The 72,089-nt window shown below is 39.5% G+C and overlaps 1 non-coding gene across 1 annotated transcript; it reads right to left on the reverse strand.

The window, feature by feature from the left end:
• Window positions 1-33,839: 33,839 nt before the first annotated feature.
• LOC135597853 (U6atac minor spliceosomal RNA) lies at window positions 33,840-33,881 on the reverse strand. The gene has a single exon (XR_010481445.1). It is a non-coding gene; the product is annotated as a U6atac minor spliceosomal RNA (small nuclear RNA).
• Between the last annotated feature and the right edge of the window lie 38,208 nt (window positions 33,882-72,089).

The following is a 72,089-nucleotide window of genomic DNA, read 5'->3' on the forward strand; positions in this document are numbered from 1 at the left end:
GAATCTTATTTACGAGCTCAAAATCCGAAAAACTTTTTCCGAGTCCTTTTAGACCGTTGACGACATCCATGAAACGGGTAAACATGTCGCCAATGGTTTCACTCGGTTTCATCCGGAAAAGTTCGAAAGAATGTAACAGAAGATTGATTTTGGACTCTTTCACTCTACTTGTGCCTTCATGAGTCACTTCGAGTGTGTGCCAAATATCAAATGCGGTTTCACAGGCTGAAACACGGTTAAACTCGTTTTTATCAAGTGCACAAAATAAGGCATTCATAGCCTTTGCATTAAGAGCAAAAGCCTTCTTCTCCAATTCATTCCAATTGATCAATGGAAGAGAAGACTTCGAAAATCCGTTTTCGACAAGATTCCAAAGTTCAAAATCCATAGAAATAAGAAAGATCCTCATTCGGGTCCTCCAATAGGTGTAGTCCGTCCCACTGAACTGTTAGAAAATAGATAGATAAACAAGTTGTAGAAGAAGTTGATTGTTATTAACATATCCTCCTTCCTTTTATACAGGTTAGAAGGGAGAATTTTCCTCAATAGGTTAGAGGATTTTCCTCAACAGAGTAGAGAGATTTCCTCAAACAGTTAGGGAAATCTCATCTACTTATCATGCCCCCGCAAGATGGTGCTCCGATCAAGGAGGCCAATCTTGGACTGATGTAATGCAAAAAGTTTACGAGCTAGAGGCTTCGTAAATGAGTCGGCCAATTGATCAGCCGTATGAACATGAGAAACACGAAGTTGACGGCGAACAACTTGATCGCGTACAAAGTGAAAATCGATAGCAATATGTTTCATGCGGGAGTGGAATACCGGATTAGCGCACAGATAGGTAACTCCAATGTTATCACAATATATTGTAGGGGTGGAATCGATGTTGAGTTCCTAGAGTAGATTCGTGATCCAATTGAGTTCTGCAGTGGTAGCGGCAATGGCACGGTATTCAGCTTCAGTTGTAGACCGAGCGACTGTCTTTTGCTTCTTAGAACTCCAACTGATTGGATGAGCACCAAGGAAGATAATATACCCTGATGTGGATGTTCTATCATCAAGGTTACCTGCCCAATCAGCATCGGCAAAGGCATGAAGACAAAGTGGAGAGTGTTTACGAAAAAAGAGTCCATGATTTAGGGTCCCTTTAAGATATCGTAGAAGTCTCTTGACCGCAGACCAGTGTAGAGTAGATGGTTGATGCATAAACTGTGATAATTTGTTGACAGCAAATGAGATGTCTGGACGCGTGAGAGCTAAGTATTGTGAAGAGCCAACAACTTGGTGGTATTAAGTGGGTTCTGTAGCAGGACTTCCATCCGATAATTTGAGAGAACCACTAGTAGAGATGGGGGTTGTAACTGCATTTGCATCCTGCATGTTTGTCTTTAATAACAAATCTTGAATGTACTTGCGTTGTGATAAAAGGAGACCGGAAGATGTGAAGGTACTTCGACGCCCAGAAAGTAGCTCAAGGGTCCGAGATCCTTAAGCGAGAATCGAGCTGCCAGCTGTTTGATGAACGCTTGGATGCTGATGGGATTGTTGCCTGTGACAATAATATCATCCACATATACCCGAATATACATTGTGTTTCCATGATAATGTCGCAGAAATAACGAAGTGTCAGATTTGGAGTTAAGAAAGCCGACAGAAGTAAAAAATGAGCTAAGTTCAGTGTACCAAGCTCTCGGAGCCTGACGAAGTCCATAAATGGCTTTCCGAAGTTTGCAAACATGTTGTGGATACTGAGGATGAGTAAAACCGGGGGGTTGTTGCATAAAAACATCTTCGGATAGAGATCCCTGTAGAAAGGCATTATTAACATCCAATTGTCGTAATTGCCAGCCTTTAGTGGTAGCCAAACTCAAGATGAGCCAGATTGTAGTGAGTTTAACAACAGGACTAAACGTCTCAGTGAAATCAACCCCAGGTCGTTGATGAAACCCTTTGGCGACCAGGCGAGCCTTATATCGGGCAAAAGAATCTGGGTTCCGCTTAATTCTAAAGATCCACTTACACCCGATGATGTTTTGTGAAGGATGGAAAGGAATGAGATCCCACGTTGAATTATGGAGGAGGGCATTATATTTCTCACTCATGGCAGTACGCCAATGTGGAGATTTTTGGGCTTGAGTGAAGGTGGTGGGTTCAACGTTGGGGGATAAGGAATTCATGATAGCTTATAGGTTAAGTACCTGACGAGGTTTAAAAATACCATGCTTAGAGCGAGTGGTCATAGGATGATTAGAGACGATAGGATTGGGAGGTGATGTTGGGTGAGGATCTGTGGCATAAGTCGGGTCAAGTGGAGACACGTCAGGGGCACTTGGGCAAGAAGGAGGTAAAGAGGATGGTTGTGTTTCGGAACATATTGCCCCATCAATTGGGGAAGAGTGGAGTGGAGTAGGAACGGGCAAGTGTTGAACTGGAGTGATATAGTGCGGATCAGGAGGGGAGAAAGTAGACGAAGTCATGGGAGGCTCGTCCGATTGGACCGAAGGTATACCCCAGTGAGATAGTGAAGTGGTCTGTATGGCAGGATATGGAAGGGTTTGGAAAGGAAAGTTAGACTCAACAAAGATAACGTGACGTGATATGAAGATTTTGTGAGTGTGGAGATTATAGCAGCGGAAAGCATTATGTTCAAGTGAGTAACCAATAAAGACACAAGGAGTAGATCGGGATGTTAACTTATAAGAGGCATAGGGACGTAACCAAGGATAACATAAACAACCGAACACTCGGAGTTTACGAAGGTTAGAGGGTTTGTGAAATAGTGTGTCAAAGGGGGACCGGTATTGTAGAACTGGTGTAGGCATTCGATTAATTAGGTAGACAGCAGTTTGAAAGGCTGCTGTCCAAAAAGTTGAAGGCATGGAAGCCTGATGTAGAAGTGTGAGTCCAGTTTCTACTATATGCCGATGTTTGCGTTCGGCAGAACCAACTAGTTGAGGAGTATGTGGGGGAGACTTGAGGTGTTGAATGCCACAAGCTGAGAGATGGGATGCTAGGGCTTGATATTCACCACCACCATCAGAGTAGACTGTTTTAATGGTAGACTGAAAATAGTTTTCGACCAACTTCTGGAAAGTGGAAAAAATGAGAGAAACGTCAGATTTATAGGAAAGAGGATATATCCATGTGTACTTAGAGAAGTGATCTACAAAAATAACATAAAATCGGAACTTATCAAAAGATAAGATTGGAGCAGGACCCCAAACATCAGTATATATAATTTCAAAAGGTTTAGAAGAGGAAATGGAAGATGAGCCAAAAGGCTGCCGATGACTCTTATTACTAAGACAAGCATCACAATGCATCATAGAATTAGTGGACTTAAAAAGAGGAAGAGAGTGATGAGATAATAATTTCTGCTGAATAAAGGACGAGGGATGACCAAGCCGACGATGCCACACATCAATTGGAGCCGCAACAGAAGAATGAACAGTGGGCTGGGATATTCGAGAGGTTGACGGCCATTCGTAAATGTTGTCTTTATTCGGGCCTTGGACCAATGATGCCCCCGTGCTCAAGTCCTTAACAAGAAATGAATCAGGAAAGAATTCAATGGAAGTATTGTTATGTTTGCAAAATTGAGAAACAGAAATGAGGTTGCGTTTAATATGAGGGGCACATAAAACATCATCGAGGGTAAATGTATTAGAGTCAAAATTAAGCATTGTGGAACCAGTATGAGTTATAGGAAGTCCTTTACCATCACCGATGATGATATCTTCATCGCCGCCATAGGGATTATGAAGAGACAAATTCTGAAGATCAGCGGTGATGTGATGAGAGGCACCAGAGTCGACAATCCAGTTGGACTGGCTAGGTGTCGGAGAAGTTAGGAGATTTGCCTGAGGCCAGTGTGACGGAGCAGGGAGGCGGGGACGAGACCGGCAAACTTTAGCGGAGTGGCCGACTTTATCACACAGTTGGCAAACGACCCGTCTTTGATGGCTCGGTAGGGCAGGACGCCAAGACGGATGATGGCTGGAGTTGCCACTTTGCGAGAAGTGATGACTAGGAGGATAGGAGGGGTGTTGCATGGAACTCACAGAATCAAGAGGCGCATTAGCCAAACCTTGGGTGATGTTCGGCGAGTACCGAGTGCTCTTCCGTTTAGACTTATGATTGACTTGAGCAGTGACAGTTGATCCAGGCAGTTTGTCCGCACGCTTCAAGTACATATCGTAGTCAGTCAGCTTATCATAGAGATCTTCAAAAGAGACTGGCGAGTCGCGTGCCCGAATTGCAGCAGCCAATTCCTTGTAGTCGGTGTCGAGACCATTGAGGGTATGAATGACAACCTCTTCGTCACATAGGGGATGACCTATCAAGGCCAAGTCATCAATGATAACCTTGATATGTTGTAGATAATTAGAGATACTACTTCCCTCTTGTTTTGTCACCATAAGCTTGGATAGAAGACTGAGCTTGCGAGTACGCGAATGATTTTCTAGGGTGGTTTGCAGTGTCGACCATGCATCAGCAGCTGTCACACATGAAGATATCAAGGGAGCAACGGATCCAGCAACTGAAGCTTGAATAGCTTGGAGGATGAGACGATCTTGACGTAGCCACAGATTGTGAGCTGGATTGGGTACTGGACTGGGATCGCCGGGGATGTTGAGCATGGCCGGAGGACATCTGAAGGAGCCATCAATGTAACCTAGCAAGTCGTATCCAAATAAAAGATTAAAAAATTGAGCTCGCCAGGATGCATAGTTGCCACCCTTTGATAACTTAAAGGGTATCAGCGTGGCAGCATTGATGGAGATAAGCCCTGTAGAAGAACAAGAAGTGGGAGTCCCTATAGGAACCGAAACATCAGAAGAAGTGAACGAAGACTTTTTTTTTTTCCTCTTCGTTTTTTTTTTTTTTTTTTTTTTTTAGAAGAGGTGGAGAATGAGGGAGGGGGCTGCTGCTATAGATTGCTGCAGCAGATTGGGCAATCTACAACAGTGCCCAAAGTAGTCGGCAGCTGTTGTGGATTGCTGCTTGCTGCAGCAGATTGTAGAGGCTGCAGTTCGCCGAAAGATGGCCGTGAAAACTGCAGCGATACTCAAGACTGTGGTTCGCTGCTGTAGATTGCTGCTTGCTACAACAGATTGTAGAGGCTGCAGTTCGCCGGACGATGGCTGCAAAAACTGCAGCGGTACTCAAGACTGCGTTTCGCCGGGAAATGGCCACGAAAATCTGCAGTGTTACTCAAGGAAACTGCAGTGAGAGAAATCTGCAGCAATTATAGTCTACAGCATGTGTAGTCATAACTATCGCATTCGCACTCTATGAGTTACTTGGCTTTGTCTATGACTTGTATAGATAAAGCTAGTTGTAGAAACTTTACACATAATCAATTTACTTTTACTTACCAAAAAAAAAGACTGTGGTTTGCTGCTGTGGATTGTTGCTTGCTGCAGCGGATTGTAGAGGCTGCAGTTCGCCGAAAGATGGCTGCGAAAACTGCAACGGTACTCAAGACTGCGGTTCGTCTGGAAATGGCCGCGAAAATCTGCAGTGTTACTCAAGGAAACTGCAGTGAGAGAAATCTGCAGCAATTAGATGTATAGAGCAAAAGCGGCAGCGAAAGCTGCTGTGGTAGAGGAAGGAAGATGCAGCGGTTGCGGTTGCGGTTGCTGCTGGCTGGGAAGCGGTCGCGACAGCGAAGGAGGAAGATGCGGCAGCCATCGTTCGCCGTTCGTAGCTATTGAGGAGGAGGACACCGCCGTTAAGGAGGCACCGTTGTGTAGAAGGAAGCGGCAGCGAAAGCTGCTACGGTAGAGGAAGATGCAGCAGTTGCGACTACTGCTGGCCGGGAAGCGAGGAAGACACCGCTGTTCGTCGTTCACCGCTATTGAGGAGGCAGTGAGAGAATGTTTTCCTCCTTGCGTGATGACGACGGAGAGTGTCTACTGTAGGCAGCAAATAGGAGAGGGAGCAAGGCCGGCGAAGAAAAGCAAGATCGGCGATGAAGAAAGAGAAGAAGTGGATGAGCAGAGCCAAGACGATGCTCGTTAGCACTGGCTCTGAATCCCTATCTTGTGCTTCTTCAGTGACTCCGCTTGAGGCAGCATGTTACTGTGGCCGCTTGGCTAACACACGGCGATACTGTTGTCGCCAAGGAGGAACTACTCTGATACCATGTTAGAAAATAGATAGATAAACAAGTTGTAGAAGAAGTTGATTGTTATTAACATATCCTCCTTCCTTTTATACAGGTTAGAAGGGAGAATTTTCCTCAACAGGTTAGAGGATTTCCCTCAACAGAGTAGAGAGATTTCCTCAAACAGTTAGGGAAATCTCATCTACTTATCATGAACATGGGTGGACGTAATAGAATGGCCCTCTTGGTTTCCGGCGTATGCCATCTCTCTTGGGTTTTAATCCGTTAGAGAGTTAACCCCACTCTGATACCAATTGTTAGGATCAAGAGCACTAAGAGGGGGGGGTGAATTAGTGCAGCGAAAAACTTTCTGCGATTAAAACGAAACTGCGTTCAAACGATAAAAACGATTTCTGTGTGAAAGCCGATTCTAAGCAAGATGATGTTAAAGTCAATCTATGAAGGCAGTTTGCAGCTATGATGAAAACCATAATATAGGCGCAAACTGAAATATGACGTTCGTACGAAGAAACTGATTTACGTCTAAATGCTTATTCATAAATCACTTGATTAGGCAAGATGCAGTTTAAGCAAGAGTATAAAGGCAGTTTGCAGTTATGGTAGAGATAAAAACGCAAACGCAATATGAAATATGATGATCGTACAAAAAAGCAGATTTACGTCTAAACGCTGATTTGGTAAGTGAAAGGCTTGAAACCCGATCGTATATGCGCAGAAAGCAGTAAACTTCAGAGGAGGTTTGCAGTAAAGATAATATGCTCAAAGTAAATGCAAACCGAGATTTAGAGTGGTTCGGTCAATCTTGACCTACTCCACTTTTGGCTTCCTCCACCGACGAGGTCACCGACGTCAACTAGAGGCCTTCCTTCAATAAGCGAAGGCCAACCACCCTTTTACAGTTTCACTCCTTTGACGGGCTTAGGAGACAACCCTTACAGAAAATTTCACCCCTCTCTTTACAACTTAGAACTTGGAAGAACAGAGGGAGAAGAACTTTTGGCCTTTACAACAATTTTGAGCTCCAAGAATCATAGAAAAGAATCAAGATTTCGGAGTTGAGTTGCTGCCCTTCAGTGCTGAATGGGTGGGGTATTTATAGGCCCCAACCTAGTTCAAATTTGGAGCTCAAAACTGTCAATTCCCGGAATTCCGGGATCAGGCGTTTGCTCCTCCTGACTAGAGCGGTTGCACCGCCTGGCAGAGCTCGAAGACAGAGCCTCTGGGCGGTGCTACCTCCTATCAGGGGCGGTTACACCTCCTGACTGAGCTTGAAGACCGAGCTCAGGCGGTTGCACCTCCTGACTGAGGCGATTGCACCGCCTGGCAGAGCTTGAAGACTGAGCTCAGGCGGTGCCACCTCCTATCAGGGGAGGTTGCACTGCCCAGTCTCGTCGGAGACTGAGCCCCAGGCGGTGTCACCGCCTGGCTGGGGCGGTTGCACCTCCCAGTCTCGCTCGGAGACTGAGCCCAGGCGGTGCAACCTCCTGCCTTGGGCGGTTCAACCGCCTGGTAGAAATCAGGGTCCGAATGGGTTGATCCATTCGCCCCGATTTGGGTTTTTCAGGGGCCCAATTGCCCTAAGATTAAGTTAATGGGATCACCTCCCATTTCCAACTTAATCAATGTGCTAACTACGATTTTTCCTAAGACATTTGCTGCAGCTTGCTCCGGTGCGTCAATCGCTTCTTTCGGTGAGCTTCCGGCGAACTTCCGTCGATCATCCGATGAACCCTCGGTGATGCTCCTGCGGACTTCCGTCAAACTCCTGGACTTGCGAAAATTCACTTGGCGAGTTCCGATGAGCTTCTTTAGCAAGCTTATGGACTTCTCGGATTTGTTCCTACAGAACCTCCGACGACTATCCGAGCTTCCGTCGAACTCTCGAACTCCCAACATGATCAATGTCTTGACTCCGGCGCTACTCCTACTGCATGTCTCACTTTCATTATAGTTAATCCTACACACTTATCTCAACATATAGATTAGATAACAAATGACAATTGACTTCATCATCAAAATCCGAGATTCAACAAGATTTAGAGTGGTTCAGTCAATCTTGACCTACTCCACTTTTGGCTTCCTCCACCGACGAGGTCAACGACGTCAACTAGAGGCCTTCCTTCAATAGGCGAAGGCCAACCACCCTTTTACAGTTTCACTCCTTTTGACGAGCTTATGAGACAACCCTTACAGAATTTTCTCTCCTCTCTTTACAACTCAGAACTTCGAAAAACAGAGGGAGAAGAACTTTTTTTTTTTGGCCTTTACAACAATTTTGAGCTTTAAGAATCACAGAAAAAGATCAAGATTTCAGTGTAAGTTGATATCCTTTCAGTGCTGAATGGGTGGGGTTTTTATATGCCCCAACCCAGTTCAAATTTGGAGCTCAAAACTGTCAATTCCTAGAATTCCGGGATCAAGCGGTTGCACCTCCTGACTGGAGCGGTTGCACCGCCTGGCAGAGCTCGAAGACTGAGCCTCTAGGCGGTGCTACCTCCTGTCAGGGGCGGTTGCACCTCCTGACAGAGCTAGAAGACCGAGCTCATGCGGTTGCACCTCTTGACTTAGGCGGTTGCACCGCCTAGCAGAGCTCGAAGACTGAGCTCTGGCGGTGCCACCTCCTGTCAGGGGAGGTTGCACCGCCCAATCTCGCTCTGAGACTGAGCCCCAGGCGGTGCCACCGCCTGGCTGGAGCGGTTGCACCTCCCAGTCTCGCTTGGAGACTGAGCCCAAGCGGTGCAACCTCCTGCCTTGGGCGGTTCAACCGCCTGGCAGAAATAAGGGTCCGAATGGGTTGATCCATTCGGCCCAATTTGGGTTTTTCAGGGGCCCAATTGCCCCAAGATTAAGTTAATGGGATCACCTCCCATTTCCAACTTAATCAATGTGCTAACTACGATTTTTCCAAAGACTTTTACTGCAACTTGCTCCGGTGCATCAATCGCTTCTTCCGGCGAGCTTCCGGCGAACTTCCGTCGATCATCCGATGAACCCTCGGTGATGCTCCTGCGGACTTCCGGCAAACTCCTAGACTTGCGACGATTCACTTGGCGAGTTCCGACGAGCTTCTTTGGCAAGTTTATGGACTTCTCGGATTTGTTCCCGTAGAACTTCCGACGACTGTCCGAACTTCCGTCGAACTCTCGAACTCCCAACGTGATCATTGTCTTGACTCCAACGCAACTCCTGCTACATGTCTCACTTTCATCGTAGTTAATCCTGCACACTTATCTGAACATATAGATTAGATAACAAATGACAATTGACTTCATTATCAAAATCCGAGATTCAACAATCTCTCCCTTTTTGATGTTGACAATCAATTGATAATGGAGTTAACCTTAACTCCCCCTGTCTATATGCCATACTTGAGATAAGTCATTCTTGAATTCAAAAACTAAGAATTCAAGAGACATAATGATAAGTTAAAATCATTTGAACTTATCAATACTCCCATCATGATTTCTATCATGGTGTATCTCTCTGAAGATGATGTCAAGGCTTGACATTCATTTTCAAATATAACAAGTTTGAATGATGGTAATAGTAGCAATTCATCATATAGTAAGATATCAACATATAAAGCTGTGAAGTAAGATTTTGATATCATTACATGATGTACACATTTCAAATACTTTAGCAAGTATTGCATTTCTTCACATGGTAAGATATCAACTCAAGGCATAATACAAATTAATACATGGCATCTGTTCATATATCTCTTGGTGATGCAAGCATGACATAATCATAGCATCAGTGTTTATAGCATCAATTCATATATTTCTCCCCCTTTGTCATCAACAAAAAACATGGTAGTTGTGATACCAGCAAATTTTTTTTGGTAAGTAAAAGTAAATTGATTATGTGTAAAGTTTCTACAACTAGCTTTATCTATACAAGTCATAGACAAAGCCAAGTAACTCATAGAGTGCGAATGCGATAGTTATGACTACACATGCTGTAGACTATAACTACCTGTGGGTACATTATTTGGCATCATTCCCAAGATCTTTAGCTAATAGCAAAATTAAATTTGATAAAAATATCTTTTTCTCTTCGGGTGAAGTGCTCGGTTTTGAGATCATGCTCCATACAGGATCTTGAGTCTCTAATAATCTCTTTCAAGAGCTGAGCATTGTTTGTGTGTTGACATTCAAAGATTCTATTACATCTCTCCTTCCACATCCACCAAATAGCGCATCTGAAAGTAACCTTTGCCAGTTGTGTAAGAGGCCCTTTTCTTGAGAAACATTGCATAAGGTCGCCTAGTTCTTAGTGCAAGTTTGGTTGCGGCAGTCTATTGAGTTCAAATCGCTGGAGAATCTCCTTCCATATCCATTTTGTATAATCACAAGCAAAATAGAGGTGGTCAACAGTTTCTTCTTGTTGCAAACAAAGGGAGCATCGGTTAACATGATAGATACCTCTTCTTTTCATATTGTCTATTGTAGGTAGTTTATTGAGAAGGGCCTGCCATGTACATAAGGAGTGTCTTTGTGATCCTGGTCGATCCCATGTCCAACTGCTTGGGACCCACTTGTTATTTCTTTGCCTAATTTGATTCTATGCGGATGTGGCACTAAATTTGCCATTGTCATGAGGCCAAATAAGTGTATCTGAAGAGTTGTTCCTGATTGGAATAGCTATGATAGTCGGCCAAAGTGATAACATTTCGGGAGAAATAGGATTAGGGAGACACCAAGTACCGTTAGCAATGAACTCGGAAACCTTCCAATCTTTGGGAGCCCCAAGATCTTTTCGTATTCTGTCGCCATATAATTGAAATATACTCTTCCCATTCACCCAAGGATCGTACCACATATTAGTACTTGTTCCAGAAGAGATTGCATACGAAATGTGTTTGATTAGCCAATTCCTTGCCTTTAAAATTCCTTTCCAAGCTGTAGAGTGGTATGTTCTTGTTGAAATTTCCCAGATTGATTCCTTTGAAAGATACCTAGCAGAAACCCATTGTGACCATAAGGAACATTTGTTTTGCAAAAGATCCCACAATTGTTGTACCAGGCTTGCTTGATTCCAATCTCTAGTATTTCTCAAGTTTAGCCCCCCTTCATCTTTCGGTTTGCAAATGCTATCCCAATTTACCATATGCATTGCCTTATCATTTGTGCCATTCCAGAAGAAGTTCATTAATAACCGTTCAATATCTTGGAGAAGTCCAGCAGGCAAAAGAAATGCATTACACCAATATATAGAGTAGGAGTGCAATACAGAACGGATGAGTTCGAGTCGTCCTGCTTTTGATAGAAGCCTATTTTTCCAAGAAGAAATTCTATTCTTTATTTTTTGCAGGATAGGCTGACAGTGGGTTTTGTGAATGCCTGTGGATATGAGCGGGAGACCCAAATAAGGAACTGGCAGGCTTCCTTCACTAACCCCCAAAGTTTGTGCAATAAAGACCTTATCCTCAACGTAAGGGCTCATATATACTTTACTTTTCGCATGATTTAACTGAAGTCCAGAAACCATACCAAAGTCATTCATAATAGTAGCCAGGTTTTTTACTGAAGTTGGATCATTTAGGAGGAAGATAAGTAAATCATCTGTAAATGTTATATGTGATATATGAATAGAGCCAGCATTGGGTACCTTAATGCTGCCATTTAAGACTGCATGTTCCAACATACAGCTAAGTCCTTCCATCGCAATAGTAAAGAGATACGGAGAGAGTGGATCACCTTGTCGGATGCCATTCGTGCTCCCAAAAAAACCAATAGGTGAGCCATTAAAGAGTATCGAAAACTTTGGAGTTTCCAAGCAAGATTGAATCCAATTAACCCATTGCTATGGGAAGTTCATATCGAGGAGCATCTTATAGATAAATTTCCTATTAACTGAATCAAAGGCTTTCCGTAAATCAGCTTTAAAACATATTTTTGTCCCTCTTGCTTTTGAATGCAAATCTTTGACCAAGTCATTAGCAAGCAAAATGTTATGATACCAGCAAATTATCAAGCATATATAAAGGAAAGCATGATACGTAGATTGCGTTGAATACTTCTTCCTCTTTTTTTTTGTTGTTATAATCCTTTTTGCATGAAGGAGGAAAGCCATTTGTGATACCAGCTATTTGTGAGTTTACTTTGAGTCAAGATATGTGTGTGAAACAGCTTTTTGCAAGTAAAAATACTATCATCCATATTTCAAGATGGAATTCATAAGCAGGAATCATTTCATCAAATCCATTTCAGAAAAGAAATATTTTTCATAAGAGTGTATTAGAGAATTCGATTTTTAGCATTCCAATTGTTAAGCGAATCCGAAAAATGAAGTGAACTCTTTCATGCATTCGGACAAGACTATGCTATAGATTTTCAAATACAATCAGGAAGACAAAACATTTTTGTATTCAACACATAATTTCTAACAAGTTATTTAGGCATGTAATGGCAATCAAGTGATTTGAGCATTTACTAAAGTCCGAAAAATAATTTTAACTAGTTTATGTATTCGGACACATCAACATTCCTAATTCTCTTCAAATTGTTCTTCACTTAGAGGTAAAAATATCAGCTAGTTAATGTTTAGTGTTAATAGCATAGCAATGTCATGACTTATCAACTGCATTGGTATATCACTTTCTCAAATTATATTTATCATGGAAATCAAGGCACAAGGTTTTCAAAACATTTAGTTTCAATGTAAAATCCAAGATAAACAATGAGAGATGTTTGTAACTCTGCATATGCTCAAAAAATATATATATCAGGTAACCATATCAAAGATCAAGGCAAAGCCCATCATGGTGAGTCACATAAGGAATTTACAATAACAACAGATGATTGTGTTCATACAAGCTCATTCATGAGGTGGAAAATTAAAGTGCCTAAACAAAGAGTCAAATTGTCGATGAATTTACTGCAGCTCAGATAGGATTTGATCTTGTCGATGTTCAAGCCATTCTTGTCTTTGTTCGAATCGGTCCATCCGAATCCCAATATCTTCGACAGATGATGTATGAGTTTGCTCAAATGGATGTGTTTCTTCAAAGGGACAGATCGGAGGAGATTGGGTACTCCTAAAGACTGGTGTTTCCGGTTCTGGTTCAGGTTGAGGGGGATCGGTTCTTCTTGGCATTCTAACCCAGTTACCGTTTCTATAAAAACATCTTAATCGGTGAAGTAGATTTTTATTTATTATGCTAAACCTATCTACTTTTATTACTTCTTCTTCCGGTGGTATTAGAATATCGTATGCTTTCATTATTCTAGTGATTATACCACTATATGGGAGCATCATGTCTTTCTTAGATAGTTCTAACATGTTTTGTTGGATAAGATAACCAAGACAGATGTCATGTCCTTTCATGATCAAATAAATAGTTCCTAATTCTAATTGGCTTACTTCATCATGATGGTATTGTTTAGGAAGAATGATGCTAGTTAGGATATGATGAAGTACCTTAGTGTTTAGAGGCAGTAGATGTTCACAACTTTTAGGAACAAATGCTAAGTTGGGATTGGCAAAAATTGTTTCTAAGGCTTCAACATATCTTGTTCCAACAGTTTCATCATCCCATGATCTTCTAAAGTAAAGTCCTCTACTTTTTATGGGAATGCCTATCATGTGGCAAATGAATTTATTCGTAATGGAGATGTGTTGTCCTAAACGATAGGTAGACATTCTTTCTTCTTCATCTATTTGTATGTTGTTGTAAAACAATCTAACAAGTCTTGGATAGATGGGTTCATTAATTTACAAAATAGGGAGTAGATCTAAGTTTGCAAACCATTAGATTGTCTCTAAGTCTCTTAGTTCATTTAAATCTACATATTTTCTCTTATTGACACTCCTAAGTTCGAAAGAGGAAAACTTTTCAGCATGGTATTTTGAATCGAAAAGGGTGAGATCAAAATCTTCCACTAATCTCCTCTTCCCTTTGTCCCTTGAGGATCTTCTAGATCCCATAACTACTGTTATTTAGAAGAATAGTGATGAGCAAGAGTAAATGAATCAAAAACAGAATTTAAGGGCTTCTTAGAGAATACCTTAATGAGATCTTCAAGAGAGGGAAGAATTGTTGATATTTTGCTCCGAAATAAGGAGTATTCGGGATGCTATGATGGGAGAAATGGGGATGGAGGAGCCTTGGAAGAGTAGAGAGGGGAAGGGAGTGAGTTGGGGTCGGTTTCACCGCCGGCCCTAGCTTGGGTTAAAAAGGGCAGAGTTGCGGGCGGTTGCACCTCTGGCTAGGGTGGTGCAACCGCTTGCAACACGTGACATCCGGAGGTGCTACCACCAGCTGGGGCGGTGCCACCGCCTGCAGGCGGTGAGCACTTGTTCTGATCGTAGTGTGATCTGATTTAAGAGTTTTTGTCTTGAGAAGAATTTTCATTTAGAGCAATCAACTTTACTTACGTAATTACGTAAGAGTTTTCATTTTAAGACAAGAACTTTTGCACGATCAAGATAGATCTTTTAACGTGCATACTCTCAATGTCGTACACATGTTTGTGACAATTTGTTCAAGTTGGTAAGCCTTACAAGTTCATGACAGACTTAGTCAGTTCATTATACAGAGTTGGATTCGAAAGTTATGAACGGATGAAATTGATGGGTTCGAAAATCCAGAGGATATGTGAATTGAGAATCGTGCGTTTCTAATTCTGAAAAATCAAATAGGATTGTATCTAAATCGCATTTGTGATTTTAAATTTCTAATCTCCATCTGTTATTTAGGCTAGAGAGCATTACGAGTTCTTTTTGGATCTTGGGTCATGAATATCGAGAATCCAAGGAGCAGAATATTATTTCTTGCTCCAGCTTATAATTTTTTATGTTTTTACAGGAAAGGATGATTTTTAGGTACCCATTTGCTTTTGGGTGCCTCAAAAATAGATCTACATTGTTTATCATGTTGCATAGAATTTATTATGGTTCCTTTAGGAACCCAAATTAATTTGTTTGGACTAATTTTCTTGAATGGACAATAATGTGTTTTGTGTCCAAATTTGCAACAAAAGTTGCATTTGCTTTGGTGTCGAACATGTAAGATTGTGCCTTTTATGAAGGTGGTTGGATTTTGGTGAGGACTTCTCACAAATCCAATTCCATTTCTTTTGGGAACGTGACCCTTGTTTGCAAGGATCATGTTCAATGACTTGCTACCAACCTCGAATTTCTTCAAGGTGTCCTTAAGTAGCAAGTTTTCCTTTTGGAGAGTTTCTAGATCATGGCATTTTATGCATGAACTTAAACTATCATGATATTTAGTTTTTAACTTATCAAAATTACAAGTAAGACTATCATGCTCCTTTTTTAGTAATTTATATTTTGTACTAATAATCTTGCATTCATCAAATAAGTCATGGAAGGCATTTAGTAATTCATCAAATGATAAATCTGCATCTATTAAATTTGTTACCTCCTCTCCGATGGCCATTAAGGCATAGTGAGCAACTTGCTCGGTGTTGGACTCCTCTTCTTCGGATGCGCTCGAGTCATCCCACGTTGCTTTGAGCGCCTTCTTTTTTGATGTTCTCTTTTTGGCTTGGGGACAATCACTCTTGTAGTGTCGCAGCTTTTTGCACTCATAGCAAATAACTTGGTCCTTCTTGGGTTCAAGTTTATTTTTTGCGTCATTCTTAAACTTGTTTCTTTTAATGAATTTTTTAAATTTTCTTATTAGAAGTGCCAAGTCATCATCACAGTCCTCATCACTTGAGTTTTCTCTCGAGTGGCCTTCTGAAGTTTTAAGTGCCATATCCTTCTTGTTCTTTGGAAGGATGTCTTCTTGCTCTTCATAAGCTTTGCAAGTCATCTCGTAGGTCATTAATGACCCGATTAGTTCTTCAAGAGGGAAGTTGCTTAGATCTTTCGCGCCTCTTAAATGGTAGTGACTTTAGGATCCCAACCCTTAGGAAGGGATCTTAGAATCTTATTTACAAGCTCAAAATCCAAAAAACTTTTTCCGAGTCCTTTTTGACCGTTGACGACATCGGTGAAACGGGTAAACATGTTGCCAATGGTTTCACTCGGTTTCATCCGGAAAAGTTCGAAAGAATGTAACAGAAGATTGATTTTTGACTCTTTCACTCTACCTGTTCATCGAATTTTGTATCGGATGAAAGCCTTGGTCATCAGCATATGGGGGTTGTGTTCCACCAAGGAAAAAGTTTGAATGCATGTACCGGTGAGTTCCATGGGAGGGACTTGATCATGCAGAGGTTGTTAGGATCAAGAACACTAAGAGGGGGGGGGGGAGGTGAATTAGTGCAGCGGAAAACTTTCTGCAATTAAAATCGAAAAATGCTTTGGTTCGATAGAAGTGATTTTGGTAAGAAAGCCAATTCGTAAATCACTTCAACTTTTGACTAGGAGAGATGCAGCAAAGATATGAACGCAGTTTGCAGTTATGATGGAAATCAGAATATAAGCGTAAATTGAAATAAGACGTTCATACGATAAAAGCGATTTCGGTATAAAAGCTGATTAGTAAACCTCTTTAACTTGAGATAAGGCGAGATGCAGTTAAAAAAAAGATATAAAGGTAGTTTGCAGTTACAATGGAAATCAGAACGTAAGCGCAAACTGAAATACGACGTTCGTACGATAAAACTGATTTGCGTTTTAAACCCCGATTCGGAAAGCACTGAACTTTGAAACACGTTCGTAAAAACACAGAAGGCAGTAAGCTATTGAATAGGGTTTGCAGTAAAGATAAGATGTTCAAAGTAAATGCAAACGGAGATTTAGAGTGGTTCGGTCAATCTTGACCTACTCCACTTTTGGCTTCCTCCACCGACGAGGTCACCGACGTCAACTAGAGGCCTTCCTTCAATAGGCGAAGGCCAACCACCCTTTTACAGTTTCACTCCTTTTGACGGGCTTAGGAGACAACCCTTACAGAATTTTCTCTCCTCTCTTTACAACTCAGAACTTAGAAGAACAAAGGGAGAAGAACTTTTGGCCTTTACAACAATTTTGAGCTCTAAAAATCACAGAAAAAGATCAAGATTTCGGTGTAAGTTGATATCCTTTCAGTGCTGAATGGGTGGGGTATTTATAGGCCCCAACCCAGTTCAAATTTGGAGCACAAAACTATCAATTCCCGGAATTCCGGGATCAGGCGGTTGCACCTCCTGACTGGAGCGGTTGCACCGCATGGCAGAGCTCGAAGACTGAGCCTCTAGGCGGTGCAACCTCCTGTCAGGGGCGGTTGCACCTCCTGACAGAGCTTGAAGACCGAGCTCAGGCGGTTGCACCTCCTGACTGAGGCGGTTGCACCGCCTGGCAGAGCTCGAAGACTGAGCTCAGGTAGTGCCACCTCCTGTCACGGGAGGTTGCACCGCCCAGTCTCGCTCGGAGACTGAGCCCCAGGCGGTGCCACCGCCTGGCTAGAGCGGTTGCACCTCCCAGTCTCGCTCGGAGACTGAGCCCAAGCGGTGCAACCTCCTGCCTTGGGCGGTTCAACCGCTTGGCAGAAATCAGGGTCCGAATAGGTTGATCCATTCGGCCCAATTTGGGTTTTCCAGGGGCCCAATTGCCCCAAGATTAAGTTAATGGGATCACCTCCCATTTCCAACTTAATCAATGTGCTAACTACGATTTTTTCTAAAGCATTTACTGCAACTTGCTCCGGTGCATCAATCGCTTCTTCCAGCGAGCTTCCGGCGAACTTCCGTCGATCATCCGATGAACCCTCGGTGATGCTCCTGCGGACTTCCGGCAAACTCCTGGACTTGCGACGATTCACTTGGTGAGTTCTGACGAGCTTCTTTGGCAAGCTTATGGACTTCTCGGATTTGTTCCCGCAGAACTTTCGACGACTGTCCGAACTTCCGTCGAACTCTCGAACTCCCAACGTGATCATTGTCTTGACTCCGGCGTAACTCCTGCTGCATGTCTCACTTTCATCGTAGTTAATCCTGCACACTTATCTCAACATATAGATTAGATAACAAATGACAATTGACTTCATCATCAAAATCCGAGATTCAATAGAGGTATGATTGAAGCAATTGTAGAGTTGGACTATTCCAGAGCCCATATTCGCTTAAGGGAGCCTGGCAAGTCAGAGGAAAAGATCGAGTAAGTGAACGTTGCTACTAAGGAAGCTAAGGAAGCCATGCATGGGAGTTGCAGTCTATCTTTCCATCGACCAAAGAGAGCTGCTTGGATAAAATTGAGGTGTTGAAGTAGGGGGTCGAAAGGGGCGAGGAAGCGACGACGAGTCTAGAGGGACTTAACTACCTAAAATCAAGTATCAGTTAGGATGGAGGTAGACTCGGAGGAGTGCCACAGAGATATATCTACTGATCATGAAGAAAAGGGATGCATATGCGAGGTAACGGATAGTAGGGCCATGGGCATGCCAACGCCATGGTATCGCAGAGGCGGGACTTCCGTGAAAGTCATTGATCCCTTGCTCTTATGGAGGGAGAGCGCTCGGTCATGAAAGGGGCCGAGGAGGTGGAGCATGCAAAGGCAAACTCCAAGTACCAAGATAAGGTTAAAGGGCAAAGGCTATGAAACTTCGTAAGACCCGTGTCAACGAGCTTCTCATCAAGATAACCAAAAGTAAAGGGCTTCAGGTCGTGCAAGAGTGTACGACCAAGGAACGAAGCAGGCAGTATGCGGTGCTATACCTTTGCTACTCAGTGGAGTAGGCGGCAGGGTTGATGGAGAAGACCGTACAATCCCAAAGGCGACTAAATCTATTAGAGAATTACTCCAAGTTGGGGTGAAAACTTCTTGCATTCCAGAAGTTCGATGGCATTGAGAAGGTGAATCATAGTAACTAACTCAATGCAAGGAGTGCAAATACTTCAAGTGCTTCAAAGGTGTGAGCAAAGAGTAGGCGAAGGCTAGTAACTAGCTCGATACATGGAGTACAACCTCGAGGAGGCGGGCGAAGTTAAGTAACCTTTGCCTTCTCAACTCTTAAGAGAATAGGCGAAATTGAGTACCCCGATTCTCTTATCTATCCAGCAGAGGAGCTCTACACAGGTTCAATGACCCTTCGAAGATAATGGAAGACAATAGTTCTCGAATCCTCACCAACGGTGATAAGTGCTACTGAGAGTAGATTGTCCGCTTCATTTCCCAACGAAATATTAATCGAAAGCGAAAGTGATGCGAACCTACTTGGAAGTGACAACTAAGTGAAAGAAGAGTCAATGGGCAAATTTTATGGAGGAAGGACCCAAAACTTCAAAAGTTTGCAAGACGATGCTCGTTAAAGCTCCAACAAGCATCCACCCAGTTCAAGCAACCCGAGTCATTTGAGAGATTGGCATATAGTAAGGATGGTCTTTTTCTTCATCTGGAGGATCCGCAAGAACCAACAGGGATCAACACAACTCAGCCAACGCCACACTAGAGTTATAGTCATTGGCGAGTTGAAGCAGTATGGCGGATCAAAGGTTCGACTACTCAAAAACAACAGCGGAGAGTAGCTGGGAGCCAGGAGGTGCATTGCAGCTGAAGTAAAAGATTGAAGACTCAGTAAAGTTAAGGAGTTATAATGTCGGCAAAGGCTTCGACGAGGACGTTGAAGGAATAAGTGGGGGAGAATGTCATTGACAAAACTTCTAAATAGAATGTTTGATGTAATGCTTATATATGTTCGTGTCTTTTGGTATGTTCATGCTTTGCATAGCATGTAGAGGGATGACCGAAGGCATAATAGTCCCATTTTAGTTGGGTTTAGTGGCCGTTTTAGGCTTGTAAATAAAGGTTGTGTCATGTGGACAGTTGTAAGAGATTCTCGGTCTATAGTGGACCATTTTAACCCTTTGTTATGTAACTGTTCAGAGCTTGTAAAGTCTGTTTGTAATTTACATTGTCTATGAAGTATTTCCTAGAATATTTGTTTATGGATCCCGAGTGAGGCGTTCTCTCTAACATGTTTTCTCTTTTGTAGGTCCTAAGGGACCATGGGAGGCTTCGGGTAGGTTGACCTTTGCGGACGGACATGCAAGGGTGCCGCACGACTTAGGCAAAACCAGCTAAGTCCTGATAACCCGTACCCCGAAATCTTGGGGATTTAAATTTTGGGCTCCAAATTTGAATCTATTTGGGGCCTATAAATACCCCATTCTTTCCTGCTTAGAAAAGTAAGAAAGTGAGTTAAAAAGGGGGAAAGAATCCTTGAGTAAAAATTATAATCTCTCTTGAAGAGTAGAGTCCCTTCTTCCTAGTATTTAGAAATCTCTTCTAGAGGGAGAAGAGAGGTCTAGGTCTAAAAGAGAGGTGCAAAGGTTCTCTTTTGAGCTTGTCAAAAGGAGAATAGAGTTACAAGAAGGTGGTTGGTCTTCGCCTATTAAAGGAAGACCGTTAGTGGATGTCGGTGGCCTCGACAGAAGAGAAATCGGGAGTGGATGTAGGTCACGATGACTGAACCAATATAAACTCTGGTTTGTATTTCTGTTTTGCTATTTACATTTATTACAACTACCATACTTCCTCATTACTTTAGCCACACACTCTTATGAATGGGTTGTTAGAACCCTTGCAGATTCTAAACTTGGGATTGATCTCTTTAGGGGATCAGCCTCCTTGGAACTCTATAGGGGTTCCTCCCTCCAAGTTGCTGCTCAAAGGCTGCAGAAAAGATTCATCTATTGCTTAAGAAAAGAGAAGGAATACATGACTATTTATAGGGCTTCTAAACCCTAACTCCTAATAGGACTCCTACTTAAGACTCTTACTTCTAACCAACTCCTAATAGGACTCCTACTCAAGACTTCTATTCCCTTACAACTCCTAATTCTTCTCTAAGAAAAAACCTCCTACATGAATGCCCCTCTCATTTAGGACTCTCCTAGCTAGAGTCCTAATAGAATGTCCCTCTCAATTAGGACTCTCCTAGCTAGAGTCCTAACAGTTTTACATGAATGTCCCTCTCAATTAGGACTCTCCAAGCTAGAGTCCTAACAGACCCGCCCTCTTCAAATCAGCCTTGTCCTCGAGGCTGATGATTCATGAATTCTGGGAATTTGATCTTCAAGTCGTCATAGTTCTCCCAAGTGGCATCTTCTGTTAGTAGGTTTGCCCACTGTATTAGCAATTCAGTAGTGGATCGTCGTCGTCGAGTCACGATCCGTCGATCAATAATGGCACTTGGTTGAGTCTGAAGTTCTCCTTGGGTAGTCATATTTGGTGGGTGGCTTTAGGCTGTCTCCAAGCACCTATTTACAACTTCCGTCTGGCCGTCGGTTTGTGGGTGATATGCCATACACCTTTTCAATTTAGTACCCTGCATATGGAATAACTTTGTCCAAAATCTGCTCGTGAAGATGCAAATAGAATTTATCATAAGCATAATGCGTCCCTTATAGTGTAATTCTTTTGAGTCCCAATTATAATGAGCCACGGAGCTTGGTGCTTCCTCCAATTTTTTTTTTTTTTTCTTACTAGTCTCCGAATCTTCCTACCATTCCATCTTAATAACCTCAAGGAAGTCGCTGGTTGGAAGTAAAACGCCCAAAAATTCAGCTTGCTCAGGTAGCTGCGAAAGCGCATCTGCAACAACATTCTCTTTCCACATTTTGTAAGTTATTTCATAATCAAATCAAAGAAGTTTTGTTACCCATTTTTGCTGCTCGGGGGAAGATATCTTCTTCTCCAAGAGATATTTTAGGCTTTTATGGCCGGTCTTGATTTGAAAGCATCGCTTGATCAAGTACAATCTACACCTCGTTGCTGCGCGCACAATGGCGAGCATCTCCTTATCATATGTTGACATATTTTGATAGGAGGGAGATAATGCCTTGCTAGTGTATGCGAGTGGTCGACCATCTTGCATGAGAATGGCTCCAATTCTGACTCCAGATGTGTCGGCCTCAATAATGAAGGGTCGGTTGAAATCTGGTAGTGTTAGCACCGGCGTCGTCGTCATGGCTACCTTAAGTTTGTCGAAGGCAGCGGAGGCTCTGTCCAACCATTGGAAGTCATCTTTTTCTAGTAAGGAAGTAAGTGGTGCACTGATCTTTCCATAGTTTTTCACGAACTTGCGGTAGTAGCCTGTTAAACCCAGAAAGCCATGTAGCAATTTTATGTTTCTCAAGGTCGGCCAATTTTGCATTGCTCCAATTTTGAAGGGGTCCACTGCCACACCTTCCTCTGATATGATATGCCCAAGATATTCCACCTTTTGTTGAAGAAAGCAAAAATTCGTGGTTGTTGTGTGTTCAAAAGGTGGTTTTCCGTATGTCTTCTTCGCATGCTCGTATTTGATGATACCCGGATCAAAGGTCCAGCTTTGTAAAGATTTGTGCTCCCTTTCATCTAGCAATTCATCTACTATTGGAATAAAGTATTTGTCCTTAATGATTATGCCATTGAGAGCTCGGTAATCAACACATATTCGCCTTGTTCCGTCTTTCTTGCGTACAAGTAGCACCGGCAAAGAGTAGAGGTTACAACATGGCCGAATAACTCCTGTTTCGAGCATCTCTTTTATAATCCTTTCTATTTCATCCTTCTAGAGATGTGGATACTAATATGGCTGAGCATTTGCTGAAGATTTGCCTGGAAGAATCATTATACAATGATCATACCGACGGGTAAGAGGTAGGTTGCGCGGTTCATCAAATATATTTGAAAATTCAGCAAGCAAAGGAAGTAGATTTGGATCTTCAAATTCTGTTGGATCTCCCTTAGTTTGCTGCTCAAGTTGTACCAAAAAGCCGCTGCATGCTTTATGCAAAACATTCTCCATTTTTTGTGTGCAAATCGTTGTTATGTCGCCCCCATGTTTCCCGTGCAATGTCACCTGTTTCTCCTTACTATAAAATTTCATAATTAGTTTCATAAAATTCCAAGAAATATCACCTAATATCGTCAACCATTTAATTCTGAGCATGGCCTCATGATTGTTAAGAGGGAGAAGGAAGAAATCTGCAATCATCTCTTGGTCCTGCAGCAATAGTTTCTCCTGCAAGCGCCTATGATCATAATTCAAAATCCGTCCGTCGGTGACCTTAACATCAAACCTGCAGCGATTCTCGATGGGTAATGATATCCGAACAGCAAGCTTACTATTTTGGAAGTTAGTAGTTTGCCCGTGTCGATGAGAACAGTGATTGGTTGTTGTTTGAGAAGGCCTCCAATTTTCATCGTTTGCGGGTTTGAGTAGCCAGCTAGTTTATGTACCGTAATTTCGGTCGGTTGTGGCTTTTCTTCTGCATCTTTTTCTTCATGTTCAAGGCTCTCTTTTGGATGTTCAATGACCTCTTCTTCTATCGGTTCAATCATAAGAAGTCCCCTTTTACTACAGCGATGCTCACGGCTCCACGGCTCGTCACAATGCCAACATAACCCCTTCGCATATCGCTCCCGAAGCTCTTCTCTTGTTAACCTCTTTGGTGTAGGGACTTGGTCAACAGTAGGGGGGGCTAAGGGCTTCAATATTACTGGTTGAGGAGAGACCCTAGTCCTCCGAGCTTCATGGTTCAATTGCTCCTCTTAATGTCGTGCGAAAGAGATGGCTGCCATAAGCGTATACGGTTGTCGCGCTTTAACTTCTCCTCGGATCTCCGGCTTTAAGCCCTCAATGAAGGTCCTCAATAGTTGTTTTTGAGACCAATCATGATTTTGATTAGATAACCTTTCAAACCAGGTTTGGTACTCCTGAACGGTGGAGGTTTGTCGGATCTTTGCTAGTTGTTCATCAATATTCTCGTAATCGGTTGGTCTGAAGCGGATCAGCAGTCCTTCTTTGAATTGTTGCCATGAAAGGACTCCATAAGTATGTTCAAACTGTTCAAACCACTGTATAGCGTCCCCTTCAAGATGTATAGCTGCAATTTTCACCATAGATGCATCTGCAATTTTGTGGTGCCGAAAATATCGCTCCACGCACGAGATCCAACCAATCGGGTCTCCTTCTTCCCATCTAGGGAAGTCCACTCTCATGCATGGATAGTTGGGGTCGGTCATAGAGCCTCTCCTCCCTTGGAAGTCATCTCTTCGGGCTTGGTGTGATTGGGCAAAGCTCTCTCCTTGATATGATTTCTTCGGGCTTAGTGGTCGGCCCAATCTGAGTTCGGTAAAGAGCGTCCGAATCTTATCCTCCATTCGCGCCTCCAAGGCTTCGAATTTAGCATTGATTGCCTCCTTAGATGCCATAGTATATGCCCCCAAATCTATGATGTTAAGATCTCTCTTTTGTTGTTGGGTTAAAGGCATGTATAGGCTGAGAGATGTGATGGTCGAAAGGATTGGTGGATTGGTGGATGTAGGCTGCGGGTTTAGGCTTGTTTTGTGGCTGTTTTGGGTGCAGTTTGAGGGTATGATTTAGTAGAGTTTTAGGGCTATGGATGAAAGTTTTGGATCTATGGTAGATGGTAGCAAAGGTTTGACAGAAATCCATGGAAGTTGCAGAAAGTATGTGCTATCTTGTAATAGTAGAATTGTCGTCGAAGAAATAATGATTTCTCGACGTAATTTTCACCAAAAACTTGAGAGAATTGAGGAGGGAATTGATAGAAAAATCACAGTTTATATGACAGCAAGGATGTCTAATTTAATCAAGAAAATTTCAGCAGTATAACAGTAAGGAAATTGGTGCAAGTTGCGATTGCAGAATTCTCATCGAGAAATTTCAGCGGGTTACGATGAAAATTTGCAGCAACATAAAATCATTTTTAGAGATAAATTTCTTATTAGATCAATCTTAGATGGAAGCCAAGATGATCTATGAAGTGTATAAGAAATTTCATTCAAAAAAGATTGCAAATAGATGGGTTAAGGCAACAATATGCGGCTGAAATTTTCTACAGCACAGATTTTTAGATATAGCAGATTGGACATAAAAGATCAGTGGTTTATATTGAGAATTTTTTGATGAAACCAAAGGAAAATCCACTGTTAGGAAGTGTCAAAGCTATCATAAAAATTTCGTAGAGATTTGGATAGAAACAATATAGTATCAAGATCAAACAAACAGTACTATGCGGCTGAAATTTTACAGTACAGATTTTCAAGTATAGCAGATTAGACGTAAAAGATCAATGGTTTATATTGAGAATTTTTTGAAAAATCCAAAGGGAAATCTTCTGTTAGGAAGTGTCAAAGATGTCATAAAAATTTCATAGAAATTTGGATAGAAAAAGCACAGTAGCAAGATCAAACATATGGTGCTATGCGGCTGGAATTTTGCAATGTATCTTTCATCGTAGAGTTGAAAACTTTGTGACGAAAGGTTTATGCAGCAATATAGGAACAGTTTTTTTTTTTTTTTTGGATTTTCGAATAAGGATAACTAAATTGCAGCAGCAGTAAGGTAGGAAACCAGAACCTGTTGCAATTCACGGGGAGATCAAAGGATGATCTGCGGTGGTAGAGATGATGGCGAAATTCGGTGACGATCTTTTAAGCTTTGGATGATCTTGTGGCGAAATTCACGGGGAGATCAAAGGATGATCTTGTGGGAATTGCTTTGGATGGTTGTGGAGGGTTGATGGATGGCTGTGGAAGGGCAGCAAGACACCAAGAACGCTGCTCTGATACCAGGTGTTAGAACCCTTATAGATTCTAAACTTGGGGTTGATCTCTTTAGTGGATCGGCCTCCTTGGAACTCTATAGGGGTTTCTCCCTCCAAGTTGCTGCTCAAAGGCTGCAGAAAAGATTCATCTATTGCTTATGAAAAGAGAAGAAATACATGGCTATTTATAGGGCTTCTAAACCCTAACTCCTAATAGGACTCCTACTTAAGACTCTTACTTCTAACCATCTCCTAATAGGACTCCTACTCAAGACTCCTATTCCCTTACAACTCCTAATTCTTCTCTAAGAAAAAACCTCCTACATGAATGCCCCTCTCAATTAGGACTGTCCTAGCTAGAGTCCTAACATTTTTACATGAATGTTCCTCTCAATTAGGACTCTCCAAGCTAGAGTCCTAACAATAGATTAGATAACAAATGACAATTGACTTCATCAACAAAATCCGAGATTCAACAATCTCCCCCTTTTTAATGATGACAATCAATTGATTATGGAGTTAACCTTAACTCCCCCTGTCTATATGTCATACTTGAGATAAGTAAATCTTGAATTCAAAACCCAAGAATTCAAGAGACATATTGATAAGTTAGAATCATTTGAACTTATCAATACTCCCATTATGATTCCCATCATGATGTATCTCTTTTTTTTTGGTAAGTAAAAGTAAATTGATTATGTGTAAAGTTTCTACAACTAGCTTTATCTATACAAGTCATAGACAAAGCCAAGTAACTCATAGAGTGCGAATGCGATAGTTATGACTACACATGCTGTAGACTATAACTACCTGTGTGTACATTATTTGGCATCATTCCCAAGATCTTTAGCTAATAGCAAAATTAAATTTGATAAAAATATCTTTTTCTCTTCGGGTGAAGTGCTCGGTTTTGAGATCATGCTCCATATAGGATCTTGAGTCTCTAATAATCTCTTTCAAGAGCTGAGCATTGTTTGTGTGTTGACATTCAAAGATTCTATTACATCTCTCCTTCCACATCCACCAAATAGCGCATCTGAAAGTAACCTTTGCCAGTTGTGTAAGAGGCCCTTTTCTTGAGAAACATTGCATAAGGTCGCCTAGTTCTTGGCGCAAGTTTGGTTGCGGTAGTCTATTGAGTTCAAATCGCTGGAGAATCCCCTTCCATATCCATTTTGTATAATCACAAGCAAAATAGAGGTGGTCAACAGTTTCTTCTTGTTGCAAACAAAGGGAGCATCGGTTAACATGATAGATACCTCTTCTTTTCATATTGTCTATTGTAGGTAGTTTATTGAGAAGGGCCTGCCATGTACATAAGGAGTGTCTTTGTGATCCCGGTCGATCCCATGTCCAACTGCTTGGGACCCACTTGTTATTTCTTTGCCTAATTTGATTCCACGCGGATGTGGCACTAAATTTGCCATTATCATGAGGCCAAATAAGTGTATCTGAAGAGTTGTTCCTGATTGGAATAGCTATGATAGTCGGCCAAAGTGATAACATTTCGGGAGAAATAGGATTAGGGAGACACCAAGTACCGTTAGCAATGAACTCGGAAACCTTCCAATCTTTGGGAGCCCCAAGATCTTTTCGTATTCTGTCGCCATATAATTGAAATATACTCTTCCCATTCACCCAAGGATCGTACCACATATTAGTACTAGTTCCAGAAGAGATTGCATACGAAATGTGTTTGATTAGCCAATTCCTTACCTTTAAAATTCCTTTCCAAGCTGCAGAGTGGTATGTTCTTGTTGAAATTTCCCAGATTGATTCCTTTGAAAGATACCTAGCAGAAACCCATTGTGACCATAAGGAACATTTGTTTTGCAAAAGATCCCACAATTGTTGTACCAGGCTTTCTTGATTCCAATCTCTAGTATTTCTCAAGTTTAGCCCCCCTTCATCTTTCGGTTTGCAAATGCTATCCCAATTTACCATATGCATTGCCTTATCATTTGTGCCATTCCAGAAGAAGTTCATTAATAACCGTTCAATATCTTGGAGAAGTCCAGCAGGCAAAAGAAATGCATTACACCAATATATAGAGTAGGAGTGCAATACAGAACGGATGAGTTCGAGTCGTCCTGCTTTTGATAGAAGCCTATTTTTCGAAGAAGAAATTCTATTCTTTAATTTTTGCATGATAGGCTGACAGTGGGTTTTGTGAATGCCTGTGGATATGAGCGGGAGACCCAAATAAGGAACTGGCAGGCTTCCTTCACTAACCCCCAAAGTTTGTGCAATAAAGACCTTATCCTCAACGTAAGTGCTCATATATACTTTACTTTTCGCATGATTTAACTGAAGTCCAGAAACCATACCAAAGTCATTCATAATAGTAGCCAGGTTCTTTACTGAAGTTGGATCATTTAGGAGGAAGATAAGTAAATCATCTGCAAATGTTATATGTGATATATGAATAGAGCCAGCATTGGGTACCTTAATGCTGCCATTTAAGACTGCATGTTCCAACATACAGCTAAGTCCTTCCATCGCAATAGTAAAGAGATACGGAGAGAGTGGATCACCTTGTCGGATGCCATTCGTGCTCCCAAAAAAACCAATAGGTGAGCCATTAAAGAGTATCGAAAACTTTGGAGTTTCCAGGCAAGATTGAATCCAATTAACCCATTGCTGTGGGAAGTTCATATCGAGGAGCATCTTATAGATAAATTTCCTATTAACTGAATCAAAGGCTTTCCGTAAATCAGCTTTAAAACATATTTTTGTCCCTCTTGCTTTTGAATGCAAATCTTTGACCAAGTCATTAGCAAGCAAAATGTTATGATGTATACTTCTCCCTTTGATGAAAGCAGCTTGATTTGGGCTAATGATCTTGTGTATTACCTTTTGCATTCTATTTGCCAATACTTTGGAGATGATCTTGTAAATAAAGTTGCATAATGATATGGGTCGATAGTTCTCTAGTGAATCTGCCCCTGCATTCTTCGGGATTAAAGAAATAAAAGTACAATTCATCTCTCTAAGAATTTGACCTGAAGAGAAAAAATGTTGGCAAGCCTTGATCACATCATTTCCAATAATAGACCAAGCAGTTTGGTAAAATTCAGCTGGAAATCCATCTGGACCTGGGCTTTTGTGCTTTGGTGACTTAAAGACAACACATACAATTTCGTCGTCTGTAATTGGGGCATTGAGGATTGAAATAGCTTCCGAATCAAGTTTTCTAGTCGGCTCCACATGAATGTTATTAGTTTTCCCAGCTTGATTGAGTAAGGAATAAAAAAATTGCTCTGTGTGTGCTTTAACCTCATCTAAATTCTCAATAAGATTATCATCTTTGTCTCTGCATTTGCTGATACGGTTAACAGCCCTTCGAGTAGCAATTGAAGCATAGAAAAATTTAGTATTGGAATCTCCTAGTGTAAGCCAATGCTGTCGAGACTTCTGCTTTGCAAAGCTTCCTCCTGTTTTAAGGCTTGCATGAAGTTATTTCTAGCTTCTGTCTCTTTGTAGAAAATATTCTCATCATTTGGCTGAAGTTGCAGCTCATGTTGCAATGACATTAGTTCCTTCCTGCAAAATTGAACTGTGGTGGTAATATTGCCAAAGGTATTTTTATTCCACTCCTTTAGTGCTGCTTTACAGGCTTTAAGCTTTTGACATAAGATGTAAGGGGGGGATCCATGCACGTTAACATTCCAAGCAGATCTGATAACATCAAGAAATTGAGGATGAGTACTCCACATGTTAAAGAATCTAAACGGTTTCTTGCCTCTTGGTGTCACTTTGTCTGCGTGTATATAAATTAAAGAATGGTCAGAAAACAGAGCACCATACTCAAGAAGTGAATCTGGGTAAACTGTTAACCATTCATGATTAATCAAACACCTATCAAGTCGAGCCATTATTTTTCTGTTAGCTGCACCTTGATTACTCCAGGAGAGCCAATTACCCACAGATTTCATATCAAACAAAGCTGCAGTGTCAATGTAATCATTAAAACTTTGAAGCTGGCTTTCTGAAAGTTGTCTACCCCCCTCATTTTCATTTGTGTACCGAACAGTATTAAAGTCTCCAAGAACAATCCAAGGTACATTGAGACAGCCATTTGCAATATTAGTCAGGTCAAACCAAAGAGTATTTCTTTCTTGCATACTATTTGAAGCATATATACCAGTGAAATTGAATTGACAGCCATTCTTTTTGTCCTCTACCTTAAGATGAATGAATTGATCAGTAGCAGAAATAAACCAAGCATTAATAGAGTTAGGATGCCATAAAACCCATATTCTACCAAAAGTTTCATTTGAGTCATTGGTAAACAGTTCTGCGTCCGGCCATATTAAATTCTTTTGAGCTTGAATGCGCGATTGTTTAATTTTCGTTTCTACTAGAATAACAATATCACATGCGGCAGACTTGATTATTCTGTTGAGCTCCCGACATTTCTCTGGCTTATTAAGTCCGCGAACATTCCAACATGTTATCTTCATCAGTAATAAAGAAATGAAAAGGTGGTAAGGTATTCATCTTACGACTTTGGATGGGCTGTACCATCCTTTTTCTTATCCTTCGGTTTTGTATTTTCCTCCCGCACAATATCCTTACCTTTTATGGCTTTATTCCTATATTTATCCACTTCATCTACAGCTTGCAGATTTTTAAACTTTAAAATACCTTGAATCATGTGGTCTTGATTGGCAGGGTTTGTTGATGCACGATAAGATTGTTGCAGCACAATATCCTGGATAGTACTTGTTGGAGTAGCCTGGCTAGAGAGGTTTGTTGGGGCATGAGTTTGTTGAGATAGAATATCCTTGTTGACGATGTTTGTTGTGGCCTGAGTTTGTTGAGGAAGAATATCCTTGCTGGCAAGATTTGTTTGGGCCTGAGTTTGTTGAGTTATTGTGGACGGATCCAATGATATTGGAAGAGATGAAGTTCCTGACTTATGTTTCTCCTGTCCACTAGTACCAACGGAAACCTCTGTTGTGGAAGGCTCCGACATTATAGGAAGAGATATAGTTTTGGATTTGTCTTTCTGTCCGCGGTGTTGTCCTTGCGAGTCGGAATGATGTATCTCTCTGAAGATGATGTCAAGGCTTGACATTCATTTTCAAATTTTTCATAAGTTTGAATGATGGTAATAGTAGCAATTCATCATATTGTAAGATATCAACATGTAAAGCTGCGAAGTAAGATTTTGATATCATTACATGATGTACATATTCCAAATATTTTAGCAAGTATTGCATTTCATCACATGGTAAGATATCAACTCGTAGAATTACGATGCAAGTTTTTTATTTGATATCTTGACGCGATACAAACAAGGTATAATGCAAATTAATCATAGCATCTGTTCATATATCTCTTGGTGATGCAAGCATGGCATAATCATAGCATCTGTGTTTATAGCATCAATTCATATATTTCTCCCCCTTTGTCATCAACAAAAAGCATGGTAGTTGTGATACCAGGAGAACAATATAAGCAAATTTTGAGCATAAGTGTGATAATTGTTCATGCCTTTACTGGGTTCATGTTATTTTCCAATAGTAAGTGATAGGAAATCAAGCATATAAAGGAAGGCAATGATACGCATATTGCTTTGAATACTTCTTCCTTTTTATTTGTTATAATATTTTTGCATGAAGGAGGAAAGCTAGCTATTTGTGGGTTTACTTTGAGTCAAGATATGTGTGTGAAACAGCTTTTTGCAGGTAAAAATACTATCATCCATATTTCAAGATGGAATTTATAAGCAGGAACCATTTCATCAAATCTTTTCAGAAAAATATTTTTCATAAGAGTGTATGAGAAAATTCGATTTTTAGCATTCCAATTGTTAAGCGAATCCAAAAATGAAATGAACACTTTCATGCATTCGGACACGACTATGCTATAGATTTTCAAATATAATCATGAAGACAAAACATTTTTGTATTCAACACATAATTTACAACATGTTATTTAGGCATGTAATCAAGTGATTTGATCATAAAGTCCGAAAAATAATTTTAACTAGTTTATGTATTCGGACACATCAGCATTCCTAATTCTCTTTTTATGAAATCAAATTGCTCTTAACTTAGAGGTTTTGAAAAAATATCAGCTAGTTGATGTTTCGTGTTAATATCATGGCAATGTCATGACTTATCAACTGCATTGGTATATCATTTTCTCAAATTATATTTATCAAGGCACAAGGTTTTCAAAACATTTAGTTTTAATGTAAAATTCAAGATAAACAATTAGAGATATGCTCAAAAAGATATATCAGGTAACCATATCAAGGATCAAGGCAAAGCCCTTCATGGTGAGTAACATAAGGAGTTTAGAATAACAACAGGTGATTGGGTTCATACAAGCTCATTCATGAGGTGGAAAATTAAAGTGCCTAAATAAAGAGTCAAATTGTCGATGAATTTGCTGCAGCTCATATAGGATTTGATCTTGTCGATGTTCAAGCCGTTCTTGTCTTTGTTCGAATCGGTCCATCCGAATCCCAATATCTTCGACAAATGATGTATGAGTTTGCTCAAATGGATGTGTTTCCTTAAAGGGACAGATCGGAGGAGATTGGGTACCCCTAAAGACTGGTGTTTCCGGTTCTGGTTCAGGTTGAGGGGGATCGGTTCTTCTAGGCATTCTAACCCAGTTACCGTTTCTATAAAAACATCTTAATCGGTGAAGTAGATTTTTATTTATTATGCTAAACCTATCTATTTTTATTATTTCTTCTTCCGGTGGTATTAGAATATCGTAGGCTTTCATTATTCTAGTGATTATACTATCATATGGGAGCATCATGTCTTTCTTAGATAGTTCTAACATGTTTTGTTGGATAAGATAACCAAGACAGATGTCATGTCCTTTCATGATCAAATACATAGTTCCTAATTCTAATTGGCTTACTTCATCATGATGGTATTGTTTAGGGAGAATGATGCTAGTTAGGATTGATGAAGTACCTTAGTATTTAGGGGCAGTAGATGTTCACAACTTTTAGGAACAAATGCTAAGTTGGGATTGGCAAAAATTGTTCCTAAGGCTTCAACATATGTTGTTCCAACAGTTTCATCACCCCATGATCTTCTAAAGTAAAGTCCTCTACTTTTTATGGGAATGCCTATCATGTCACAAATGAATTTATCTGTGATGGAGATGTGTTGTCCTAAAAGATAGGTAGACATTCTTTCTTCTTCATCTATTTGTATGTTGTTGTAAAACAATCTAACAAGTCTTGGATAGATGGGTTCATTAATTTGTAAAATAGGGAGTAGATCTAAGTTTGCAAACTATTGGATTGTTTCTAAGTCTCTTAGCTCATTTAAATCCACATGTTTTCCCTTATTGACACTCCTAAGTTCGAAAGAGGAAAACTTTTCAGCATGGTATTTTGAATCGAAAAGGGTGAGATCAAAATCTTCCACTAATCTCCTCTTCCCTTTGTCCCTTGAGGATCTTCTAGATCCCATAACTACTGCTATTTAGAAGAGTAGTGATGAGCAAGAGTAAATGAATCAAAAATAGAATTTAAGGGCATTTTAGAGAATACCTTAGTGAGATCTTCAAGAGAAGGAAGGATTGTTGATGTTTTGCTCCGAAATGAGGAGTATTTGGGATGCTTTAAGGGGAGAAATGGGGATGGAGGAGCTTTGGAAGAGTAAAGAGGGGAAGGGAGTGAGTTGGGGTCGGTTTTACCACCGGCCCCAGCTTGGGTTAAAAAGGGCAGAGTTGCGGGCAGTTGCACCTCTGGCTAGGGCGGTGCAACCGCTTGCAACACGTGACAGCTGGAGGTGCTACCTCTAGCTGGGGCGGTTCAACCGTTGCAGGCAGTGAGCATAGTCTTGAATGTTTTTGACTTTTTATTTGTGGAGCAATCAACTTCACTTACGTAATTACGTAAGAATAAGAATTTTTTGCATGATCAAGATGCATACTCTTAATGTCGTACACATATTTGCGATAGATTGTTTAAGTTGGTAAGCCTTGCAAGTTCATGACAAACTTAGTCAGTTCATGATATAGAATCGGATTCGAAAGTTACGAATGGATGAAATTGATGGGTTCGAAAATCCAGAGGATATGTGTATTGGGAATCATGAGTTTCCAATTTTGAGAAATCAAATAGGATTGTATTTAAATCGTATTTGTGATTTTAATTTTCTAATCCTCTTCTGTTATTTTGGGTAGAGAGCATCACGAGTTCCATTTTGGACTTCAGGTCATGAATATCGAGAATCCAAGGAGCAGGATATTATTTCTTTTTTTTTTTTGGTAAGTTGTCAGGGGAGATGCCAACCGTCTCTCCTTTCTACGAACACGCAGGATATTATTTCTTGCTCCAGCTTATAATAATTTTTTATGTCTTTACAGGAAAGGATGATTTTTAGGAACCCATTTGCTTTTGGGTGCCTCAAAAATAGATCTATATTATTTATCATGTTGCATAGAATTTGTCATGGTTCCTTTGGGAACCCAAATTAATTTATTCGGACTAATTTTCTTGAATGTACAATAATGCGTTTTGTGTCCAAGTTTGCAACAAAAGTTGCATTTGCTTTGGTGTCGAACATGTAAGATGGGGCCTTTTATGAAGGTGGTTGAATTTTGGTGAGGACTTCTCACAAATCCAATTCCACTTCTTTTGGGAACGTGACCCTTGTTTGCAATGATCATGTTCAATAACTTGCCACCAACCTCGAATTTCTTCAAGGCGTCCTTAAGTAGTAAGTTTTCCTTTTGGAGAGTTTCTAAATCATGGCATTTTATGCATGAGCCTAAACTATCATGATATTCAGCTTTTAACTTATCAAAATTACAAGTAAGACTGTCATGCTCCTTTTTTAGCAATTTATATTTTCTACTAATAATCTTGCATTCATCAAATAAGTCATGGAAGGCATTTAATAATTCATCAAATAATAAATTTGCATCTATTAAATTCGTTACCTCCTCTCCGATGGCCATTAAGGCGTAGTGAGCAACTTGCTCGGTGTTGGACTCCTCTTCTTCGGACGCGCTCGAGTCATCCCACGTTGCTTTGAGCGCCTTCTTCTTTGATGTTCTCTTTTTGGCTTAGGGACAATCACTCTTGTAGTGTCTCGGCTTTTTGCACTCATAGCAAATAACTTGGTCCTTCTTGGGTTCAAGTTTATTTTTTGCGTCATTCTTAAACTTGTTTCTTTTAATGAATTTTTTAAATTTTCTTGTTAGAAGTGTCAAGTCGTCGTCATAGTCCACATCACTTGAGTTTTCTCTCAAGTGGTCTTCTGAAGTTCTAAGTGCCATATCCTTCCTGTTCTTTGGAAGGATGTCTTCTTGCTCTTCATGAGCTTTTCAAGTCATCTCGTAGGTCATTAATGACCCGATTAGTTCTTCAAGAGAGAAGTTGCTTAGATCTTTCGCCTCTTGAATAGTAGTAACTTTAGGATCCCAACTCTTAGGAAGGGATCTTAGAATCTTATTTACGAGCTCAAAATCCGAAAAACTTTTTCCGAGTCCTTTTAGACCGTTGACAACATCTGTGAAACGGGTAAACATGTCGCCAATGGTCTCACTTGGTTTCATCCGGAAAAGTTCGAAAGAATGTAACAGAAGATTGATTTTTGACTCTTTCACTCTACTTGTGCCTTCGTGAGTCACTTCGAGTGTGTGCCAAAGTTCAAGATTCCAAAGTTCAAAATCCATAGAAATAAGAAAGATCCTCATTCGGGTCTTCCAATAGGTGTAGTCCGTCCCATTGAACATGGGTGGATGTGTAATAGAATGGCCCTCTTGGTTTCCGGCGTATGCCATCTCTCTTGGGTTTTAATCCGTTAGAGAGTTAACCCCGCTCTGATACCAATTGTTAGGATCAAGAGCACTAAGAGGGGGTGGGGTGAATTAGTGCAGCGGAAAACCTTCTGCGATTAAAATCGAAACCTGCGTTCGTTCGATAGAAGTGATTTTGGTAAGAAAGCCGATTCATAAATCACTTCAACTTTTGACTAGGAGAGATGCAGCAAAGATATTAATGCAGTTTGTAGTTATGATGGAAATTAGAATATAAGTGCAAACTGAAATACAACGTTCGTACGATAAAAGCGATTTCGGTATAAAAGCTGATTCGTAAACCACTTTAAAAGCTTTTTTTTTGGTAAGTAAAAGTAAATTGATTATGTGTAAAGTTTCTACAAATAGCTTTATCTATACAAGTCATAGACAAAGCCAAGTAACTCATAGAGTGCGAATGCGATAGTTATGACTACACATGCTGTAGACTATAACTACCTGTGGGTACATTATTTGGCATCATTCCTATGATCTTTAGCTAATAGCAAAATTAAATTTGATAAAAATATCTTTTTCTCTTCGGGTGAAGTGCTCGGTTTTGAGATAATGCTCCATATAGGATCTTGAGTCTCTAATAATCTCTTTCAAGAGCTGAGCATTGTTTGTGTGTTGACATTCAAAGATTATATTACATCGCTCCTTCCACATCCACCAAATAGCGCATCTGAAAGTAACCTTTGCCAATTGTGTAAGAGGCCCTTTTCTTGAGAAACATTGCATAAGGTCGCCTAGTTCTTGGTGCAAGTTTGGTTGCGGTAGTCTATTGAGTTCAAATCTGTAACACCCCTCATTTCCGAATGTTCGTATAAATTTCTAGTGATAATGTAAGTATCTATTTTAATTGACAAAAGAAATAGAGTATGAATCAGAGGTAACTTATTTTTAAGATTTGGGAGATCTGTTCAAAAAAAAAAAAGAAAAGAATCTGAGGACCTATATGTAAACCCTAAGGACCTAATCGTGAATATGATAAAAACAAAGGACTAAACTGCAAAATACACCAAATGACAAATCCCACCGCTTAAGCTTCTCTGCCTTCGTTCTTAAGGAAGCAGAGAAGGCAGCTCGTGGGTGATCAGGGAAAGAAAGAAGAAGAAGAAGAAGAAGAAGAAGAAGAAGAAGAGAAACAAAAATTGGGGCTTTTAGGGTTCTTGCTTTAATCTTTTCACTTCGGGTCAAAATTTTCAAAGGCAAGTATTCTAACCCCATCCTACAGTAGTATTAGACTCTGTTTTTATGTTGATCCAAAATAAATTGAAAGATTTCTCTTTAGAAACTGATATGTTTCTCTTTGGACATAGAACCATGGATTCTGAAATATTTTCGGTAAACTGACCCCTATACACTGTTTCAGCTATAAGTTTTAGTACAAAATGTAAATTTAGGCAAGAACTATTTTGTTTGAAATTAGACTCTTATATCTTTCTTTTGACACTGATTTTGTAAATTTTGGACACCGAATACTTACCCAAACATCTCTTTCAAATGAGCCTATAGACGCTGTAAAACAGGGTTCAAGATTTCTGACATTTCGATACTAAAATGCCTATAACTTCCTGTTGAAAATTCTGATTTGTACCAAACTGATTTTATTTGAAACTAGACTTGAAAATATTTCTTTTGACATATAGTTTGAAAATTTTGGAGTTCAATTGCCCACCCTATCATCTGTTGAATCCGACCCTATAAATTCTGCAAAACAGTGATTGTGATTTTGACCTTGTGTTACCAAATCAGAGGTAACTCTGTGTTGGGAGCCCTGTTTCATATGAAATCTGTTCCATCAGAATATAGATTGATATATGATTCGACCATAGCCTTCTTATGGGTATTGGAGCATAATTGTTATTCTGAAATATTTGTTTGATGTGCCACTGGAATTCTGTCCGAAATCGAGCTTTGGTCGATTTCGCGTATTCTGTTCCATTCCTTTGGATACTTGAATTCGTCTAACCTTCTTATTTGAATTGAGCTAAATATAATTGGATTCCCTGTACACTCTTGCTTCCATTTTCCTTTCTTATATGAATACATTTGTGAGAGATTTGTTCTTTGCGTCATATTGTTCTTAAAAAGGCACATGTAAGCTTCGTTGTTCCGCGTGTGCTTCCGATATATGCTACTTATTGTTGAAACTGCCCTTTTGTACTCTGGTGTGTGGGATTGTCTGGACCTTTGCCAGAAATGGTAAAGGATATGCGCTTATTGCCCGCTATGTGGGGTCCCGCTATGTGGGATATGCGCTTGTTGCCCGCTATGTGGGTATGTGCTTAGAGCCTGCGATGCTCTGCCGGCCCCCTTTGACTTCACCTAGACGTGGGTGGATGGAGCTCCCAGACGTGGGAGACTTTTGTCAGGTGGTCATTCAGAAATGGATGAATCACATTCTGACTGAGATCCCACTACACCCTCTATATGATTGATATGACATCCAGAGTTTTGGTGAGTTATTTCTGTTCATGCTCTGGATAAGAATACTAAGATTGCAACGTCAAGGACGACGTTTGAGCTTTTGTACGATATCTGTGTTTGATATGCTCTGAAATGCTTCATTCACTGTTGATTTTGCTTCGTAATATTCCATATGCCGTTGATATTCTTTGGAACATTTCATATGCCATTAATAAGCTCCGATATGTTTCCTTATTTCTAATATGCTCCAATTACTCTATGCCCTATCTGTCAGGAACCCAATATGTAAGATTGAAAGGACAATTATGTTTCTGCTCCTAATGATATTATGTTTACGAAATCGTATATTCTGCTTTGTGTTTTGAAACTGTATCTCTTTGGAAATTGTACTATTTTGATATGGATATGTTAGTCACTTACTGAGCTCTTTATGCTCACCCCGTTTGTTGATAAATTTTTCAGGATAGCGTATCGCTTGCTTAAATATTAATATTGGGCTGAGGCAGTGGAAATTTTAGAAGACGTTGGGCAGAACTTTTGTTAGCATATATGTAGTTGTTGTATAAACTACCTTGCATCTAATGAAATGTGACTATGAATCTAAACCTGTGGATTTTGTGTAAGTTAAAGGATCCCTCATGTATAGGGTTTTGGAATGTTAAGTTAAATACATGCAATGATATGAACTTATGGCAAATCGATGATTGTGGTGACTGCATAGATTTCCCCACTTGTGGATTTATATTGTGGTTTTTATTTTGATGAGTTGAGTTCAGATTGTATGAATTATCGAGTGATGTGTGCTATGTTTGTGAATTACATAGGGTTATGAATTGGTAGATTATATAAGTGAAATTTTGATCAGAATGTTTTCTTAGTGACCTCAAATTTGTGTTTGGATCCTTGGTTAGTTGTGATGAAAAATTTTAAATATTGTCGATATTTTGAGGGGCGTGACAGAGGTAGTATCAGAGCATGATTTGAGAATCACTAAGAATATCATTTTTTTTTTAGGTTTATTGACTATCATTTAGAGATTGATCAAAGAAAATTTTCTTTTGATGTTTTAGGAAGCGAGGATGACGAGATCATCTGGTTCTCCTGTTGCATCTACTGCTGATCAATTGAGTGGTATCATGCAAACTTTGGAGACTATGGCACAAGTGATGCAACAACAACAACAACCTGTCCAACAAGGAAGTAATGATGGAACAGAGACATCAAACCAAACGGGGTTGGGAATTAGACAGTTTAAGAAGCTTAGTCCTCCCAGTTTCAGTGGTGAGTCTGATCCAATGGTGGCGGAACGATGGATGATGCAGATAGAGAAAATATTTGATGCCTTAAGTTACTCTGATGAACGAAAGGTTTTTCTTGCCACCTTTATGCTGGAAGGAGAAGCTGAACACTGGTGGAGAATGATTAAGAGGATGTCTGAAATCAAACATGAGCCAATGACATGGAAGTTATTCCAAGAAAAGTTTAACGATAAATATTTTCCAGATTGTACGAGAGAGCAAAAAGAATTGGAGTTCTTGAATCTTATCCAGGGAAGTTTGACGGTTACAAAGTATGAATCTAAATTCACTGAGCTCTCCAGGTTTGCCACACATATGACTGATGATGAATCTAGAAAAGCAAGAAGGTTTGAAAGGGGATTAAGGCCAGCAATAAGAAGCCGAATGTCAGCTTTAAAATTACAAACATATGCTGATACGGTAGAAAGAGCTTTGAAAATTGAAAGAGACATGGAGGAAATTCAAGAAATCATTGGCAAGAACAAAAGAGACAAATTTACTAGCAAAAGCAGGAGAGAAAATGAGTATGAAGATAATAACAAGAGGTTTAAGACATCTGGATTTGAGAAAAGGAAACCATTGGGGAGGACTCAGTTATGTGCAAAATGCGGATTAAATCATGAAACAAGTCGGTGTTTTCGGGTGACTGGAGCATGTTTTGGTTGTGGAAAGGTAGGTCATCAACTAAGAGATTGCCCACTGAACAGGAAAAAGGAGCCACTGTCTCCTAGACCTTCAGCTCACGCTAGAGTGTACGCTATCACTGAACAAGATTCTAAAGCTTCTAAATCAGTGGTGGAAGGTATTCTTCATGTTTCTAAAATAAATGCAAAAGTTTTGTTTGATCCCGGCTCCAACTTATCGTTTGTTTCACAATACTTTGCTTGTCACTTGGATATTCTACCTAAACCCCTGGATTATATGTTATATGTTACAACTGCTGTTGGAGATTCATTGGCAACAAACTTAGTCTACCCATCTTGTTTGATCTCTATTGGAGACCATGAACTTTTTGCTGATTTGATTCTCCTAGAGATACAGAGTTTTGATATTATACTTGGCTTGGATTGGTTATCTTCAAATCACGCTAGTATTGATTGTTATAAAAAAATAATTACTTTTTGCATACCAGATCAGCCTATATTTTTCTTTGAGGGCATTAAGCATGATTTGCCTCCTTGCTTAATATCAGCACTTCAAGCTTATCGTCTTATGCAGAAAGGTTGTTTTTGTTATATGGTGTGTGTAAAGGAGCATTCAAATCAGGAAACCCACCTAGATGAAATTTCAGTGGTTAAAGAATTCCCTGATGTATTCCCAGATGACCTGCCTGGTTTACCTCTAGATAGAGAGGGCGAATTTGCTATTGATCTAGTCCCCAGTACAACCCCAATATCTAAGCCTCCCTACAGAATGGCACCACTCGAGCTAGAAGAATTAAAGAAGCAAATGCAAGAGTTATTAGATAAGGGTTTCATACGACCCAGTGTATCCCCATGGGGTGCTCCGGTACTATTAGTGAAGAAGAAGGATGGAACATTGAGGCTTTGTATTGATTATAGACAATTGAATCAGGTGACCATCAAAAACAAATATCCCATACCTAGAATTGATGATTTGTTTGATCAACTGCAGGGTGCACAAGTATTCTCTAAGATTGACCTGAGGTCAGGTTACTATCAGTTGAAGATCAAAGAGGAGGATATTTCAAAAACAGCTTTCAGAACTCGATATGGTCAGAGGAGGGCCTTTTGGTTTGACAAATGCCCTTGCAACTTTTATGGAACTAATGAATAGGATATTTCAACCGCTCTTGGATATCTGTGTAATTGTATTTATTGATGACATATTGGTGTATTCAAAGAGTAATTAGGAGCATGAGGAACACTTGAGAGATGTGTTGTCCATACTAAGAGAAAAGAAGTTGTATGCGAAGTTCAGCAAATGTGAATTTTGGTTGAATGAAGTTGCTTTCTTAGGCCATGTGATTTCAGGGAAGGGTATATCTGTTGATCCAAGAAAAATAGAAGCTGTAGTTGAATGGGAAGTACCAACAAATGTAATAGTGGTTAGAAGTTTCTTGGGCATGGCAGGTTATTACAGGAGATTTGTGGAGGGATTTTCTCGAATTGCTCAACCTCTCACCAAACGCACTAAGAAGAATATGAAATTTGTATGGGGTGATGATTGTGAGCAAAGCTTTCAAGAATTAAAAAGAAGATTGACTAGTGCCCCTATTCTCACTATTCCAAGTGGTAGTGAGGGATTTGTAGTTTATACTGATGCTTCAAGAAAGGGCCTAGGATGTGTTTTGATGCAGGAAGGGAGAGTAAATGCTTATGCTTCTAGGCAACTTAAAGGTTATGAATTGAATTATCCAACTCATGATTTGGAATTAGCAGCAATCATTTTTGCTCTAAAGATTTGGAGACATTATTTGTATGGTCGACAGTTTGAAATTTTCACTGATCACAAGAGTTTAAAATATATTTTCACTCAGAAAGAGTTGAACATGAGGCAGCGAAGATGGATAGAACTTCTGAAGGATTATGATTGTGCCATCCGTTATCACCCAGGCAAGGCCAATGTTGTAGCTGATGCACTTAGTAGGAAATCTACAAGTTTTATGGCTAGTCTGGTCGTGAAGCAATGGAAGCTAATAGAAGAAAATTTTGATTTGAAAGCTTTGAGGAAAGAGCAAGACTCGATGATTTTGATGGCCTCCATTCAAGTGCAGTCTGATCTTATGCAACAAATTAAGGAAGGACAATTACGAGATACACATTTAATCTACTTGAGGAGTGAAGTAGAAAAAGGATTGAAGCCACAATTTCAAATTTCAAAAGATGGCCTATTGAGATTTGGGGAGAGAGTATGTGTACCAAATGAACTAGATATCAAGAATCAAATCCTAACTGAAAGTCATACTTCAAAGTACACCCTACACCCTGGGAGCACTAAGATGTATAGAGATCTTCAAAGTCATTATTGGTGGGAAGGCATGAAGAAGGAAATTGCAATGTATGTTTCAAAATGTTTGACGTGTCAGCAAATCAAAGTAGAACACCAAAGACCTGGAGGGTTACTGCAACCTTTAGTTATTCCTGAATGGAAATGGGAATGTATTACTATGGACTTTGTTTCGGGACTACCCAGAACCTCGAGGAAGCATGATGCTATTTGGGTTATCATTGATAGGTTAACAAAATCTGCACATTTCCTACCGATTAATATGACTTATTCGCTTGATAGACTTGCAGATTTATATGTTAATGAAATAGTAAGACTTCATGGTATTCCAAAGGAGATCATCTCTGATAGAGACTCCAGATTTCTCTCTAGATTCTGGAGAAGATTACAGGAATATATGGGCACTAAAGTCAAGTTTAGTACTGCATATCATCCTCAAACTGATGGTCAGTCAGAAAGAACAATTCAAATACTTGAGGATTTGCTTAGGACCTATGTTATGGATTGGAAAGGTGAATGGGATAAGGATATTTCACTTGTTGAGTTCACGTATAATAATAGTTATCATTCAAGTATTCATATGGCTCCTTATGAAGCTCTATATGGGCGAAAATGCATAACACCTATAGGTTGGGAGGAAGTTGGAGACAGAAAGTTGTTAGCACCGGACAAGGTACAAGAAACTACCGAGAAAATTCAAGTTATAAGGAAAAGGTTAAAAGCTGCTCAGAGTCGTCAAAAGAGTTATGCCGACACTAGGAGACGAGATATTGAGTTTGAAATTGGAGATTTTGTATTCTTAAAAGTCTCCCCTTCCAAAGGCATTATGAGGTTTGGGAAGAAAGGAAAATTAAGCCCAAGATTTATTGGACCTTTTGAGGTTCTTGAGAGGGTTGGTTCTGTCACATACAGGATTGCCTTGCCACCAGCATTGAGCCATGTCCATGATATATTTCATGTCTCGATGATTAGAAAGTATATGTATGACCCTTCTCACATCATTAAGTATGAGCTGGTGGAGATCGATAAAGATTTATCCTATGTGGAAGAGCCTATTCAGATTATTGATAAGAAAGAAAAAGTCCTAAGGAATCGGGTCATCCCACTGGTTCAAGTAATTTGGAGACATCATTCTGGAGAGGAGACAACTTGGGAGCTAGAAGAGGAAATGAAAAAGGTGTATCCTCGTCTTATCATCGAATAGAGGTACGATAAATTTAGAGGACTAAATTTTTCTTTTAAGGGGGGGAGAGTGTAACACCCCTCATTTCCGAATGTTCGTATAAATTTCTGGTGATAATGTAAGCATCTATTTTAATTGACAAAAGAAATAGAGTATGAATCAGAGGTAACTTATTTTTAAGATTTGGGAGATCTGTTCAAAAAAAAAAAAGAAAAGAATCTGAGGACCTATATGTAAACCCTAAGGACCTAATCGTGAATATGATAAAAACAAGGACTAAACTGCAAAATGCACCAAATGACAAATCCCACCGCTTAAGCTTCTCTACCTTCATTCTTAAGGAAGCAGAGAAGGCAGCTCGTGGGTGATCAGGGAAAGAAAGAAGAAGAAGAAGAGAAACAAAAATTGGGGCTTTTAGGGTTCTTGCTTTAATCTTTTCACTTCGGGTCAAAATTTTCAAAGGCAAGTGTTCTAACCCCATCTCACAGTAGTATTAGACTCTGTTTTTATGTTGATCCAAAATAAATTGAAAGATTTCTATTTAGAAACTGATATGTTTCTCTTTTGACATAGAACCATGGATTCTGAAATATTTTCGGTAAACTGACCCCTATACACTGTTTCAGCTATAGGTTTTAGTACAAAATGTGAATTTAGGCAAGAACTATTTTGATTGAAATTAGACTCTTATATCTTTCTTTTGACACCGATTTTGTAAATTTTGGACACCGAATACTTACCCAAACATCTCTTTCAAATGAGCCTATAGACGCTGTAAAACAGGGTTCAAGATTTCTGACCTTTTGATACTAAAATGCCTATAACTTCCTGTTGAAAATTCTGATTTGTACCAAACTGATTTTATTTAAAACTAGACTTGAAAATCTTTCTTTTGACATATAGCTTGAAAATTTTGGAGTTCAATTGCCCACCCTATTATCTGTTGAATCCGACCCTATAAATTCTGCAAGATAGTGATTGTGATTTTGACCTTGTGTTACCAAATCAGAGGTAACTCTGTGTTGGGAGCCCTGTTTAATATGAAATCTGTTCCATCAGAATATAGATTGATATATGATTCGACCATAGCCTTCTTATGGGTATTGGAGCATAATTGTTATTCTGAAATATTTGATTGATGTGCCACTGGAATTCTGTCCGAAATCGAGCTTTGGTCGATTTCGCGTATTCTGCTCCATTCCTTTGGATACTTGAATTCGTCTAACCTTCTTATTTGAATTGAGCTAAATATAATTGGATTCCCTGTACACTCTTGCTTCCATTTTCCTTTCTTATATGAATACATTTGTGAGAGATTTGTTCTTTGCGTCATATTGTTCTTAAAAAGGCACATGTAAGCTTCGTTGTTCCGCGTGTGCTTCCGATATATGCTACTTATTGTTGAAACTGCCCTTTTGTACTCTGGTGTGTGGGATTGTCTGGACCTTTGCCAGAAATGGTAAAGGATATGCGCTTATTGCCCGCTATGTGGGGTCCCGCTATGTGGGATATGCGCTTGTTGCCCGCTATGTGGGTATGTGCTTAGAGCCTGCGATGCTCTGCCGGCCCCCTTTGACTTCACCTATACGTGGGTGGATGGAGCTCCCAGACGTGGGAGACTTTTGTCAGGTGGTCATTCAGAAATGGATGAATCACATTCTGACTGAGATCCCACTACACCCTCTATATGATTGATATGACATCCAGAGTTTTGGTGAGTTATTTCTGTTCATGCTCTGGATAAGAATGATAAGATTGCAACGTCAAGGACGACGTTTGCGCTTCTGTACGATATTTGTGTTTGATATGCTCGGAAATGCTTCATTCACTGTTGATTTTGCTTCGTAATGTTCCATATGCCGTTGATATTCTTTGGAACATTTCATATGCCATTGATAAGCTCCGATATGTTTCCTTGTTTCTTATATGCTCCAATTACTCTATGCCCCATCTGTCAGGAACTAAATATGTAAGATTGAAAGGACAATTATGTTTCTGCTCCTAATGATATTATGTTTACGAAATCATATATTCTGCTTTGTGTTTTGAAACTGTATCTCTTTGGAAATTGTACTATTTTGATACGGATATGTTAGTCACTTGCTGAGCTCTTTATGCTCACCCCGTTTGTTGATAAATTTTTCAGGATAGCGTATCGCTTGCTTAAATGTTAAGATTGGGCTGAGGGAGTGGAAATTTTAGAAGACGTTGGGCAGAACTTTTGTTAGCATATATGTAGTTGTTGTATAAGCTACCTTGCATCTAATGAAATGTGACTATGAATCTAAACCTGTGGATTTTGTGTAAGTTAAACGATCCCTCATGTATAGGGTTTTGGAATGTTAAGTTAAATACATGCAATGATATGAACTTATGGCAAATCGATGATTGTGGTGACCGCATAGATTTCCCCACTTGTGGATTTATATTGTAGTTTTTATTTTGATGAGTTGAGTTCAGATTGTATGAATTATCGAGTGATGTGTGCTTTGTTTGTGAATTACACAGGGTTATGAATTGGTAGATTATAGAAGTGAAATTTTGATCAGAATGTTTTCTTAGTGACCTCAAATTTTTGTTTGGATCCAGGGTTAGTTGTGATGAAAAATTTTAAATATTGTCGATATTTTAAGGGGCGTGACAAAATCGCTGGAGAATCTCCTTCCATATCCATTTTGTATAATCACAAGCAAAATAGAGGTGGTCAACAGTTTCTTCTTGTTGTAAACAAAGGGAGCATCGGTTAACATGATAGATACCTCTTCTTTCATATTGTTTATTGTAGGTAGTTTATTGAGAAGGGCCTGCCATGTACATAAGGAGTGTCTTTGTGATCCCGGTCGATCCCATGTCCAACTGCTTGGGACCCACTTGTTATTTCTTTACCTAATTTGATTCCATGCGGATGTGGCACTAAATTTGCCATTGTCATGAGGCCAAATAAGTATATCTGAAGAGTTGTTCCTGATTGGAATAGCTATGATAGTCGGCCAAAGTGATAACATTTCGGGAGAAATAGGATTAGGGAGACACCAGGTACCGTTAGCAATGAACTCGGAAACCTTCCAATCTTTGGGAGCCCCAAGATCTTTTCGTATTCTGTCGCCATATAATTGAAATATACTCTTCCCATTCACCCAAGGATCGTACCACATATTAGTACTAGTTCCAGAAGAGATTGCATACGAAATGTGTTTGATTAGCCAATTCCTTGCCTTTAAAATTCCTTTCCAAGCTGCAGAGTGGTATGTTCTTGTTGAAATTTCCCAGATTGATTCCTTTGAAAGATACCTAGCAGAAACCCACTTTAAAAGCTGATTCGTAAACCACTATAAAAGCTGATTCGGTATAAAAGCAATTTCAGTATAAACATGTCGCCAATGGTCTCACTTGGTTTCATCCGGAAAAGTTTGAAAGAATATAACAGAAGATTGATTTTTGACTCTTTCACTCTACTTGTGCCTTCGTGAGTCACTTCGAGTGTGTGCCAAATATCAAATGCGGTTTCACAAGTCGAAACACGGTTAAATTCGTTTTTATCAAGTGCACAAAATAAGGCATTCATAGCATTTGCATTAAGAGCGAAAGCCTTCTTCTCCAATTCATTCCATTCGATCATTGGAAGAGAAGACTTCAAAAATCTATTTTCGACAAGATTCCAAAGTTTAAAATCCATAGAAATAAGAAAGATCCCCATTCGGGTCTTCCAATAGGTGCAGTCCGTCCCATTGAACATGGGTGGACGTGTAATAGAATGGCCCTCTTGGTTTCCGGCGTATGCCATCTCTCTTGGGTTTTAATCCGTTAGAGAGTTAACCCCGCTCTGATACCAATTGTTAGGATCAAGAGCACTAAGAGGGGGGGGGGGGGGGGGGAATTAGTGCAGCGGAAAACCTTCTGCGATTAAATTCGAAACCTGCGTTCGTTCGATAGAAGTGATTTTGGTAAGAAAGCCGATTTGTAAATCACTTCAACTTTTGACTAGGAAAGATACAGCAAAGATATAAAGGCAGTTTGTAGTTATAATGGAAATCAGAACGTAAGCGCAAACTGAAATACGACGTTCGTACGATAAAACTGAGTTGCGTCTTAAACCCCGATTCGGAAAGCACTGAACTTTGAAACACGTTCATAAAAACACAGAAGGCAGTAAGCTATTGAGGAGGTTTGCAGTAAAGATAAGATGCTCAAAGTAAATGCAAACCGAGATTTAGAGTGGTTCGGTCAATCTTGACCTACTCCACTTTTGGCTTCCTCCACCGACGAGGTCACCGACGTCAACTAGAGGCCTTCCTTCAATGGGTGAAGGCCAACCACCCTTTTACAGTTTCACTCCTTTTGATGGGCTTAGGAGACAACCCTTACAGAATTTTCTCTCCTCTCTTTACAACTCAGAACTTGGAAGAAAAGAGAGAGAACTTTTAGCCTTTACAACAATTTTGAGCTCTAAGAATCATAGAAAAAGATCAAGATTTCGGCGTAAGTTCATACCCTTTCAGTGCTGAATGGGTGGGGTATTTATAGGCCCCAACCCAATTCAAATTTGGAGCTCAAAACTATCAATTCCCGGAATTCCGGGATCAGGCGGTTGCACCTCCTGACTGGAGCGATTGCACCACCTTGCAAAGCTCGAAGATTGAGCCTCTAGGCGGTGCCACCTCCTATCAGGGGCGGTTGCACCTCCTGCCAGAGCTCAAAGACCGAGCTCAGGCGGTTGCACCTCCTGACTGATGCGGTTGCACCGCCTGACAAAGCTCGAAGACCGAGCTCAAGCGGTGCCACCTCCTGTCAGGGGAGGTTGCACCGCCCAGTCTCGCTCGGAGACTGAGCCCAGGCGGTGCCACCGCCTGGCTGGAGCGGTTGCACCTCCCAGTCTCGCTCGAAGATTGATCCCAAGCGGTGCAACCTCCTGCCTTGGGCGGTTCCACCGCCTGGCAGAAATCAGGGTCCGAATGGGTTGATCCATTCGGCCCAATTTGGGTTTTTCAGGGGCCCAATTGCCCCAAGATTCAGTTAATGGGATCACCTCCCATTTTCAACTTAATCATTGTGCTAACTACGATATTCCCTAAGACATTTATTGCAACTTGCTCCGACGCGTTAATCGCTTCTTCCGGCGAGCTTCCGGCGAACTTCCGTCGATCATCCGATGAACCCTCGGTGATGCTCCTGCGGACTTCCGGCAAACTCCTGGACTTGTGATGATTCACTTGGCAAGTTCCGACGAGCTTCTTTGGCAAGCTTATGAACTTATCTGATTTGTTCCCGTAGAACCTCCGATGACTGTCCGAACTTCTGTCGAACTCTCGAACTCCCAACGTGATCATTGTCTTGACTCCGGCGCAACTCCTGCTGCATATCTTACTTTTATCGTAGTTAATCCTGCACACTTATCTCAGCATATAGATTAGATAACAAATGACAATTGACTTCATCATCAAAATCCGAGATTCAACAGGAGGATCGATCGACGTATCGACAAAAGGCTTCAGGCCATGGATTCGGGCATCGGGCCAAGAAGAGCGGATATTGCGCCTAGGATATCGGAGTTGTTGAGTCAATTGGCTGATTGGGCAATAGGCCACAAGAGAGGACAATGCGCTGAAGAATCAGACAAAGCATCGAGGGACCAATTACATGCTGGACAACATGATTAATGCTTAGTATTAATTATCTAGATAGAAGTGTGTTTTTACATGTGTAGGATTAACTACGATAGCAAGGCATAAAGCAAAATGAAGTCCCGGAGTCAAGGACGTGATTACGTTTGGAGTACGAGAGTTCGTCGGAAGTCTGGACGTTCGTCGGAAATTCTGTCAAAACCGGCTGAGAAGTCTCAGAGCTTGCCAGAGAAGCTCATCGGAACTCACCAAGAATATCGTCGTGAAGTCCAGGAGCTTACCGGGAGTCCACTGGAACATTGCCAAGAGATCATCGGAAGATCACCAGAAGCTCGTCGGAAGAAACCGAGACTTACGGACTTGTTTAGCTTAAGTATGTCTTAGATTTCATAGTTAGCATGTAATTAGGATTGAAATTGAGCCAACCCAATTATGGGCCAGTTGGGCCCATGTAAGAGCTGTGTTGGGCCCAATAAAGAGGCCTAAACAGTGCCCTAAGAGGTGACACCGTCATGGCACAGTCCCCGAGACTATGTCAGGCGGTGGTATCGTCGGTCTGGGTGGTGGTACCACCCAAACACAGCCTCCGAGAGGCTGCAGGTGGTGGTACCACCAGTCTGGGGAGTAGTACTGCCTAGCACAGCCCCCTAGGCGATGGTACTACTAGACTGGGTGGTGGTACCGCCCAGCGCAGTGTAAGTGTCAGACTAACACTGGCGGTGGTACCACCCAGCGCAGGCGGTGGTACCGCCCGTGCCTAGGAAACCCAGGATGAGATGTTTTTAGGCTCCAAGTTTGAATCAACTTGAAGCCTATAAATACCCCTCTCATCCCTGGTTAAACTACATAAGCACAAAGAGTTTAAAAGTGAAGAAACACTGTTGCAATCACTTAAGAAATCCCCTCCTCTAAGTTTAGAATTCTGTTTAGGAGGAGTGAGTGCTTGTAAGGGTTGTATCCTAAATCCGGTAAAAGGAGAAGAGGGGTGTAAGAAGGAGGTTGATCTTTGCCTATTAAAGAAAGAACGATAGTGGATGCCGGTGGACTCGACGGAAGAGGAATGGCGAAGTGGATGTAGGTCATGGCGATCGAACCACTCTAAAATCTGGTTTGCATTTCTTTGATAATTTTCGTTAACTGCAAACCTCCTTACTTGCTCTTTACATCCACTACTCTCTTACATACGCTTTCAAAGTTATTATCTTTATGAAATGGCTTTTCATCGAAATCAGTTTTTATCATACGAAAAGTTTTCAGAACCGATGTTATTTTACCACTACACTAATTCACCCCCCCTCTTAGTGCCGACCCCGTTCCCAACACATCTTGCCTCTCGCCAGTCTCCTAAGCCTTGCTAGAACCTGCAACAAATTACAAATATGATAAGCACTATCGGTATCCAATACTCATGTATTATCATAAGAGTTTGACAAATGGAGACTAATCATGAATGTACTTGAAGCTTCTCTAAGCTTCCGTTTCGCCCTCTCTGCAAGGTATTCTTTGTAGTTCCTCTTCCAGTGCCCATCTTTTCCATTATGGAAGCACTGGTCATTGTCTTTTGCTGGGTCTTTCTTAGCAACCTTTGCCCTTGCCCTTCTTAAGGGACTTTTCTACTTTCCTTTTCTTTCTGGTCTCACTAGTGTAGAGAATTGGCTTATCTTTCTTGATAGTGCTCTCTGCCTCTCTTAACATATTGAGGAGCTCCGGGAGAGTCATCTCAAGCTTGTTCATATTAAAATTCATTATGAACTGTGAAAATGAATCTGGTAGGGACTGAAGCACAAGATCCACATAGGTTATTCTCTAGGATTATTCCTAGACCAGTGAGTTTCTTTATTCACTCAATTATCTTTAGGACATGGTTATGAACCGGTGTACCCTTAGTCATCCTAGCACAGAAGAGGCTCTTAGATATCTCATATCGCTAAGTCCTTCCCTATTCCTCAAACAGTTTGCGGACATGTAGGAGAATGGATCTGGCATCCATCTTTTCATGTTGTCTCTGTAACTCAAGAGTCATGGAGCCTAACATGTAACACTAAGCAAGAGTGGAGTCTATTGAATCTCATATTTTGATGATGAAACCAATTAATAATTATTTATGATTTGATCTGCGTTTTGAGTGACGTAGGATACTTCGATCAGGGAGAGACAATTAAAGCAGGAAGAATCATGTTGGGCTGGAGAAAAACATGTCAGAAGATTAGACGTCGGGCCGGAGGATCGGTCAACATATCAACAAAAGGCTTCGGGCCATAGATTCGGGCATCGAGCCAAGAAGAGTGGATATTGAGCCATGAATATCAGAGTTACAGAGTCAATTGGCCAATTGGGCAATAGGCCGCAAGAGAGGACAATGCGCCGAAGAATCGGACGAAGCATCGATGGACCAATGACATACCGAACAACATGATTCAAGCTTAGTAATAATTGTCTAGATCAAAGTGTGTTTTTACATATGCAGGATTAACTACGATAGCAAGGCATAAAGCAAAATAAAGTTCTGGAGTCAAGAATGTGATTTCATTGGGAGTTCGAGAATTCGTAGAAAGTCTAGACGTTCATCGGAAGTTCTATAGGAACCAACCGAGAAGTCCAGGAGCTTGCCAAAGAAGCTCATCGAAACTCGCCAAGAAGATCATCGTAAAGTCCAAGAGCTTGTTAGGAGTCCGCTAGAACATTGTCGAAAGATCGTCGGAAGATCGCCAAAAGCTCACCGGAAAAAACTATACTTACGGACTTGTTTAGCTTGGTAAATGTCTTAGATTTCATTGTTAGCACGTAATTAGGATTGGAATTGGGCCAACCCAATTCTGGGCCAGTTGGGCCCATGTAAGGACTATGTTGGGCCCAATGAAAGGCCCAAACAATGACCCAAGAAGTGGCACCGTCGTGGCACAATCTTCGAGACTATGTCAGGTGGTGGTACTGCCCTTGGCAGGGTGCCAAGCGATGATACCGCTAGTCTGGGTGGGGGTATCGCCTAATGGCCTAGTGCTAGGCGGTGGTACCGCCCAACGTAGTGCCAGTGTTAGACTAACATTGCTGGTGGTACCGCCCGAACCCAGGAAACCCAGGATGAGATGTTTCTAGGCTCCAAGTTTGAATCAACTTGAGGCCTATAAATACCCCTCTCATCCCTACAGAGTTTAAGAGTGAAGAAACATTGTTACAATCACTTGAGAAAACCCCTCCACTAGTCTAAGTTTAGAATTCTATTTAGGAGGAGTGAGTGCTTGTAAAGGTTGTCTTCTAAACCAATGAAAAGGAGAAGAGGGGTGTAAAATGTGGTTAGTCTTTGCCTATTGAAGGAAGACCAATAGTGGATGCCAGTGGCCTCGACGGAAGAGGAATCGGCAGAATGGATGTAGGTCACGACGACCGAACCACTATAAAATTAGCGTGTTCTCTGGTTTGCATTTCTATTATTGCCATTTACTTTACTACAAACTATTTTACTTGCTTACTGCCTCCAATACATTTACGAACATATGTTTCAAGTTAAGTTTCTGAAAATCGATTTTTATCATACGAAAGAATTTTTCGAAATCGACGTGATTTTACCGCTGCAATAATTCACCCCCCTCTTAGTGCTGACTCTTTTCCTAACAATTGGTATTGGAGCCTCGTTTTCTCATTTGGTTTAATACCTAATGAGAAATGACTCTTTTCGACTTTCAAGAGGGTCACTCTCTCATTCGTCCTTCCTTGTTCAATGGGACAGACTACACATATTGGAAAACTCGAATGAGAGTTTTCTTACTTTCTTTGGATTTAAATTTATGAAGTATTGTGGAAAATGATTTTCAAATATCTTCTCTTCTAATGAACCATTGGAATGATTTGGAGAAGAATACATTTTCTTTAAATGGTAGAGCTATGAATGCTCTATTTTGTGCCTTAGATAAAAATGAACTCAATCGAGTTTCTTTGTGCCAAACGGCTTTCGATATTTGGTACATTCTTGAAATCACACACGAAGGCACAAATAGAGTTAAAAAGTCTAAAGTCAATCTTTTATTGCACGATTTTGAACTTTTTTGAAAGAAGCCTAGTGAAATCATTGTTGACATGTATACCCATTTTACGGATGTCGTCAATGGTTTAAAAGCTCTTGGCAAATATTTTTCAAATTTTGAACTTGTGAATAAAGTGTTACACTCACTTTCTAAAAATTGGGATTCTAAAATAAGGGTAATATAAGAAGCAAAAGATCTCAATATTTTTCCACATGAAGAACTTTTCAGTTCAATATTGACATATGAAATGACTTGCAAAGCTCATGAAGAGCTTGAGAACCACCTTCCAAAGAACAGGATGGATTTCGGACTTAGAACAATCGAAGACCACTTGAGCATAAGCTCAAGTGATGGTGAACTTGAACTCCTCACTATGAAATTTAAAAAGTTCATGAAACAAAAATTAAAGAACAAAAAGAATGCAACTACTTATAATAAATGCAAGAAGAGGGAAGCACTTTGAGATAAATCGAGCTCCTCCGAAGACGAAAAGAAAATCAACAAAGGCGAGGTGGCAAACTACGCCTTAATAGCTTTCGACGATGAGGTAATCAAAATGCCCTTAGTTTACTTTGAAATTACATAATGCTTTTTATAAGTGAATTTCAATTTAGTTTAGAATAATTATTTTTTAAAAAAATTATATGTTTAATAATGTAATGAAAATGCAAAAATTAGGAATCATGCTTATCATTCTAGTAATTTCAAAAATAATCATGAAAATTGAATGTTTTATGATAAACAAACAAAATGATTTTAAATGCCTTATGAAATCATGTTTGATGTTTTAATGATGCAAATATAGCTAAATGTTAGATTTAAATCTAATGATTAATCCTATGTTTAATGTGTTTTTTTTTTTGTCATGATGATTTTGATTGAAGATGATTTGAAATCATGCTTAATGAATTTATTTTTCTAAATTATGCATGATGATTCTTGTGATTTATGGATTATCGATTTTTACCATAATGAAAGTGGTTTCTTCGGTATTAAACATGATACATGTTTTGATTTGGCATATATGACAAACTTGAGCATACTTATATGAAATCAATCATATTAATTGAAATACTAAAAACAGGAACACTGTCTCCTAGAAAAATTTCTCTACTTTATTGATTTTTTAAAAAGGAGAGATTAATGAATCTATCTATGTTTTTTTTATGAATCTCTTGAAAATGATTTTGATTTGACGATTTGAATATGAATGAGTTTTATATTGATTTTTTGAGATTTATAAATTGAAATTTCATATGATTAAGTCAAGATTTTATATGCATGAATTGAAATCTTTTTCTCCTAAGTTTCTTTTATGATTTACTAAAGAGAATATCATTTTTCAAAATTCATGACTTAAAATATCTTTTGAATATCTTTTATTATTTGATCTCCTAAGAATTTCTTTTGATTATTTAAGAGGAGGTTTTTCAAAAGAAATCATGCCTTTTGGTATCCACACGATCTTATCTTTCATGATATGATTTTTATGCAATTTCTTGTATTCATCACCTAATTAATTTTTCTTGATGAGATGAAATGAATGTGATGAAATAAAAATATGAATGAAACATAAATGAGAAGTTATGATCATGCATGATAGGATGCAATGTAATTTGACATTTAGATACCATCATAATTTAAAATGCTATGATTTGTTGCTAAATTGATGTATTATGAATGCTTGAGTATCTTGTATGATATGATGATTGATATATTGTTAGTATCATGCATAAAGTAAGGATGAAATGTAAGATTTTGAAATTATGCATGTTTTAATTTGAAACTATTATGATGCACAAACATATTGAAAAAGGATTGATACTTCAACTTTGTCATGATTTGAAAATTCATGTAAAGGAAAAAAGAATTACAACATTGTATTCTTCTCTTCTTTTTGACAATGACAAAGGGGGAGATAGCTAGCCTACTAACTAGCTTGCATAAGTCAAGAAGATGCAAAAACTTGCTTACTTGCTTGCACATCCAAAGAGAAGATGCAAACGTACTTCATGTAGCTTGCTTCATGTAAAACATTGTATCTTGCTAGCTTGTTATCTTGCATTATTCTTCAAAAACTTGCCAGTATTCATACTACAAAGAGAAGTAACACTTGTCAGATTTCTAGCTTGTATGTTGTAAAATAATGTAAAATTTTGTTAGCTTGCACTTTGCAAAAGAAGCAAAAATATAAACTTGAAAAATTTACAATCATGCACATCTTTAAAATTAATGATGATTTGGTGATTATGCATGTTGTAAAGTGATAGAAAATTGCTAGCTTACACTTTCTAAAATGATGATAAATTTTGCTAGCTTGTATGTTGTAGAACATGCTATCTTACTACCTTGCATATCTAAAACTTGAAGGCTTGTATGTTCTAATATGATGTAGCACTTGCTAAATTTTTGCTAGCTTGCATGATGATAAAAATGGAGATTATGTTTATTATGCATGAGTTGATCTTGTATTTCCAAATATTTAAAAATTACACTTCTCCTTTTTTTATGACAAAGGGGGTGAAGTATGATCATGAGGCATGATGACGTATTGCAAATATTCATGATGAATATTTACAAGGAGTTGAAATCAACATGAATTCAAGGTTCTATCAATATGGCATATTGATAGGGGGAGTTTATTTAAACTTCAGGAGTTAAGTTTAACTCTATTATCAATTGGTTGTCATCATCAAAAAGGGGAAGATTGTTGAATCTCAGATTTTGATGATGAAACCAATTGATAATTATTTATGATTTGATTTGTGTTTTGAGTGAAGCAGGATACTTCGATCAGGGAGAGACAATTCAAGTAGGAAGAATCATGTTGAGTCGGAGGAAAACATGTCAGAAGATTGGACGTCGGGCCGGAGGATCAGTCGATGTATCGACAGAAGGCTTCGGGCCATGGATTCGAGCATCGGGCCAAGAAGAGTAGATTTTGAGCCATGGATATCGGAGTTGCGGAGTCAACTAGCCGATTGGGCAATAGGCCGCAAGAGAGGACGATACGCCGAAGAATCGGACGAAGCGTCAATGGACCAATGACATGCCGGACAATATGATTCAAGCTTAGTAATGATTGTCTATATCGAAGTGTGTTTTTACATGTGTAGGATTAAATACGATAGCAAGGCATAAAGAAAAATGAAGTCCCAAAGTCAAAAACGTGATTTCATTGGAAATTCGAGAGTTCGTAGGAAGTCCAAACATTCGTCGGAAGTTCTACAGGAACCAACAGAGAAGTCCAAGAGCTTGCCAAAGAAGCTCATCGGAACTCGCCAAGAAGATCGTCGTGAAGTCCAAGAGCTTGCCGGGATTCCGCGAACATTGCCGAGAGATCGTCGGAAGTTCGCCGGAAGATCGCTGGAAGCTCACCGGAAGAAACTAGACTTACAAACTTATTTAGCTTAGTAAATGTCTTAGATTTTGTAGTTAGCACGTAATTGGGATTGGAATTGGGCCAACCCAATTATGGGCCAGTTGGGCCCATGTAAGGACTGTGTTGGGCTTAATGAAAGGCCCAAATAGTGACCTAAGAAGTGGTACCATCATGGCACAATCTTCGAAACTATGTCAGGCGGTGGTACTACTAGTCTGGGCGATGGTACCACCCCTGGCAGGGTGCTAGGCGATGGTACCGCCCAGTGGCCCAGTGCCAGGCGATGGTACCGCCAGACTGGGTAGTGGTACCACCCAGCGTAGTGTTAGTGTCAGACTGACACTGGCGGTGATACTGCCCAGCACAGGCGGTGGTACCGCCCGAACCCAGGAAACCAGGGATGATATGTTTTTAGGCTCCAAGTTTGAATCAACTTGAGGCCTATAAATACCCCTCTCATCCCTGGTTAACACACACAAGCATAGAGAGTTTAAAAGTGAAGAAACGTTATTGCAATCACTTGAGAAATCCCCTCCTCTAGTCTAAGTTTAGAATTTTGTTTAGGAGAAGTTATTGTCTATAAAAGAAGACCGATAGTGAAAAGGAGAAAAGGGGTGTAAAAGGTGGTTGGTCTTCGTCTATAAAAGAAGACCGATAGTGGATGTTAGTGGCCTTGTCGGAGAGCAATCGGCAAAGTGGATATAGGTCACGATGACCGAACCACTATAAAATTGGCGTGTTCTCTGGTTTGCATTTCTATTATTGTCATTTACTTTACTGCAAACCATTTTACTTGCTTACTACCTTCAATACATTTATGAACATTTGTTTCAAGTTAAGTTTCCGAAATCGATTTTTATCGTATGAAAGAATTTTCTGAAACTGACGTGATTTTACTACTGCACTAAGTCACCCTCTCTCCTAGTGCCGACTCTTTTCCTAACAATTGGTATTAGGGCCTCGTTTTCTCATTTGGTTTAATACCCAATGAGAAATGGCTCTTTTCGGCTTTCAAGAGGGTCACTCTCTCATTCGTCCTCCCATGTTCAATGGGATGGACTACATATATTGGAAAACTCGAATGAGAGTTTTTTTACTTTCTTTGGATTTAAATTTATGGAATAATGTGGAAAATGGTTTTCGAATGTCTTCTCTTCCAATGAACCATTGAAATGATTTCGAGAAGAAGATGTTTTCTTTAAATGCTAGAGCTATGAATGCTCTATTTTGCACCTTAGATAAAAATGAATTCAATCGGATTTCTTTGTACGAAACGACTTTTGATATTTAGCATATTCTCGAAATCACACACGAAGGCACGAGTTAAAAAGTCTAAAGTCAATCTTTTATTGCATGATTTTGATCTTTTTCATATGAAGCCTACCAAAACCATTGTTTGTTAGGAACAGGGTCGACACTAAGAGGGTGGGATGAATTAGTGCAGTGGCAAAAATCACGTCGGTTCTAAAATTTTTTTGTTCTTTGAAAATCGATCTTGAAAATATACTTGACTTAAAAGCGAGTTTATAAAAGTATTGAAAGTAGTAAGCAAGTAAAATAGTTTGCAGTTTAAAGTAAATTGCTCAAAGGAAAAGTAAACCAGATTTTAGAGTGGTTCGATCGTCGTGACCTACATCCATTTCGCCGATTCCTCTTCCGTCGAGGCCATCGTCATCCACTATCGGTCTTCTTTCAATGGGTAAAGACCAACTAACTACCCTTTTACACCCCTCTTCTCCTTTCTATAGGTTTAGGAGACAACCTTTTATAACCCTCTTTTACAAGGTATCCCTCTCACACCTCCCTTAGAACTCTCTCTAAGCTTTGGGAGGAGGGAACACAACTTTCTAAGGTTTACAACTTTAGAATCATAGGGTTTTGCTCAATATTTATTGCTAATCCATGCAGCAATAGCTGGGGTATTTATAGGCCCCAAATGGATTCAAATTTGGAGCCCAAAATTCAAACCCCCGAAATTTCAAGGTATGGGTAGTACCACCGCCTCTTCTGGGCAGTACCACCGCCTGTAGTCTGACACTGGGCGGTACCACTGCACAGTCTAGCGGTACCACAGACTAGAAGACTGTGCTGGGTGATACCATCGCTCGGACTGGCGGTACCACTACCTGACACAGTCTCGGAGATTGTGCCACGATGGTTTCACCTATTTGGTCATTATTTGGGCCTTTCTCTTAGCCCAACCAGCCCAAAATTGGTCCCAACTATCCCCTAATTGGGTTTGCCCAATTCTAATCTCAATTATATGCTAACTATGAATTTTAAGACATTTAATAAGCTAAAAACAATCTATAAGTCAAGTTTTCTTCCGGCGATCTTTCAACGAACTTCCGACGATCTCTCGGTAATATTTCAGCGGACTCCCGGCAAGCTCCTGGACTTTGCGACGATCTTCTTGGCAAGTTTCGACAAGCTTCTATGGTAAGCTTTTGGACTTCTCGGTTGGTTCCCATAGAATTTTTGATGATCTATCATGGACTTAGCTAGTTTTGCCTAAGTTGTGCGGCACCCTTGCGTGTCCGTCCGCAAAGGTCAACCTCCCCGAAGCCTCCCATTGTCCCTTAGGACCTACAAAAGAGAAAATAGGTTAGAGAAAATGCCTCACTCAGGATCCACAAGCAAACATTCCTGGAAACACTTCATAGACAATGCAAATTACAAACTGACTTTACAATCTTTGAGTAGTTGCATAATAAAGGGTCAAAATGGTCTACTACAGATCGAAAATTTCTCACAAGTGTCCACATGATACAACCTTTATTTACAAGCCTAAAGCAGCCACCAAACCCAACTAAAATGGGACTATTAAGCCTTCGGTTGTCCCTCTACATGTTGTGCAAAGCGTGAACATACCAAAAGACACAAACATACATAAATATTACATCAAACTTCATGTTTAGAAGTTTGTCCGTGACAGAACGTCCGGACTTCCAACGAACTCTCGGACTCCCAATGAAATTGTATTATTGACTCCAAGACTTCATTTTGCTTTATGCCTTGCTATCATAGTTAATCCTGTACATGTAAAAACATACTTTGATCTAGACAAGTAATACTAAGCATTAATCATGTTGTCTGGCATGTCATTGGTCCCTCGACGATTTGTCCGATTCTTCGGCGCATCGTCCTCTCTTATGGCCTATTGCCCAATCAGCCAGTTGACTCCGCAACTCCAATATCCTTGGCCCGCAGCCTTCTGTTGTTGCGTCGACCGATCCTCCGACTCGACGTCCAATCTCTGACATGTTTTCCTCTAGCACAACATGATTCTTCCTGTTTTAATTATCTCATCCTGATCGAAGCATCCTGCCTCACTCAAAACGCAGATTAAAACATAAACACTTATCAATTGGTTTCATCATCAAAATACGAGATTCAACATTCTCTCCCTTTTTGATGATGACAACCAATTGATGACGAAGTTAACCTTAACTCCCGGAGTTTAAACAAACTCCCCCTATCAATATGGCATATTGATAGAAACTCTTAGATTCAAAAATCCAAGCAACATGTCATGATCAAATCATGCATAACATGATCATACTTCTTCCCCTTTGTCATCAACAAAAAGGAGAAGTATCAACTATCAAATGTTTGGAAATACAAGTTCAACTCATTGTATGATAAACATAATCTCCAGTTTTATCAATATGCAATTTTGCTATCATCATAGATATGCAAGGTAGTAAGATAGCAAGTTTTACAACATACAAGCTAGCAAATTTTATAACATTTTAGAACATACAAGCTAGCAGTTTTGAGATGTTCAAGAAGGCAACTCTTGCTTCTTGAAATATGCAAATTTATCAAATTTGCTAGATGTGCAAGTTAGCATGTTTTGCTTCTTGAGATAGGCAAGATAGCACTTTTGCTTGAGATCGCAAGATAGTATTTCTTGCTTTTGTTGAGATAGCAACTTTTTGCTTCTTGAGATTGCAAGCTAGCAAGTTTGCCTCTTTTCATGATGTGCATGCTGGAAATTCTTTCTCCCCCTTTGTCATTGGCAAAACGAGGAGAATAACAAAAAATAATAGTGCAATTCATCAATTTTCAAATTATGACAAAAATAAAGTATCATTCTTATTGTAATATGTCATAATTAAGATAAACCTTGAATTTAAATTTAATTCAAGTCAATGCAATTTTAATCATGATTCTCATACATGATATGCAATACATCAAACACATTATCATAATAAACTCATAAGTATTGTATGCATCATTTCTGAATAAGCTAGCAACTTTACTTCCTAGAAAGTTTTTCGCCTTTCAATTTGTGAGCTAGCAAATTTTACATGAAAGTTGGCAAGATTTTTGCATCTTTTTTAGATGAGCAAGCATTTTGCTTTTTCTTGAAAGATGAAATCTAGCAAGCTAGCAAAATTTGCTCCCCCTATCTCACTGTCAAATAGAAGGGAAGAATATAATGTTGTGATTCTTTTCCCTTTACAATAATTTTAAATCATGACAAGGGTAACGTATCAATCTTATTTCAATATGTTTGTGCATCATTATAGTTTCAATTTACAATATGCACCATTTTAAAACTTTACATTTTATTTTTCATGCACGATACTAAAATATAAAATCATCATTACATGCATGATTCCAAATCATTTCAAGCCATACAAGCCATAAATACAAAGAAATCATGTCATGAAGGATAAGACCAATTAAATACTAAAAGACATGATTCATATAGTAAATCTCTTCTTTAAATAAAATGTCAAAACATTATAGGTGTACAAAGAAGAGATCTTGAAAATGAAATCTTAAGTAATTCCAAGAAATCAAGATCATGATTTTAATAAAACTCATTCAAATTCAAATCATCCAAATCATCAAAAATATTTTCAAAATCATTTTCAAGAGATTCACAAAAGTGATACAAATAGATTCATTAATCTCCTTTTTGAAAAAATCGATAAAGTAGAGAAATTTTTTTTGGAGAAAGCTTTCCTCTTTTTAGTTTGTTTCATACAAGCATGCCTTTGTCCTTTTTATACCAAGAAAATATATATATCATCAATCGTTTAGGATTGAAAAATAAATTTCGTCATAAAAACCATCAAGCTCAATAAACTATAAATTACTTGAAAATCATCATGCATAATTTTGAAGTTTATTAAGCATGATCATTATGCATGACATCAAAACATGGTTTCAAATTATTTAATATTTTCATTACATAATTACATTATGCATCATCGAAATTGATTTCATAAGGCATTTTTCTTTTTAGGTGAATCAACTTTTCATGCTTAGTTTTCTATACAAAAGCCATGCATCATCATTAAGCATTGAACCAAGACATTTATTAAAAGCAACAAGCATGATTTCATTGAGCGTTTTCAATCAAAGCCGAAAATCAATACGGAAATCAATATGATACACATTATTGTTTCTTTAGACAAAAGATTTGATTTATCTTTTTATGTGATTGATTTTATATAAATATGCTCAAATTTTTCATATGAAAGCCATCCAACAAAACTCCAAAAGCAATACAAAATCATCACAATACACATAATTATTTATACCATACAAGAAATTAATCACTAGATTTAATTTTAACATTTTGTTCATTTATCATAAAACATGTAATTTTCATGATCATTTTCAAAATTACTAGAATGATAAGCATGATCTGTTAGAACCCTTGCAGATTCTAAACTTGGGGTTGATCTCTTTAGGGGATCGGCCTCCTTGGAACTCTATAGGGGTTCCTCCCTCCAAGTTGCTGCTCAAAGGCTGCAGAAAAGATTCATCTATTGCTTATGAAAAGAGGAGGAATACATGACTATTTATAGGGCTTCTAAACCCTAACTCCTAATAGGACTCCTACTCAAGACTCCTACTTCTAACCAACTCCTAATAGGACTCCTACTTAAGACTCCTCTGGAACTAGTACTAATCAAACACATTTCGTATGCAATCTCTTCTGGAACTAGTACTAATATGTGGTACGATCCTTGGGTGAATGGGAAGAGTATATTTCAATTATATGGCGACAGAATACGAAAAGATCTTGGGGCTCCCAAAGATTGGAAGGTTTCCGAGTTCATTGCTAACGGTACTTGGTGTCTCCCTAATCCTATTTCTCCCGAAATGTTATCACTTTGGCCGACTATCATAGCTATTCCAATCAGGAACAACTCTTCAGATACACTTATTTGGCCTCATGACAATGGCAAATTTAGTGCCACATCCGCATGGAATCAAATTAGGCAAAGAAATAACAAGTGGGTCCCAAGCAGTTGGACATGGGATCGACCGGGATCACAAAGACACTCCTTATGTACATGGCAGGCCCTTCTCAATAAACTACCTACAATAGACAATATGAAAAGAAGAGGTATCTATCATGTTAACCGATGCTCCCTTTGTTTGCAACAAGAAGAAACTGTTGACCACCTCTATTTTGCTTGTGATTATACAAAATGGATATGGAAGGAGATTCTCCAGCGATTTGAACTCAATAGACTGCCGCAACCAAACTTGCACCAAGAACTAGGCGACCTTATGCAATGTTTCTCAAGAAAAGGGCCTCTTACACAACTGGCAAAGGTTACTTTCAGATGCGCTATTTGGTGGATGTGGAAGGAGAGATGTAATAGAATCTTTGAATGTCAACACACAAACAATGCTCAGCTCTTGAAAGAGATTATTAGAGACTCAAGATCCTGTATGGAGTATGATCTCAAAACCGAGCACTTCACCCGAAGAGAAAAAGATATTTTTATCAAATTTAATTTTGCTATTAGCTAAAGATCTTGGGAATGATGCCAAATAATGTACCCACAGGTAGTTATAGTCTACAGCATGTGTAGTCATAACTATCGCATTCGCACTCTATGAGTTACTTGGCTTTGTCTATGACTTGTATAGATAAAGCTAGTTGTAGAAACTTTACACATAATCAATTTACTTTTACTTACCAAAAAAAAAGACTCCTATTCCTTTACAACTCCTAATCCTTAAGACTCCTATTCCTTTACAACTCCTAATTCTTCTTTAAGAAACAACCTCCTAACCCTAGCCGGCCTCTTTACCTCTTTAATAGGGGTTGGCTTAGGTAGGTTTTACATGAATGTCCCTCTCAATTAGGACTCTCCTAGCTAGAGTCCTAACAGACCCGCCCTCTTCAAATCAGCCTTGTCCTCGAGGCTGACGATTCATGAATTCTGGGAATTTGATCTTCAAGTTGTCGTAGTTCTCCCAAGTGGCATCTTCTGATAATAGGTTCGCCCACTGTATTAGCACTTCAGTAGTGGTTCTTCATCGTTGAGTCATATTCCGTCGATCAATAATAGCACTTGGTTAGGTCTGGAGTTCTCCTTGCGTAGTCATATTTGGTGGGTGGCTTTGGGCTATCTCCAAGCACCTATTTACAACTTTTGTATGGACATCGGTTTGTGGGTGATATGTCATACTCCTTTTCAATTTAATACCTTGCATATGGAATAACTTTGTCTAAAATCTGCTTATGAAGATGCAAGTAGAATTTGTCACAAGCATAATGCATCCCTTATAGTGTAATTCTTTTGAGTCCCAATTGTAATGAGCCACGGAGCTTGGTGCTTCCTCTAATTTTTGTAAAATCTGCTTGGTGCTTATAATCTTACTAGTCTCTGAATCTTCCTGCCATTCTATCTTAATATCCTCAAGGAAGTCGCTGGTCGGAAGTGAAACGGTTGAAACTTCAGCTTGCTCGGTTAGTTGCGAAAGCGCATCTGCAAGAACATTCTCTTTCCCCTTTTTGTAAGTTGTTTCATAATCAAATCTAAAAAGTTTTGTTACCCATTTTTGCTGCTCAGGGGATGATATCTTTCACTCCAAAACATACTTAAGGCTTTTTTGGTCGGTTTTAATTTGAAATCGTCGACCAATCAAGTAGGGTCTCCACCGCGTTGCTGCGCGCACAATGGCGAGCATCTCCTTATCATATGTTGACTTATTTTGATAGGAGGGAGATAATGCCTTGCTAGTGTATGCGAGTGGTAGACCATCTTGCATGAGAATGGCTCCGATTCTGACTCTAGATGTGTCGGCCTCAATAATGAAGGGTCGGTTGAAATCTGGTAGTGTTAGCACTAGCGTCATCGTCATGGCTGTCTTAAGTTTGTCGAAGGCAGCGGAGGCTCTGTCCGACCATTGGAAGACATCTTTTTTCAGTAAGGAAGTAACTAGTGCACTAATCTCTCCATAGTTTTTCACGAACTTGCAGTAGTAGCCTGTTAAACCCAAAAAGCCATGTAGCAATTTTACGTTCCGCGGGGTAGGCCAGTTTTGCATTGCTTCAATTTTGATGGGGTCCACTGTCACACCTTCCTCTGATATGATATGCTCAAGATATTCCACCTTCTTTTGAAGAAAGTAAAAATTCATAGTGGTTGTTGTGTGTTCAAAAGGTGGTTTTCGGTATGTCTTCTTCGCATACTCGTATTTGATGATACCCGGATCAAAGGTCCAGCTTTGTGAAGATTTGTGCTCCGTTAGCAACTCATCTACTACTGGAATAGGATATTTATCCTTGATGGTTATGCCATTGAGAGCTCGGTAATCAACACATAATCGCCATATTCCATCCTTCTTTCGTATAAGGAGCACTAGTGAAGAGTAGGGGCTACAACATGGCCGAATAACTCCTGTTTTGAGCATCTTTTTTACAATCCTTTCTATTTCATCCTTCTGGAGATGTGGATACTGATATGGCTGAGCATTTGCTGGAGATTTGCTTGGAAGAATCGTTATACAATGATCATGCCGACGGGTAAGAGGTAGGTTACGCGGTTCGTCAAATATATCTGAAAATTCAGCAAGCAAAGGAAGTAGGTTTGGATCTTCAAATTGTATTGGCTCTCCCTTAGTTTGCTGCTCAAGTTGTATCAAAAATCTACTGCATGCTTTATGCAAAACCTTCTCCATTTGTTGTGTGAAAATCGTCGTTAAGCCGCCCCCACGTTTCCCGTTCAGTATCACCTGTTTCTCCTTACTGTAAAATTTCATAATTAGTTGCATAAAATTCCAAGAAATATCACCTAATGTCATCAACCATTTAATTATGAGCATGGCCTCATGATCATCAAGAGGGAGAAGGAAGAAATATGCAATCATCTCTTTGTAAGGCCTCATGATCATCAACAGTTTCACTTGCGGGCGCCTATGATCATACTTCAAAATCCGTCCGTTGGCGACCTTAACGACAAACATGCTGCAATTCTCAATAGGTAAGTTTATATAGATAGCAACCTTACTATTTAGGAAGTTATTAGTGCTGCCCGTGTCGATAAGAACAGTGATCGGTTGTTGTTTGAGAAGGCCTACAACTTTCATCGTTTGCGGGTTTGAGTAGCCAACTAGTGTATGTATCGTAACTTCGGTCGGTTGTGGCTCTTCTTCTGCATCATCTTCTTCATGTTCAAGGATCTCTTTTGGATGTTCAATGACCTCTTCTTCTATCGGTTCTATCATAAGAAGTCCCCCTTTACTACAACGATGCTCACGGCTCCACGGCTCGTCACAATGCCAACATAACCCCTTCGCATATCGCTCCCGAAGCTCTTCTCTTGTTAACCTCTTTGGTGTAGGGACTTGGTCAATAGTAGGGGGGGCTGAGGGCTTCAATATTACTGGTTGAGGAGCGACCCTAGTCCTCCGAGCTTCATGGTTCAATTGCTCCTCTTGATGTTGTGCGAAAGAGATGGCTGCCATAAGCGTATACGGTTGTCGTGCTTTAACTTCTCCTCGGATCTCCGGCTTCAAGCCCTCAATGAAGGTCCTCAATAGCTGTTTTTGAGACCAATCATGAGTTTGATTAGATAACCTTTCAAACCTTGTTTGGTACTCCTGAATGGTGGAGGTTTGTTGGATCTTTGCTAGTTGTTCGTCAATATTCTCGTAATCGGTTGGTCTGAAGCGAATCAGCAGTCCTTCTTTGAATTGACACCATGAAAGGACTCCATAAGTATGTTCAAACTAGTCAAACCACTGTATATCATCCCCTTCAAGATGTATAGCTGCAATTTTCACCATAGATACATCCGCGGTTTTGTGGTACCGAAAATATCGCTCCGCGCGCGAGAGCCAACCAATCGGGTCTCCTTCTTCCCATCTAGGGAAGTCCACTCTCATGTATGGATAGTTTGGGCTGGTCATAGAGCTTACCCTCCCTTGGAAGTCATCTCTTCGGGCTTGGTGTGATTGGGTAAAGCTCTCTCCTTGATATGATTTCTTCGGGCTTAGTGGTCGGCCCAATCTGAGTTCGGTAAAGAGCGTCCGAATCTTATCCTCCATTCTCGCCTCCAAGGCTTCGAATTTAGCATTGATTGCCTTCTTAGATACCATAGTATATGGCCCCAAATCAATGATGTTAAGATCTCTCTTTTGCTGTTGGGTTAAAGGCATGTATAAGTTGAGAGAAGTGATGGTCGAAAGTGTTGGTGGATTGGTGGATGTAGGCTACGGTTTAGTCTTGTTTTGTGGCTGTTTTGGGTACAGTTTGAGGGTGTGGTTTGGTAGAGTTTTAGGGCTGTGGATGAAAGTTTTGGATCTGTGGTAGATGGTAGCAAAGGTTTGACAGAAATCCGTGGAAGTTGCAGCAAGTATGTGCTGTCTTGTAAGAGTAGAATTGTCGTCGAAGAAAGAACAGTTTCTCGACGTAATTTCCACCAAAAACTTGAGAGAATTGAGGAGGGAATTGATAGCAAAATCATAGTTTATATGACAGCAAGAATATCTAATTTAATCAAGAAAATTTCGGCAGTATAACAGCAAGGAAATTGGTGCAAGTTGCAATTGCAGAATTATCGTCGAAAAATTTCAGCGGGCTACGATGAAAATTTGCAGCAACATAAAATCATTTTTAGAGATGAAGTTCTTAATAGATCAATCTTAGATGGATGCCATGATGATATATGAAGTGTATAAGAAATTTTATTCAAAAAAGATTGCAAATAGATGGGTTAAGGCAACGATATGCAGCTGAAATTTTCTGCAGCATAGATTTTCAAGTGCAGCAGATTGGACATAAAATATCAGTAGTTTATATTAAGAATTTTTCGATGAAACTAAAGGAAAATCTACTGTTAGGAAGTGTCAAAGATGTCATAAAAATTTTGTAGAAATTTGGATAGAAAAAGCACAGTAGCAAGATCAAACAGATGGTGCTATGCGGCTTGAATTCTACAATTCAAGTGCAGCAGATTGGACATAAAAGAACAGTAGTTTATATTGAGGATTTTTTGATGAAACCAAAGGGAAATCCACTGTTAGGAAGTGTCAAAGATGTCATAAAAATTTTGTAGAAATTTGGATAGAAAAAGCACAGTAACAAGATCAAACAGATGGTGCTATGCGGTTGGAATTCTGCAATGTATCTTCCGTCGTAGAGATGAAAACTTTGTGACAAAAAGTTTATGCAGCAATATAGGAACGATTTTCTTTTTTTTTTTTTTTTCGAATAAGGATAACTAAATTGCAGCAGCAGTAAGGTAGGAAACCAGAACCTGTTGCAATTCACGGGGAGATCAAAGGATGATCCGCGATGGTGGAGATGATGGCGGAATTCGGTGACGATCTTTTAAGCAATTGTGGGAATTGCTTTGGATGGTTGTAGAGGGGTTGATGGATGGCTGTGGAAGGGCAGCGAGACACCAAGAACGCTGCTCTAATACCAGGTGTTAGAACCCTTGCAGATTCTAAACTTTGGGTTGATCTCTTTAGGGGATCGGCCTCCTTGGAACTCTATAGGGGTTCCTCCCTCCAAGTTGCTGCTCAAAGGCTGCAGAAAAGATTCATCTATTGCTTATGAAAAGAGGAGGAATACATGACTATTTATAGGGCTTCTAAACCCTAACTCCTAATAGGACTCCTACTCAAGACTCCTACTTCTAACCAACTCCTAATAGGACTCCTACTTAAGACTCCTATTCCTTTACAACTCCTAATCCTTAAGACTCCTATTCCTTTACAACTCCTAATTCTTCTTTAAGAAACAACCTCCTAACCCTAGCCGGCCTCTTTACCTCTTTAATAGGGGTTGGCTTAGGTAGGTTTTACATGAATGTCCCTCTCAATTAGGACTCTCCTAGCTAGAGTCCTAACATGATCCTAATTTTTTAGCATTTTCATTACACATGGAATTTTCAAGAAAAATAATTATTCTAAATAAAATTAAAATAACTCATGAAAAGCATTGTGTAATTTTGAAATAAATTAAAGGTATTTTGATTACCTCATCGTCGAAAACCGTTAAGGCGTAATTTGTCACCTCGCCTTTGTTGGATTGTCCTTCTTCTTCGGATGAGCTCGTTTGGTCCAAGATTGCTTCCTTCTTCTTACATTCATAGCAAGTAGTTGTGTTCTTTTTAAGTTTATTTTTGTTCTTCAACTTTTGTTTCATTAACTTTTTAAATTTCTTTGTGAGTTCAAGTTCACCATCACTTAAGCTTATGCTCGAGTGGTCTTCAATTACTCTAAGTACCAAATCCTTCCTGTTCTTTGGAATGTGGTTTTGTTCATCATGTTCATCATGTGCATTGTGCACCATTTCATATGTCATCAATGAGTCGATAAGTTCTTCAAGCGAAAAAATATTTAAATCTTTTGTTTATTGTATTGCCGTTACTTTTGATTCCCAATTCTTATAAAAGTGAGCATAAAACTTTACTAACAAGTTCAAAGTTCGAAAAAGTTTTACCAAGAGCTTTTAAACCATTGATGACATCCGTAAAACGGGTGTACATGTCAACAATGGTTTCGCTAGGTTTTATTTGAAAAAGTTCAAAATCATACATTAAAAAATTAACTTTAGAATCCTTAACTTTGCTAGCGCCTTTGTGTGTGATTTCAAGAGTGTGTCAAATGTTGAAAGTCGTTTCGCACATAGAAACCCGATTAAATCATTTTTGACTAAGGCGCAAAATAGAGCGTTCATAGCTCTAGCATTTAAATAAAAAGTCTTCTTCTCCAAATTATTCCAATCTTTCATTGGAAGAGAAGACCTTTTAAAATCGGATTTGACAATGTTCCATTAGTTCAAATCTAAAGAAAGCAAGAAAACTCTCATTCAAGTTTTCTAATATATATAGTCCATCCCATTGAAAAATGGAGGACGAATGAGAGAGTGACCCTCTTGAAAGCCGAAAAGAGCCATTTCTCTTTGGGTGTTAAACCAAATAAGAAAACGAGACTCTGATACCAAATTGTTAGGAATGGGGTCGGCACTAAGAGGGGGGGGGGGGGTGAATTAGTGCAGCAGTAAAAATCACGTCGATTCTGAAATTTTTTCGTTCGTTGAAAACCGATCTCGAAAATATGCTTGACTTGAAAGTGAGTTCATAAAAGTATTGAAAGCAGTAAGCAAGTAAAATGGTTTATTGTTTAAAGTAAATTGCTCAAAGGAAAAGCAAACCAAATTTTAGAGTGGTTCGGACGCCGTGACCTACATACACTTCGATGATTCCTCTTCCGTCGAGGCCATCGACATCCACTATCGATCTTTTTTCAATGGGCGAAGACCAACTACCCTTTTACACCCTTCTCCTTTTCACAGGTTTAGGAGACAACCTTTTATAACCCTCTTTTACAAGGTATCCCTCTCACACCTCCCTTAGAACTCTCTCTAAGCTTTGGGAGGAGGGAACTCAACTTTCTAAAGTTTACAACTTTAGAATCATAGGGTTTTACTTAATATTTCTTGCTAATCCATGCAGAAATATCTGGGGTATTTATAGGCTCCAAATGGATTCAAATTTGGAGCCCAAAATTCAAACCCCCGAAATTTCAGGGTACGGGTGGTACCACCGCCTGCAGTCTGACAATGGGTGGTACCACCACCCAGTCTGGCAGAACCACCACCCATACTGATGGTACCATTGCTTGACACAATCTCGGAGACTATGTGTAACATCCCCCATTTTTAAAAATTTAGTAAAAGGTTTGTTTGTAAAAATAAGGATTATTTAATAATTATTTTATATTAAATGATATTATATTAAAAGTTTATGGCTAGGGACCTAAGAGTAAATATTAGAAGTTTGATATAATTTATGAAAGATTCAGATTTAAGTTAAAAATAAAAAATAAAAAATAGTGGACATGTGTCACTAGCTAACCTAAGGTTGGTGCCACTTATCGTTGCTCTAAAGATGACACCTAGCCCCTTTCATGCATGCATGACACCTTGCAACTTTTGCATTAGCCAAAACCCAAATAATTAGATGAAAGGTTAAAGAAAATAAACCTGAAGAGTTGCAGCCAACGTGAGTTTGAGAAAAGATGAAGAAGAAGAAGAAGAAGAAGAAGAAGAAGAAGAGCTTGAGGTTTTTCATCAATTTTCTCACATTTGGGATTCAAATAATTTTAAGGCAAGTGTTCTAACCCCATCCCACAGTAACCTTGATCTCTATTTCCATTTTTATTCTGCAAAATTTGAATGATTTCAACTGAGAACCATACCTTCTTTCGTTTTGATATAAAGCTATGAATCTGTAATTTTTCGGTAATCTGACCTTATACAATTTTTTGGTCATAACATTTTGTAATAAACTCTGATTTAGACAAGGCCTATTCCATTTGAAAGTAGACAAAAAAATCTTTATTTTAATACCAAGAACGAATGATTTGGAATTTAAATGCCTACTAAGACTTTTGTTTAAATTAACCCTACAGATTCTGCAAAACAGGGATTGAAATTTCTGACCTCTTGTTGCTTAACTACTTATAAGTTTCTGCTATAAACTCAGATTCATACAAAGTATGATTTATTCGAAGCTAGACTCAAAATTCTTTCTGTATATACCTGATTTGAAATTTATGGAGTACAATTGCTAACTGAAACATCTGCTTTCATCGACCCTATAGATTCAGTAAAATAGAGCTAATATTTTCAGACCTTTCGTTACGAAATTATCTGTAACTCCCTGTTGTAAATTCCAATTCTTGTAAGCTTGATTTGCCTAAAACTAGATTGATAAAGCTTTCTAATGACACCTATTTTGTATAAATTGGAGTATAATTGGTTATCCAAATAGTTCATACAATGTTCCCATCAAATTCTACCAGAATCGAGCTTTGGTCGATTTCGGCTTTCCTTGTTTCTTCTCTTTGGTAATCGATTTCGGCAAAAACTCTTACTTCAGTTAAGCTTTACATTATTACCTTAAATTTCTGTATACTTTTGTCCATTATTTATTTGTACATCTGCAGCTATCATCTAAAGATCATGTTTGCATCGTAATGATTCGGCACATGCATCCCATTGTTCCGCATTTGCTTTCGATATATGCCTCTTCCAGTTTCATTTCATTGGACATTGAATTTACCTAACTTTCTTATTTCAATTGAGCTATATATGATTTCTTGAAATCCTTGTATGCTCTTGCTTTTGTTTTCTTTCAAATCTGAATACATTTATGAAAGATTATGTGCGTATCGTATTTACTCGAAAGGCATATGTACATTTCGTTGTTCCGCATGTGCTTCCGATATATCCCAAATTCATTATTCACAATACCCTTTTGTACTATGGTGTTTGTGGGATTATTTGGACCTTTGCCAGAAATGGTAAAGGATATGTGCTTAGAGCCCGCGATGCTCTAGATTATGTTTGGTGGTCATTCAGAAATGGATGGACCATATTATGTTTGGAATCCCACTTCACCTTCTATTTGTTTGATATGAAATTTAGAGCCGACCTAGTATTTGGGCAGGGTGAGAGGGCTCGAGTAGGAAAGGGCAACCCGTGGATGGAGTCGAGAACTCATCACGGCGTGGAGCCACCACTGAGTT

This window comes from Musa acuminata, chromosome BXJ1-11 (genome assembly GCF_036884655.1).
Source record: "Musa acuminata AAA Group cultivar baxijiao chromosome BXJ1-11, Cavendish_Baxijiao_AAA, whole genome shotgun sequence".
In the NCBI taxonomy this organism is placed as follows: domain Eukaryota; kingdom Viridiplantae; phylum Streptophyta; class Magnoliopsida; order Zingiberales; family Musaceae; genus Musa; species Musa acuminata.